Raw genomic sequence first — 72,089 nt, forward strand, 5'->3', positions numbered from 1 at the left:
GTCAGTTTTGGGGAACCGAGGCTCTCCTTTGACTCCAATCCCTGGAGGAAGAGATTAGGGGAGAGAAGTGACTCTGGGCCAAGGCTCCTGGGCTGGAGCTGCCAGTGGGAGGCCGGAGACACTGCAAACCCCTTTGCTCCACCCAGCATTAGATGGCATAGGATTGGTCTCCTCTGTCTGCCTTGCCTTCTCTATTTGCCTTGCATCCACTTCCCTCACTGGAAGGAGCGTGGACTCCTGAAGGGCAGTCAAACTGGGTGGGGCTGGGACAGAGGCTATAGCCGGCACGCAGTTCCACCCAGCTCCACTCTCCCAGTGCACACAGCCATGCTGCCGCCTGCAGCCATCTATGCTCCTTTACCCACCCTCTCCCTGGTTGCCAGGAGGCCCCGCCCACATGCAGAAGGGGTCAGAGGTTCTGGGGATTCACACGCCCCAGGAGCAGCCCTCACCTAGCGGTGGTGGGAGTTGATAGGTGAATACCCCAATTCTCTTGCCCCTTAAGTGGGATAAGTTTAGGGTGTGTGCTAGACACCGAGGACAAGTCCTGGGGGTGGGCTTCTTGTGCCCACTGGGTCACTGACTTGGAAACGCCACCTTGGTTGGCTGCTTCTTTCTCCATCTCAGGTCTCCACTCTCTAATTGGCGCTTCCTGAAGTCCCTCTTGAATAAACGATTTGCACCTAAAATCCTCATCTCAGGGTCTGTTTCTGGGGAACACAGATAAGACGTGGGCCTTGAGGGTGTCTTCATGCTCTGTGAAGTGCATTTTTGGGCTCCAAGCAGCACCCTGCATCATGAGCAGGAGCAGGGGCTTCCCTGTGTGCCTGCTCCTGTTCCCTGTCATCCTCACAGTGGAAGAGCAGAACGAGGGGGATGTGCCCAGGTCAGCCGTGGCTCCAGCCAGAAGGCGCCCTTGAGCCTTATGCATGGCATGGGGAACTCCCTACTTGTAAGACACGCGGGGCTAGAGGCAAACACTCTTGCTCACTATGAATCCTCTGGCCTGAGGGTCTCCCCTGCAGGCGTACACCTCTGGAGCACAGAGCGGTGGGTGTGCCCATCTGGGGATGTGTGTGATCTGAGGCCCCATGTCCCATTGTTTTGCCCAGGGCATCATTAGCAACAGTTAGGGGTGAGCCAGCTCAGGCATGGGGGGTGGAGGAAGTCAGGGTGGTGACTCTCCCTGGGCTCACCAAGTTCATGGTGGTCTCACCAAACAGCTGCCTGAATGGGAAGAGGAGAGATTGTGAGCCCCACGACAGAGAACGTGACTTCTCCCCAGCAATCCCTCCAGTGCTCCTCATGCACCTCTCCCAGGGGGGTTATGTGGGGCCAGCGCCTTTCCTCACACTGCCTCTTCCTGGGAAGCCCTTCCCATCCTTTCCCACAAGCCGCCTTCCACACACTCTTCCACTAGATGCACAACCACCGCTCAGGGGTGTCTTTTCCACCACTGCCCAGCAGTCGGGCCCTCATCCAGGAGGCCTGGCTCATGGGCCTTCTTTGCATCCCCACATCCCAGCAGACAGCAGGCGCCCATTCGGTGCTGGATATGTGCATGAACCAGTCTGCTGCACTGGACAGAGCTGCCCTGGGCACCTCCTCCAAACCGGGCCCTCTGCCCAAGCATAAAGCAGACCTCAAGTTCCTGACCTTAAGAAGTGGACAGATATGGTGACAGAATGCCTTGGGGTACAGAGCGGGGGAGCAGGGGGCTTTCTGGGGGATCTGGAAAAACATGGCTTAGGAGAGAAGGAAAGAACAGTGGCACATATGGATCAGCTTCTCTTGTTGTCTGTCTGTCTGTGCTTTACTGCAACATCTCTTTTATTGCTTTTAATTTTCGTGACAAATCCTTGAGATGGGAACTGCAACTCTCCTTTAAGTGATGAATAAACTGGGACTTATAGAAATTTAGGAATCTTTGCAGAGTCCCTCCGCTTAAAATGGAAATCCAATCCTAGCCAGTCTTACTTCCAAAGTAGCCCCTGATGGCCATGGACAATTCCAGAAGGATGGATTTATCATGAGATGTTTAGGGTGCTTGTGTGTTCTAGGAGCACGCCCACTCACCTTTGAAGGTGACATGGTGGTGTGAAAACTTACTTGTGCTCAAAAGCATCTCAGGACCTCCAGCATAGACAAGACCAAAATTCAGAGTCCCAGGAAAAACAAACGCAAATTTGGCTATGACAGAGCTCAAATAACATTTATTTAAGAAATTCAAACATTGGTGTGTGGTCTACACTCCAAAGCACTGCCAAATTATTCTTGATTTTTTCTGGACTGTGTACAGGCAGCCTGGATAAATACAACCAGAGATGATTTTTCCTGAAATAATCTAAGTATTTGCTTCAGTTTTTGGTTTCTACATAAAATTGTGTTTGCTGGACCCCCAAGAGAGAGCTCAGAACCAAATTAGGTTGTGTGAAATTAAAAATATTTTTAAAAACCCAGCCTGTAGAAGCTTATTGTCTGGTTATCAGAAAAAATCAATTGAATGGGACAGATACCCTCTGTTTATAGAATGTGTTGCACCAGACCAACCCTCCCACAATTAACAGATATTAAAGCTGGAGAGCAGGCAAGAAAAGCTGCTGTTTCAAGGTATTGGAAAGTAATCAAGATAGTAAAGACCTTAGGTGCCAGTGTCACCTCCCTGAGAGGAAGGAACGCAGGCGACAAGCTAAGTGCTGTGGCCACCTTTCCTCAGGGGCATGTGTCATGCGCCATGTGGGGAAGAGTCCAACAGACACCTGCGCCCCATGCATCTGAAAAGATCAAAGAGGAAGCCAAGGCTCTCCAGGCCATCAGGATTTGAGGGGGCATGATCCATGAGAAAAGAGATTTCCAGAGAAGCGAGTCCACCATTTTGCACAGATTTTTCTCTTGGGGAATTTGTCAAGTCTCAAGGCTCATGGGTTCATAAGAGGCTTACAAATCAAGCACAAAGCAGCTGCTCAGTGCTAAGTAGCCAAGGAGAGCTGGAGAGTCAAATAAGACAAAAACTTCCAAGAAGAGAAAGGGCCCTAGTGAGCACCTCCTGTTCCAGTAGAGGCCTCAGCAGTGCTGTAGACCAGCAGCGAAGACAAACTAGAACAAAGTCAGTCTTTGCAATGCCCAACACCTGGCCTCAAAACATTTCAGACCCTGTTTGTATCAATGTCCTGTTCTACTCTAACGGCTGGGCAGGAGAAGATTAATGCACTCTCGAGGAAGACAGCCTCATCCAGACCTTCTAATGCTTTCCATGCACCATCTCAAACACTCGACACAAACATGCCAGGCCTGCCCATAGGCAAGAAAGAATAACACGAAAAATAAGATAATAGAAACAGATCTCCATGGGATCTAGATTTTGCAGTTTTTAGACAGAGACTTTCACAAAAATGTAATAATTCAAGAAAATACATAACCAAATTGAGAATCTTACCCCAGAACTGAGAAGAATAACAACTCAAACATACAATAATTGAAACTAAGAATGCTCTAAGCCAGAACCCCTGTAGGAGACATAAACCATAAATCTGAACAGAGAAATATTAACAGAAAGAATCAGTATCTGATAACAAGGACCTCCTACCGGGGTGCAAAGAGAAGAGCAAATAGCACAGGGATAAAAGCTGTGGGGAGAGCCCTGCCCCAGGGGCTGTGGTGGTGCCACTGAGTGAGGAAGGCGTCTGGAAGAGGGGACCCACATCTGCAATCCAGACCTCACTGGAGAGAGCATGGCTCTGGTCCGCTGTGTGGGGGAAGTTCCCTGAGGTGTCATAAGCCAGGACTGCCAAGCAGCTTAGCGCACATCAAGTTGCCCATAAAATTCTCTGGAAAGCTTTCCCAGTTCAGAAGGAAACTATCTGCAATGTAAGCAGGGTAACTGGGAAGGGCGATGAGAAGAACAAAGAGGGCAAATATGTGGGTAATAATGAAAAGCAGTAGGATTCACACATATGCGAAAGAAGAACGCATGAGAATGTCACAGCTTTGCCAAATGGGAAGGGGCTTATATTGGATGAATCTTCCCGCCAGAAATCATCACAGGAGAACCCCATTTGATTGCACTTGCCAGATACTGCAATTTTCAAAACTGGAAGGTTTGTGGCAACCTTGTGCTGAGCAAGTCTGTGCCATTTTCCCAAGAGCATGGGTTCGCTTCAGGTCTCGGTGTTATTTCTGTAATTCTTAGGTTTTGGTAGTTCTTGAAATATTTCAAACATTTAAATTATGCCTTTTATGGTGATCTGTGAACAGTGATCTTTGGACGTTACTATTGCAATTGTTTAGGGGCACCATGTATTGCACCCATGAAAGACTAGGACCTTGACCAATAAATGTGTGTGTCCTGACTGCTCTCCTAGTCGTCTCCCCATCTCTCTCCCTCTCCTAGGGCCTCTGTGTTCCCTCAGACACAACAATATTGAAATTAGGCTGATTAATAACCTTACCATGACCTCATGTTCAGATGAAAGGAAGAGTCACACTTCTCTCACTTCCAATCAAAAGCTAGAAATGCTTCAGCTTAGTGAGAAAGCAGGTTGAAAGCTGAGATAGGCCAAAAGCTGCACCTCTTGGGCCAAACAGCCACGTTGTGAATGTAAAGAAAAACCTCTTGAAGGAAATTAAAGGTGCGACTCCAGAAAACACGCAAATGATAAGAAAGTGAAACAGCCTTCTTGCTGAGATGGTGGAAGTTTGAGTGGTCTGGACAGAAGATCAAACCAGCCACAACATTCCCTTAAGCCAAAGCCTAGTCCAGAGCAAGGCCCTAGTTCTCTTCAATTCTGTGAAAGCTGAGAGAGGTTAGGAAGCTGCAGAAGAGAAGCCTGAAGCTAGCAGAGGTTGATTCATGAAGTTTAAGGAAAGAGGCTGACTCCATAACACAAAAGTGCAAGGTGAAGCAGCAAGCGCTGGTGGAGAGGCTGCAGTAAGACATCCATTAGACCTAGCTAAGATCACTGAGGAAGGTGGCTACAATAAACATGAAGGTGGCTACAATAAACAACAGATTTTCAGTGTAGATGTAACAGCCTTCTACTAGAAGAAGATGCCATCTAGGACTTTCACAGCTAGAGGGGAGAAGTCAATGCCTGGCTTCAAAGCTTCAGAGGACAGGCTGACTCCTTTGTGAGGGGCTAATGCAGCTGGTGACTTTAAACTGAAACCAACACTCATTTCCCATTACGAAAATCCTAGGGCCCTTAAGAATGATGCTAAATCCACTCTGCCTGCGCTCTAGACATGGAGCAACGAGGCTGAATGACAACATTTGAATGACAAACCTGTTTACAGCATGGTTTACTGAGTATTTTAAGCCTAATGTTAAGACTTATTGCCCAGAAAAAAAAAAAGAAAAAAAGATTACTTTCCAAATACTAATGTGACGGTTCACCTGGTCACTCAAGAGCTCTGATGGAGGCCGGGCATGGTGGCTCACGCCTATAATCCCAGCACTTTTGGAGGCCCAGGCGGGTGGATCACCTGAGGTCAGGAGTTTCAGACCAGCCTGACCAATATGGTGAAACCCGACCTCTACTAAAAACACAAAAATTAGCCGGGCATGGTGGCACATGCCTGTAATTAATTCTAGCTACTTGGGAGGCTGAGGCACAAGAATTGCTTGAACCTGGGAGGTGGAGGTTGCACTGAGATAGGATCACACCACTCCAGCCTGGGAGGCAGAATGAGACTCTGTTAAAAAAAAAAAAAAAAAAAAGCTCTGATGGAGATGTACGAGGAGATGAATGTTGTTTTGCTATTTTTATGCTTGTTAGCACAACATCCCTTCTGCAGCCCTGGATCAAGGAGTCATTTCAACTTTCTCCTTATTTAACAAATACATTTTGTAATACTACAGCTGCCACAGATAGATTTCTGTCATGAAGAACATTTGCCATTCATGGAAGGAGGTCAAAATGTCAATATTAATAGTTTGGAAGAAGTTGATTCCAACCCTTTGAGGGATTTCAGACTTCAGTGGAGGAAGGAACTGTAGATATGGTGGAAATAGCAAGAAAACTAGAATTAGAAGTGGAGTCTGAAGATGTGACTGAATTGCTGTAATCTCATGATCAAATTTGAACAGATGAGGAGATGCTTCTTATGGATGAGCAAAGAAAGTGGTTTCCTGAGATGGAATCTACCCTTGGTGAAGATGCTGTGGACGTTGTTGAAATGACAACAAAGGATTTATAATATTCCATACGCTTAGTTGAGAAAGCAGTGGCTGGGTTTGAGAGGGTTGGCTCCAATTTTGAAAGAAGTTCTACCATGGGTCAATTGCTACCTCAGTCTACTGGGAAATCTTTTGTGAAAGAAAGAGTTGATCGATGCAGTCAGATTTATTATTGTCTTATTTTAAGAAACTGACACAACCTCTTCAGTGTTCAGCAACCTCCACCCTGATCCATCAGCAGCCAACATCATCCAGGCAAGATCCTCCACCAGCAAAAATATTATGACTCCCTGAAGCCTCAGATGATCATCAGCATTTCTAGCAATCAAGTATTTTTAAATTAAAGTATGTACATTTTTAGACATAATGCTATTGCACGCTTAGTAGACTCAAGGATGGTCTAAACATAACTTTTATATGCACAGAGAAACCAAAAAAACTGTGACTCATTTTATTGTGATATTTACCTTATTGTGGTGGTCTGGAACCAAACCTGCAATACGTCCAATCTCTGCATGTATAAGCTCTGGGTAAGACATCAAAATAACTGTTGGGAGGCACTGGAGAGTGACTAAACAGGAGAATCTGGAGGAGAGACACAGCTCCTGAGATAAGAGGTTTAATCTGGGCAAGTTTTATGTGCATCTGGCTATTCTCCTGAGGGAATTTCCCATCTGCAGGGCCCAAGAAGATTAGAGGACAAGAAAGCAGCAGTCTCACGGGGCTGGGGAATCAGGAATCCATGTTTACGACTTCCAGCGGGGCTGGAAATTGAAGAAGAAAATGCTGGATTGAGGAAGTTGCATAGGATGATTCCCCGAACCTGTACACTTCCCTCAAATTCTTGGCTTACTCCGCCATGCACGTGCACATACACATGCACACGCACATGCAAATGCACATACATCTACACATGCATGTTCACATGCACACTCACCTGCACACATACAACACATACACATGCACATGCACATGCAGATACACATACACACAAACATGCACACACTGACATAAACATACACATGCACATATGTGCAAATGCACATACATGTACACATGCACATGCAATGCACGCACATGCAAATGCACATACATATACACATGCACATACACAAACACATGCATGTGCAAATGTGCACACACACACTCATATGCACATGTACATCCACATCCACATGCACATGCAGACACACAAGCACATGTAAATGCACATACACACACAAACATGCACACACACGCACATAAACATACACATGCACATATGTGCAAATGCACACACACCTACACCTGCACATGCACATACACACACACATGCAAAAGCACATGCACATAGATGTGCAAATATGCATACATACACATGCAAATGTACATGTAAGTACACATGCACATACACATATGAATGCACATGAAAATGCACACACATACACACAAACATGCACACACACATGCACATAAACAAATGTACACACGTACACACGTACACATGCACATACACATACACACGCACATGCAAATGCATAGACATGAACACACAGGCACATGCAAATGCACACACACATGCAAATACACATACAGACGCACATGAAAATTCACACACACATGCACATACACACGCACATGCAAATGCACATGCGCATACACATGCACATCAAATGCATGCACACATACACATGCAAATGCACACGCACATACACATGCACGTGCAAATCCACACACATGTACACATGCACATGCAAATGCACACACGTACACATGCACATGCAAATGCACACGCACATACACTTGCACATGTACATACACATGCACATGTAGATGCACATGCATGTGCACTCACACATATACATGCATATGCACATACACAGGGCAAATCTCTATGGAGCCTCACCAAAAAATAGCTGGAAGGCTGAAAGACAGCAGAGAATTCAGCAACTGCACAGTGCTACAGAAACAGTTTAGAGCTCAAGTTTCACCATGTTAGAGGGCCTTGATAAACACTGCGGGCATTCCACTGGAACCCCAGAAGAATTCAGAACTGCATCCTAAAACTAGTACTGGCGCCCTAAGGCTGAGGGCAAAATTGAATAGATTTTTCTAACAGCAAGTAGGACCTTAGGACCAAGATGATATGCCAGTAATTTAATTGCCGTCTAGAACAAATTTAACACTCTTAGGAGAAGATGACAGAATCTCGAGATTCTACAACTTATCATCCACAATGTTCATTATTAAAACAAAAATTACTAGACATGGAATGAGGCAGTAAGCTGTCATCCAAAGTCAAAGGAAAAAACGGTTCATAGAAGAAGACCCAGGCATTGTATAGATGTTGGAATTAGATGAAAATGACATTAAAATACCCATAACTATGTTAAGTATTTATAGAGTAAAATGTATATAATGAGTGAAGTGGTAGGAAATATTTGGAGAGCTATGGAAATTCTAGAAGTGAAGAACAAAATCCATTCAATAGAAAGGATCGTTCAACTTGAAGGCAGAGCATGAGAGTTTGAATAAACTGAAGTACAGAGGAAAAAAAAGACTGAAAATAAGTAAACATAGCCTTAGCCACCTGTGTAGAAATATTAAGCAATGTAATATATATATATAAATTATATATATGATATATAAAATTATATATATTATATATAATTAATATATATTTATATAAATATATATTATATATAAAATTATATATATTATATAATTAATATATATTTATATATAATATATATTTATAAATATGTATACTATATATAAATATATAAATATATAAAAAATATATAAATATATATAAATATATATAAATATATAAAAAATATATAAATCTATATAAATATATAAAGATATAAATATATACAGATAGATATAAATATATAAATATATACAAATAGATATAAATATATAAATATATATAAATATATATAAATATATAAATATATATAAATATATATAAATATATAAATATATAAATATATATAAAATATATAAATATAAAAATATATATAAATATATATAAAATATATAAATATAAAAATATATATAAATATATAAAATATATAAATATAAATATATATAAATATATAAATATAAATATATATAAATATATATAAATATATAAATATAAATATATATAAATATATATAAATATATAAATATATATAAAAATATATATAAAGATATATAAAGATATAAATATATATAAATATATATAAATATATATAAATATATATAAAGATATATAAATATATAAATATATATAAATATATAAATATATAAAAATATATAAATATATATAAATATATATAATTATATATAAATATATATAATTATATATAAATATATATAATTATATATAAATATATATAAATATATAAATATATAAATATATAAACATATATAAATATATAAACATATATAAATATATAAATATATATAAATATGTAAATATATATAAATATATATATTTATATATATATATAAAAAACAGAAATCCAAAAAGGAGAAGACAGAATGGAAGAAAAAATATTTAAATACATATTAGCTAAAAATTTTCTAAATGTGATTAAAACATCAATCTATTATTCCAGAAAATTCAATAAAATCAAGCAAAATAAATGCAAAGAAAAGAACAGCTAGGCACATCCTTGTCAAACGGATAGAGATCCCAGTCAAAGAGAAAATCCTAAAGGCATTTGGAGGGATAAGAAGGGACAGACAGGCAGAAGGTAAAGATAAAGGTAGCAGTTTGTTTCTCATCAGAAACCCTCAGGCCAGAAGACAATGGAGTGGCGTCTTAAATGTGAACCTAGAATTTTATAACCAGCAAAATGCTTTCAAAATTGAGGGTCAGATAAAGATATTTTCATAAAAATGAAAACTGAGAGAATTCATCACCAGGACTTTCACACTGGAACAAAAAAATTCCTTCAGCAAAAGGAAAAAGGGGATGATGGCACTGGAAATGGAACAGATGTGGGTAAATAAGATGACTTTTTCCTGAAATGCTTGAAATGTCAATTGACAAATAGTAAGCCAAAAAGTCAACAGAATGAGAATATCAAGCCTTGCAACTCTGAATGAATTAGTAAACATGGGCATTAAAAATCGATGGCTGTTCCGCATGGCAAAAAGAGGTACAACTGAAAATTACGTGCCTCCCTCTCTCTGGCCAAACACCAAATAGCATCTTTACAAAGGGATTAAGCCTGAGCGTGACCCAGTCTCTGGCTCCCACTGCCAATTTGCAAACAAATATAAAGGACAGAGGAGCACGTTGAGAGTGCTATCAGCAAATTCCAGACTGCAGGAGAGTCCACGACTCAAAGGAACCAGACTTCCCCACAGATAATGGCACAGAAAAGAAAAAAAGTAGAAAGGGAGTTTACAGGATAAAAGAAGCTTAAAAGACATGTCAAATTTTAAAATTGGACAAGACTAATTTGTCATGTCCAGGAATTCACATTTGAATGATAAAACTATTTTGTTTAAAAAGATGTGATTACTACAAAAGTCAGGATTGTGTTTACTTATGGGGTGTGGAGCAGGTGGAGGGGCCTGACTGAGGCAAGGCTGACGGACATGGTTCCCAGGGTGGGTGACAAAACCATGTTTCTTAAACTGATGGGAGTTACCAGGGTGTTTGCTTAAGAATAATTTGTAAACCACACATTTATTGTGTTTGATTCTCTGTATGCATTTTATTATTTTATGATGAAAACATTTTTTAAGAAATGAACACTTTAAAGCAAAAATAATAACAGTTTTATGGGATTCATAACATATGTTAAAGTAAAATGATAGCGTATGCATGTGGTGAGGAAACCCCCAAATTGCCAAGGCTGTGGAAAAATTTCTAGGCTCCTGCAGGGTAGGAAATATTAGGAATATTTTCTATCCCAACAATTAAACTTCAACACACCACAATTCACGGGGCGTCAGGTGTTGAAAAGGTCTTGACTCAGTAGAAGGGAATAATTATCCCTCCAGTAACTGTGGCTCTGATTCAGTCTAACTAAACTCAAAAGACGAACCAAAAGGATCAAACTATTTCCAAGTAACTTGACTGTATCCTCAAATATATTTACAGAAACACAAAAATATACAGCACCCAACAAGATAAAATTATAACATTTGTTATACAATCAATTTACCAGGTATGCAAAGAAGCAGAAAGTTTGACCCAAGTTGATGACAAAAAAGCATTCAACAGAGGATAGCACAGATCATAACAGTAAAAGGCAAGGACATTCAAGCTGCTCTTATAACTATATTCCGTATGTTAAAAAAAAAAAACAAACCAGAGAAGACTGGACATATTACATCATAACACAGAAGATAGGAAAAAACCCCAATTGAACTTCTACAAATGGACATTGCTATGTCGATTAAAGAGGAAAAAAGGACAAATAGAAGATAAAGCTCAGAAGGCAGCATGCAACCAAATATTATTAATAATTATTTTTAAATGTAAATGTTCTCAATGCCTCAGTTAGAGACAGGGATTTTCAAATTGGATGAAGAAAAAAAATAAAAGACCAAACTCTATGCTACCTGCAAAAAGCCCACTCTGGATATAAAGACACAAATAAAGGTAGAATGATGGAAAATGGTATATTTTGCTAGCACTCACCAAAAGAAACCTGGAGTTGCTACATTAAATTCAGACAAAATAGATTTCAGAGCAGAGAGTGTTACGAGAGATCTTAAGATCATTTCAAAAATGATAAAGGGTTCAACTCATCAAGAGGACGTAACAATCCTACATGTTTATGGATTAATAACAGAGGTTCACAATGCATGAAGCAAAAACTGTTACAAACAAAAGGAAAATGGACAAATCCACAAAAATAGCGAGATGGAAACATCCATCTTTCACTAATTGATAAAATGAGGGAGAGTCGGTAAGGACATAGAAGACTTGAACAGCAGCATGAATTGACATGACCTGATTAACAGTTATATATAAAACACGTTTTCCTTTTCACATACATGTGAAACATTTGCCAAGACAGGCCCTATCCGAGATCATCAAAACTAAATCTCAATATATTTGAAAGGATTCAAGTCATGTGCTGTGGCGTGAGTGTGTCCCCTCCAAAATGCAGGTCTCGCCAGCATGATGATACTGAGAGGTGATCCGGCCGTGCGGCTCCTCCCGTGGGTGGGGACAAGGCCGTTCTGCCGGAGGCTTCCTCCACTAGCCCTTCCACCTTCCTCTACTAGCACTTCCGGCTTCCTCCACTAGCCCTTCCGGCTTCCTCCACTAGCCCTTCCGGCTTCTTCCACTAGCCCTTCCGCCTTCCTCCTGTGCGGACACGGTGTCCTTCCCCTCTGGAGGGTGCAGCCCTCACCAGGCAACTGGACCTGCCAGCACCTTGATCTCAGACTTCCCAGCCTCCAGAACTATGAGAAGATACATTTTTAGTTTTTACAAGTTACCTGGTCTCAGGGATTTTATTGCAGCAGCACACGGCAGACTAAGGCTCATACACAGTGTGCTCTGTAACCATGATGGACTGAAATTAGAAATCAGTAGCAGAAAGATTTCTGGAAAGTTCCCAAATGTTTGAGAACTGAATAACATACTTGTAAATAACCCATGCGTTAAAGAAGAAATCCAAAGGGAAATTAGAAAGTGTTTCGAACTGAATGGAAATGAAAACAGAGCATATCAGAACTTGAAAGATGTCCCTGAAACAGCAGATAGGAGGAAATTTAGAGCCCGAAAGACCAATAGTAGATGAAAAGAAAGGTTTCACATCAAAGCTCTTTCCTTTAACCTTAAGGAGCCAGGAAAAGGAAAGAAAATTAAACTGAAATTAAGCAAAAGTGAGGAAACAATAAAGATAAGAGAAGAAATCAGTGGAATAGAGAACAGAAAAACAAGAAAGAAGATCAATGAAGCCAAAAGCTTATTTTTTTTTTGAGGTCATTAAAATTGGTAAACCTCTAACCAGACTGACCGGAGGAAAGAGAGAAGACATAAATTATAAATATCAGAAATGAGAATGATGACATCACGACAGGTTATATAGATATTAAAAGGATACTTGGGAAATATGATGAACTTTATTCCAATAAATTTGACAAACTAGATAAAATTCACAAATTAGTTAAATACACAAATAACCGAAGTTCTCTCAAAAGGAAATAGCTGTCTGGGATACCCCTTTACTTATACAAAGAAGTTGAGTTTGTAGTTAAAAATCCTTTCACAAAGAAAACCCTCAGAATGTTTGATGCAGTGCCGCTCCAATATGGTGGGGCGAGATAGTCTTCCCAATAAATCATGTTGACCTAATCCAATAACTAGATGGGAAAAATGAATTGACTCTCATTTCACTTCATTTAAAAGTAGCTTAAAAACCACATCAAAGCACCAGGCCAGACAGATTTTAGACCTGAAAGTGAAAGGTAGAACAATAAAGCCTCCAGGACATAATATAGGGCATGACCTTGAGGTGGTTGCTAACCATCAAGGAAAAGGTTAAAACATGGGATTTTATCAGAATTGATCATTTATGCCCGTCAAAAGACTCGTCTCCAGAATATATGTTTTAAAGGAAACCCCTGTAAATCAACAGAAAAAACACAATTTTATTTTTATTTATTTATTTTTTTAGACGGAGTCTCCCTCTGTCACCCAGGCTGGAGTGCAATGGCACAATCTCGGCTCACCGCAACCTCCGCCTCCTGGGATCAAGCCATTCTCCTGCCTCAGCCTCCCTAGTAGCTGTGATTACAGGTGCCCAACATCACGCCTGGCTAACTTGTGTATTTTTGGTAGAGACAGGGTTTTACCATGTTGGCCAGGCTGGTCTCAAACTCCTGACCTCAAGTGATCCACCTGCCTTGGCCTCCTAAAGTGCTGGGATTACAGGTGTGAGCCACTGCACAATTCTTTTTTTTAGAAAAAGTTGGCAAATAGCTCGTACAGGTGCTCCATAAGGATATTGAATTGGTTAATATACAAGTGTGCTGACCCTCATTAGTTATCCAGAAAATGTGTATTGAAATTACAAAACAGGATCACTACACAGAATGGCTAAATTTTTAAACTGAGGGTACAAAGTGTCGGCAAAGATGTGAAGTAACTGGCAATGCACTGGTAAGAGTGAGTTGACACAGCCATGCTGAAGATCCAGCCACCCGTGTTTCCCGACACCACGCCTGCCAGCATTTATGACCTGTTAATTTCGCTCATTGATATATACCCAACATAAATGCGTTTATTTACCAAAAGGTGTGTATGAAGGTTTATAGCAGTTCTACTCATAATAGGCGAAAAATTAGAACCAATTACATTGTCCCTCAACAGTAGAATGGAGAGAGAAATCTCCATAGAGTCATATGGGGTAGGTAATAGAGAAATGAAAGTAACGGAGTGCTGTTCTCTGCAACTGCAGGGATGATCCACAAACACAATGTAGAGAGAAGGGAGCCAGACACACAGGAGTGCATTGTACCCAACTCCAATCAGGCAGAACTCATCTCTGTGTCAGGGTTAGAATAGCAGAGACCTTTGGACGGTGGTCGCAGGCAGGCAAGGGAGCCTTCTGTGGTGCCAGTGATGTTCTGTTTCCTGACCCTGTTGTTGGTTAGCTGGGGGACCTCACTCAGTAAAATCTCTGTAAAATCTCATCAAGTCTGTTCCCTTATGATATGTGCACTTCTCTGAATCTGTATTCTACTTAAAGTACTAAACAGTGCTGTGAAATGATCAGCAGTGGAATTCGAATGATGTGCTGTTGATGCCACATGAAGGCAGCTGCTGCCAGGAGAGTTCTGAGTTCAGATCTCAGCTCGGCAGTTTCCTAGCCTAAAACAGCAGGGAAGACATTTCAGCTTCCTCCACTTCAGTGGCTGCGTCTTTGAGCCTCACTACAGGAATGTTTGAGGTTTAATAGACAACCTAATTAATGTACCTAATTCAACACCTGGTGTATGGTAAACCTGCTAAAAAAGAAAATTGTGGTGTTGGGTGTCAGTCAAGAGAGTGGGCTCTGGAGTCAGGCTTGGGTTTGAGTTCAAGCTCTGCCACAAGAAGCAGCTTCACATTCCTTCTGTTTCTCCATCTATAAAATGAGTCTAATGAGGTGAGAAATAGGTGAGTTGTGACTTAGAAGGCACAGAGAACATGGCTTCTTCATGTTTCTGATTCTTATAATTATTATTATGATGTCATGGAGCTTAAGGAAGGGAAATTCCTGCAGGTGGGAAGCTTTGGAAGGATTCTGAGAGAAGGTGGGACTTCAGGTGGCCTTTCAAGAACAAATGAGGTTTGGGGTCAATCGATTCAGGTGAACTGAGTTTTTGGGGGGATTCCCTTTTTTTTGAGATGGAGTCTCACTCTGTCACCCAGGCTGGAGTGCAGTGGCACGGTCTCAACTCACTGCAAGCTCCGCCTCCTGGATTCACACCATTCTCTTGCCTCAGCCTCCCCAGTAGCTGGGACTACAGGCGCCCGCCACCACGCCCGGCTAATTTTTTGTATTTTTAGTACGGATGGGGTTTCACCGTGTTAGCCAGGATGGTCTCGATCTCCTGACCTCATGATCCACCCCCCTCAGCCTCCCAAAGTGCTGGGATTACAGGCATGAGTCACCGTGCCCAGCCGGGGGGTTCCCTTTCTTTCCCTCCTCCCAATTACCTAAATAGGATTCATTTTCAGGAAATTCAAAGACTCACAGAGTCCAGCCCTGATTGACCTCTTCCAACTTTCCAAGGAGGAAACTGTTGCCCAAAGGGGTCAGGGGACCTTTTGAGTTTCCACATGGGCCTGAGATGAACCCAGCTCAGGTCACTTCTCAGCTCCCCAAGTACCGAAGCATGCCCTGAACTCTTACTCCCAGCCTGTCCAAAAACTGTGGCAAGAAGAGTCCTGGTTCCTTCATCAGATGTGAATGTCCCATAGATGGACCCTGTATCCTCATCACTAAGTGCAGCACCCAACTACGAGGCGCTGTGCTGGGTGGGTGTGCACACAGAGAAAAGGACAATCCTGAAGCGTTTAAGGCCTAGAGAATGAATCTCCTTAAATTGAAAACGTTGATCCTCACCAGCCTTCCCCAGACTCCTCTTTTTCATCTAACTTTTCAGCAGCCAGTACAGGAGCTAATGGGCTTTTACCACTTTTAAACCCAACATACTAATTATAGTTCAAAGAACCACGTGCAGATTCAAGCATTTTTCCCTTACCACATTTCCTGATCTTTATGAAGAACTAATTAAAAACTTTTTTTTTTTCTGTTGTTGCTTCTCTGACAGTTTTGCCAATTTGTAAGCTGACATGCGGAGCTAATTAGAAGAGAAGGCCATCGGCAGATCCCCACTGTCGGGGGCTGGGGCTCAGGAATGCAGGGGGGCGCACCTCTGAGAAATGTGATGGAGCAGAGATAAATCAGCCCTTCCAAGAAGACTCAATCAACCTTTACGCATGCCGTTCTTTGCCTGGCAAGGTGCTAGGCTTTAGACAGAGAACTAGACTGATGTGGACCCTGCCCTAACAAAGCTTAGGTTCCAGTCTCACCCCAGCCTAGCTGGGCCCCAAGCTCGCCCTCAGATATGCAGTTTTACATTAGGGCAAACGGGGGCTCTTTGAGGCTAGGGTACTCTCACCCCTGCTTCACTGACTCCTCACTGCAGCCTCCAACCTGGTTACCACTCCCTCACTTCACACACGAAGGACCCAAGCACAGAGAGTTCATGTGACAGTTGAAGGTTTCATGGCCACCAAGAGCAGACATAGGAATCGATTCTATGCCCAAATGCAGGCCAAACTCTTTCTAGAATGCAGTGCTGAATAAAGTCGCAGGGCCAGGAAATGGGGTGGGGTCTTCATCACAGGAATCCTTGCTGTGGTTCCTTTTACTCCAAGACTGTTCTCTCTCTCTATGTAGGTGATAGATGCACATATTTATAGAAATACATACAGAGATACATGCAGATAGGTACATACAGTAGATACATGTCCTTCTACTCCAAGACTCTGTTCTCTCTCTATGTAGGTGAGGTGATAGATGCACATATTTATAGAAATACATACAGAGAGATACATGCAGATAGGTACATACAGTAGATACATGTCCTTCTACTCCAAGACTCTGTTCTCTCTCTGTGTAGGTGAGGTGATAGATGCACATATTTATAGAAATACATACAGAGAGATACATGCAGATAGGTACATACAGTAGATACATGTCCTTCTACTCCAAGACTCTGTTCTCTCTCTCTATGTAGGTGAGGTGATAGATGCACATATTTATAGAAATACATACAGAGAGATACATGCAGATAGGTACATACAGTAGATACATGTCCTTCTACTCCAAGACTCTGTTCTCTCTCTCTATGTAGGTGAGGTGATAGATGCACATATTTATAGAAATACATACAGAGGGATACATGCAGATAGGTACATACAGTAGATACATGCAGATAGATACATGCAGAGAGATACATGGAGATAGATACATGCAGAGAGATACATACAGAGAGATAAATCCAGAGAGATACATAGATATAGGCAGATAGATACATACAGAGAGACACAGGCAAATAGATACATGCAGATAGATAGTTGGATAGATAGATGGATACAGACATAACATAAATAGATGATAGAAGTATAAACAGACAGACAGATGGATATAGATATATCCTATCACTCTATTAAGATATTGATTCCAAATACAATACAAGAAAAGAAGACTGAAGAATGTAATCCAACCCTGTACTGAGCATTTCTGCCCACATATTTGGCCCCAGCCTCACCCTGAGGGACTAGACTTCGGGGCTGCTGGTGAGAATTCACAGCCCCTGAATATGCCCCTTCCCACTGAGCCTGAAGCCTGGCATTCTGCCTTTCCTCACATCCTCTTCTGTGCCTTTTCCCTGGAAGTACAACCTCCCGTTTTCAATCACCCACATCCCATGGGTTTCCTCTGGTTCTGCATCCTGGGACCCACAGTCAGGGAGGAAGGTCTTAGAGACCCCAAGGGCTGTGGAGACAACAGCAACCTTCATTTGCATGGGTCCAGCTGTGCCCAGTCCCTGTGGAGAGCACCTGGAAATGCAGGTGCAGTGCAGCCCTGGCCTCTGAGTGACTTCAAGGAAGAAGCACGTTCCCAGAGAGATCATGATCCTGGATTGTGTTGAGCGGGACTCCTGGCAGAGGGGAGCCTGATATGGCTCATGGGGGGCCTCCAGGACGAGAGGGCAGCAACCCTGAATAAGTGAGGGGAGTGAAGGCTCTCTGGGCAGAGGAGCCAACAGTGGGACAAGGCCAACAGGCAGCAGAGAGCAGAGGGTGTCCGGAAGCGAGGTTTCCCCAGGTGCAGGTGCAGCTGGGAGAGATGAGGCTGGGTGGGGGTAGGGCCTTGGGTCAAGGTCTACAACGGGGCATTGTCCTGGAAGTGGTGGGAAACACTGATGACATTGAAATGAGGCTATAGCCAAAGCTGATTTGTGACTCAAAGACTGCTCTGGCTTTTGTGTGGGGTGCTGAGGCTGGCAAGGTGCTGTCACTATCACCTAGGCGGGGCTCTGTGGTGATCTCACTGTGGTGGGATCAGGGAGCTAGAGCCCAAGGAATGAATTCCATAAGCGGTTCAGAGGCAGACAGAACAGAATTTAGTGAGGGGTCGGCATGGGGATGATGGAGGAGAAAGAGCCTCAGGTTTCTGGTTTGGGCAGCTGTGTGGCAGGAGGGGTGAGACTGCGAATTTAAGATAGAGTGGGAATCGTGAGTGTTGGGAGGAAGAGAAAATGCCCTGAAGCTTGGGCGTGCAGTGCTGGTCCATCCACGCCACTTGGCCTCCCCGCTCCCTTCTGATCCTCCGGACTGAGGCTAACGTTGTCTCTTTGGGCACTGCCTCCTGGTGCAGGGAAGAGGGTTCTCAGGGGACCCATCCATGCCCTTTTGTTTAAGAAAACAGCTGGGCTTTTTGTGATTGGAATTGGAGTTCATGCTGAGTCCCCACTTTCATTGCAATTCTCGGGTGGGATCTGTGGAAGAGATTGGCTTGAATGATATTTGCTGTTATTAGGGCCAGGGATCCAAGAATGTCTGAATTCTGCCATGCTGTCTCCTCCACTCATGGCCCCAGCAAGATTCTGAAGGAAGGCATCTCTGTAAAACAGGAAATCACTGGCAGTTAGCTGTTCTTGATCCACAAAAATGGCAACTTCAGAGAGTTCAATCAACACAAATAATCTACTTTAAAATCGTCTGAGACCACTGCAGTTCTCTCTGCGGCAGGCAAGTAGAGACCATCACACAGGGCCCAGTGCTGAAGCAAGACAGCTCCTCCGCTGAGCCTCTGGGCCTCACGCCTCTCTATCCAGCTGCACGGCACCACTGGCCTTCAAAGAGCTGGTCAGGTGATGGCCCAGGTAACATAGGCCTGACCCAGCTCTAGGAAGGGGGCCTTGAGCAATATTTTTGTCGGAAGGAGAAAGAAGAAGCTGTAAGATGATGATGGGGGTGAAGAGAACTTTCCCCCTTAGAGTCACCCTGTTATTGATGTCAAGATGCTTAACAGGTCGGGAGCAGTGGCTCACACCTGTAATCTCAGAACTTTGAGAGGCCAAGAAAGACTGCTTGAGGCTAGGAGTTTGAGACCAGCCTGTGAAACATAGGGAGACCCCATCTCTACAAAACAAAAAATTAGCTGGGCATGGTGGCTCACACCTGTGGTCCCAGCTACTTGGGATACTGAGGTGGGAGGATCACTTGGGCCTGGCAGGTGGAGGCTGTCATGAGCTGTAATTGGGCCACTGCACTCCAGCCTGGGAACACAGTGAGACCCTCTCTCTCACTGTCGCTAAAAAAATGCTGATCAAATCCTCATCTAGAAGGGGGTTCCCAGGGGCTGATGATCAGAACTGAGCACCAGAGCATACACATGTGCACATACACACACACACACACACACACAGAGGAGAGGAGGCCATTGGGTGAGACCTTGGTGACAGCCACTTCCTGGTGCAGGAGCCCAATGGCAGGTTAGCTCCTCCTGTCTGAGTTAGTTTGGGTCCCTCAAGAAGCAGTGCAAGGTGGGGCTGGATGTGTAGGTCGTGTGTTACGGGCACATCTGTGAAGGATTAAGGGGAGGAGCTAAAGGAGGTGAAGGCAGGGAATGCCTCCCACTCTTTGGCAGACACCTTTGAAGACAAAGGGGGATGAAGGCAGGTTGATGCCGTGGTGCACAGGAGGTGGGGGCCCAGAAGGTGGTTGTGAGTCCATTGGCCAATTATGCTGAGCACTCTTGCACTCGATGAAAACTGATTATTTTGTGGTGACTGTGAGACCCTGAATAAACCTACTTCCCTGAGGCTCACAATCCACATGAAGCCTGAGCTTTCCCAGGGTTCCTCCAGCCAGGCAGACTGACCCCTGTCTCTGCCTTGTTCCTTGCTGACCTCGGGAGAAATGAGGCAGTGGGGGTGGAGGAAGGGTATGGGAGAAACATGTCCTGTAGATGGTGACTGAGGTCACACAAGGGGTTAAGGGCACGTAGGCGGAGCTGGGTTCAAATATTGTCATGTGCTGTGCACACCCATCCTCTGAACTTCCCTGAGCCACACTGGAGCAATGCCCATGCTCTGAACTTCCCTGAGCCACACTGGAACAATGCCCATCCTGGGACCCACCTCTCAGGGTGTCTGTGGAGGTATCTGAGATGACCGAGGAGAACTGACTAGCAACATGCCTGGCATGCTTTGGGCTCTGTGTAAAGACCCAACCTCCTCTCTCTCCCACCCCCCTTTCCTCCAGATGCCATCCTCTTCAGTACTGATGGGATACAATACAGAATGTGATGTTTATGATTTAATGGATGACAAACTACCAAGTAAATATCTAGGCCGATGTGGTCAAATGCCAAACAGTAAATCGCGTGTTCAAGCACCTCCTCCGGGTTCACGAGTGTAATCTTGGCTGGAAGCAAAGTCACTTTCAGCACCGCAGACAGCACCCTGGGCGCTGAGGGAGTCTGTAGCTCCCTTGGCTGAATGAAGCCGTCGGCGCAGGGTATTTACCTGTTTCTTGGGGCCACTGGACAATGTTTTTTTGGGGGGGTATAAAAAATTATTATACATGAAGAATATTACCACTAACAAATGCAGACAGGCTAGGACACCATGGTACAAGGTGGAGGATGGCTAGCTCTTTGGAAAGTGAAAGGTTTGGGCGGCATGGGCCTCATGCCATGCTGATTGGTCAGTAGACGGGAGGGCACGTGCCGAACACCACAGGGCATCAGGGCAGCAGGTGCCTGCTCTGTGTGCCCACAGCGTTCCCTGTCTCATCTGGGGCTTCGAAGGGAGCACACCCAGAAGTGAGTAACTGAAGGAAAGTGGCTTCCTAAGGCACCCCTTCCAGGCTTGTCTCTGAAGTCACAGCAATGTCATTTTTAGCAATATGTTTAATTGGATGATTTCCACAGCTATCCACGAAGTTTCTAATCATCAAAATTCAGTGAATAAAAGAACATTAAGTTACAGGCTGTGGGAAGAGGAGGCAGCACCCTCCAATCCTGGAGGTTCTAGGGGCAGGGAGAGGGGAAGTTCTTTTGTTTAAACCAAGCCCCTCATTTCAATTCACAAAAGAATTACTCACTTCGATATTAGATTGTATTGAAAACAAAATGGACTAAAAAGCAAATACTATTCTACGTTGGTGTGGAAGTGGGAGGAAAGAATGAGTCTTCGAAGCAGGAGGGGGGACAGCAGGGGGAAGGTCCTCTGCCTGTGACCCTGGGTGGTCATTCACACGGCTCCATTTTTACTTTTGGTGGTCTCAGGAAGGTCTGATTTTTCTTCTCTTTCTTCCCCTTTGTATTGGCTTGTAAGTTTCGCCAGCTGTCCACACGACCATCTCGACTTTCTTTAAAGTTTTTCTGCCACTCTCTTTCTCATTTGGCTTTTTCTTGAGCTTCAATGTCTTCTTCCCTTTGTTGTTTCCTTTCATGCATCCCTTTGGCTTCTTTCTCTTTCCTTTTAATTTCCTGCTCAGCAAAGAGTTTCATTGTCTGTATATATACAGCTTGTTTGAACAGCTCAGTATCATCCTCTGCTAAACTCATAGGTTCTCCTTCCTTCTTTAATTGTTTTTTTTTTCACTCTTTCACACTGTATTCCACGTATTCCTTTCCTGCCTCAGTTACATCCAGGACCCTCTTCTTTTGCTCCTGATCTAGTAGCAACTTGCAAGCTTTGTCCACAGCTTCAAAAGCCTTTTGTGCAGTCAGCATCATCTTGATTTTTGTCAGGATGCACCAATATGGATAACTGCCAAAGCCTCTTTTTTATATTCTCATCTGTAACTTCAGGATCTATCTGAAGAAACTCAGATGGGTTCAAATTGAAGTAAGAGGAACCAGGACGTTCAGGCTTCCAATCTGATTTTTGGATGTTAGAACCAAGTCCCTCTTCTCTATTTGTTTCACCTCACTGTCGAAGGTCATAAATGCTTCCTCTGTGCTCCCGTGGGATCCTGCTCTCTCCTGAAGCTGCCATTTCCAGACAATATCTTGCCTCTGTCGCCTGCATTGTCAAATTTCCCCACTTTATGGGATTATAAAATTCTGCTGTAAATATACATACGAAATGTGTATGTCTTCATGCATATATATATATATAATGCGTAAGTGTGTGTATATGAAATATGTATAAATACTTTCCGTGTATGTGGGCGCATGTATGTGTGGATGTGGGTGTGTGTGCACACATAAACTTACCCTGCATTCCTCAAAGCAACTGTCCTTCCCTCTCCTCCCCTTTACAGAAGACCCCTCTAGCACATCATCTGTCCATGAGGCTCCCCTTCTCCTTCTGTCAACGCCTTCATTGCTCCGGTCAGAGAGTTCCTGTATCTGACCTCAGCAGCGCTTGTCAGCAGCCATTTCTCAACTCATTTAACTCAACCTGTTATCCGTATTTGGCCAGAGGCCCCTTGCCCCGTCTCTGAAGCATTCCTCCCCGACGCCCCATGCTCCTGGTTCTCCCTCACCCCCAGGCCCTCCTTCTCAGTGTCCAGAGGCAGTCCCCTTGCTGCATCTCTGAAGCATTCCTCCCAGATGCCCCAGCTCCCGGTTCTCCTCCATCCCCCAGGCCCTCCTTCTCAGTGTCCTTTGCTGTGGTTCCTCAGTGTTCCAACTTCCAGAGCCTGGAGTTCTCCTGGGATGTGATGTCTGGCCAGGCTTTTTTCTCTAAATTCTCTTCCCAAGTAAAATAATTGTCTCAGCCTGAATTCTTTTCTAAACTCCAGATTTATATATCCAATGCCTAACCAAAACAGTGCTTAGATGTCTAAAAACCCCCCAAATGCAATGTGGCCAAAACCAAACATTCCTCCCCTCCCCAAATTAGCCTGCTCTTCCCCATCCTTGTAAAGGACAATTCTTTTCCACATGTTCTCACGTTAAAAACCTTGGAGATATTAACTCCTCTCTTCATATCACACCAATTATATCCAATTAAAAGGAAAAACCCATGACCTCTATTTTCAAAACATATTTAAGTGTCCGGACACTTCCCATCACCTCCATGCTAACACACTTGTCCAAACGCACCCGCATTTCACCGGCATTGTCATACTGTCTCCTGTGTTCTCTCGCTTCCTTTCACTGTCTCTCTGTCTCTTGCCCTCCTTCTTTGTATGTCTTCCCTTTTCTCTCTGTCTCTCTGACTTTCCCACCTCTCCAGACTGTTTTCAACACAGCATCCAGGATGGTCTCATGAAAGCACAGTTGTGTCACACTCATGCCCTCCAAGGGTCCCGCCCCACTTAGAACATAGCCCAAGTCTTCACAATGGCCTAGGAAGGCCTGCGTGATGTGAAACGCCCCCCACCCCGCACAGTCTCTTCAGCATGCTGCCCCCCGCCCCTGCGGCCCACTCCTCCCAGCCACAGCCCACCAGGGCCTCCTCCCTATGGCCCTCACACCTTCTCCTAGCCTTTCGGCTCATAGTTGTCAGACGGAGAACAGCACTTCCACAATCATTCTCTTTGTCTTACGGCACTTGTCACCACTTGACATGTTCTCTATTTATTGTCTGCTCTTCCCGTTGAACGCAGGCTCAGAGACAGCAAAGACTGTCTTGTTGACTATTCCATGGTTAGCTCTAAAAGCAGTGCTTGGCCCATAACACTTGTTGGGAGAAAGAAAGAAAGGAAGGAGAGAGTGCAGCAGAGGGACAGAGGAAGAACGGATGAGAAAACAGGCATCCTAACATTTGGTAATGAAGCCTGGGATGCTGGGGACTCTCCTAACTCATCTCACACCCCTCAGCACTTGCCCACAGTCTGCAGGGCAGACCGAGACTCTCCTAACTCATCTCACACCCCTTAGCACTTGCCCACAGTCTGCAGGGCAGACCCTTGGTAAGTGATCACTTGGTGACCAAGTCCTGAAAGGAAGAAGTGAATGAGTGAATAAACGAATGATCCAAGCAGCACAGGACTGGGAGGGGGTCTAGCTTAGGTCTCTCCAGGGGCCAAGCACTCCCTGGGCTTCACGGAGTGCAGCCCTGCCTGCATAAACATGCCGTGGATCCCATTTCCAGCAAAGTGGCCTTTTATGCTTCCCAGACCCTGAGCCACAGACCCCGCGGTGGCTCCTCCTGTCTGGGAGCGGCATCTGCCCAGATCTGAATCCATGGGCACAACTGGCAGGGCTGGGACAGGAAGAAGGGAGCTGGCCTGAATTCTGACCTCCCAAAGACAGTGTTCCATTCGGCTGGACAGATCTTCCCCTGGGGTGGAAAGAGCCTCTCTCTGGAACAGAGGTGGTCTCTGGGATTTCACCATTGCTTTCCAGAGTGGAATCACTGCAGGGGGCAGGGGCCATTATACCCCTCAGTAGAATGCCTAGAAGCGCCCAGGCTGTGAGAAGCCACAGCAGGGGCCTTTGTTTCTGAGCTCCGAGTGCCCATTTATGGCCAATGGGGTGTCATTTATTGACGTTGTTACACAAGAAGCCACTGTCTTCAGAAAGGAGATCACCCCAGGATTCCTGCCGGCCAGGAGAGCTCTAATTTAATTATCAGCTGCACAATAACTTGACGGGTTCATTTTATCAGCGTGTATATCTATATATATGTATGTATATGGACACGCACATATTCTAAGTGGTTGTAAATAATGAATAAACCGATAAAGTGACACATCATAATTCAGACCTCGAAATGCAATCGGATGCTTATCAGGGAGTGCAATTGCATCGGCAATGAGTGGATGCAGAGCAGGAGACCTGTGGCGGCCACACCTGCTTCCCCCTCAGTGTCCACCCCGAGCTCTTCAAAGCCCCACCATGACGATGCACTTCGTCACCATTAATTGTGTGCGAGATATCTATGAGTTTGGTTGTCTGTTAACAACTTGGCCCTGCAGCAATTAATATTTAGATTTGCAGTCCCAGCGCTGATAATGGGCAGCTAACAGGCTTGGTTAATTGGTTTTCCACCCCCCACCCTCTTACTGTATCTTTCCTGACCAGTGGAGGCATCTTTCCCAGGGAATCGCATAATGGCCTTTTCATGTGTTGGTGATTTTAATTACCTTTTTATTGCTATGCAAATCTCCCTTCATTTAATCTGCCCACCAGAAGAGAGGGCAACTAACCAGCAAATATGGAGACAGAGGAGTGGGAAAGGATTGATGCTGTAGCACAGGCCCTGGGCCAGCGTGCTCAGGTGTGCAGGAAGGCAGCCTGGTCCAAGCTGAAATAAGGGGTACCCTCCTGTGGACACTTTCTTCTGAATGTGGCCATTTGGAAGATGGGGCTCCCTGGGGCTGGGAGGAAGGCAGAGCAGGGAGCAGGGACTTTTGGGTGCTGCTGTGGCAGGGGCACTGAAATAGAATTTCACTCACAGTGGTTTATTTACTTCTCTGGAGGTGGCATCTAGGAAGGGAAACTGAGGTTCAGAGAAAAAAGGCGATAGTTGTGGCCAGAATGTGGCCAGGTGTGGCTCGGTGCCCACATGTGTGTGTTCCAGAACCACAACCACAGGAGAACCTGTTCGCACCACACTGCCTTGACTTCCTTCCGTGAGACAAGGGCTGCAGCTCCCATCGCCGCAGGGAATTCTAGGAGAAAGGACCTGGTTTCCCGGTAGCCTGAGAGCTAGCCAGGCCTCTGACCAGTGTTGCTCTGGATGGGAAAGAGGAGGTAAGAGGCCTTCTCTCCCACATCCTCCTGCCACCAGCCAGGGTGTCCTGGGCAATGGGAGAGCCACATGTCTCCAGCAGGCAGGGCCATGTCACTCCAGCTCAGGCTGCCTCAGGCCCCCGCTTGACTCAGGAGGGGCTTACTGATGGAATCCAATGGGATTGTCAGGTTTTGTGCTAGGATGTGACATTCCATTCTGGCGTCCTTTGTTACATCATGGATCTGTCTTAGTTCATTTTGTGCTGCTTATAACAGAATACCACAGACTGAGTACTTCAGAAAGAATAGAGATTAATTTCTTACAGTTCTGGAGGCTGAGGAGTCCGAGGTCAGGGGGCTGCATCTGGTGGGGGCCTTCTTGTTGCGTCTTCCCCGTGGCAGAAGGCATCACTCACTTAGGGAGAGTGAGCAAGAGACTGTACTTACCTCACGGGTGCCTGCGCTCACGGTGCCTGCGCTCACGGTGCCTGCGCTCACGGGTGCCTGCGCTCACGGTGCCTGCGCTCACGGGTACCTGCCCTCACGGTGCCTGCGCTCACGGGTGTCCACACTCACGGGTGCCTGAGCTCACAGGTGCCTGTGCTCACAGGTGCGCACCACCCCCCACACCCTCTGGGTGGCTTCTCAGCTTTTAATCTCAGAGGATGATGCCTGCTGGCACCCGCCTTGTTCTACTCTGTGGGCCTGGCCAGTCTGAAAGCAGGTGAGGCCTCAGGCCCAGCCGACAGCCCAGTCTCTCTGCTTTCACACAAAGGAAAAACATATTAACAAAGACACACACGCTCACTCTTCCATCCCATAAATCAATTAATTCCTACAAGTGAGTGAACTGTGAGGAAACATTCAATAACTCCGTCTAAATGTTCCGTCCGGGCCCCTCCACGGCTCATTAGATGACACAAGGTGCGATAATTACCAGGAAAAACGCTTTCCTGAGCCACCTCATTTCCTCTCCTTGGCCTTCAGCTTCGCTCAAGGCAAAAGAGAAGTTTGTGTGGTCCTGTGACCAAGTGTGGCGTAGCATGCGTCCATGTTCAAGCCCACACGTCTGTGCGTGTGTGCCTGCAGGTGGCGTCATCTGGGCTGGGGGTCCTGTTTTCATGCTCATGGGGGGCCTTCTAAAACTTGGGGAGCTAAGGCCCACGAGGCCCCCACCCCACAGAAACATGACGGGTGTTTAACGAAGCCTGCTTTGTTTCCCAGGGGGTAGGCAGACAGGGGCGCCCGTCCACGGGAGGGGAAGCTGGGTCTCAGAGCTCCCACCATGGTGGATGGGCTGCCCCCATCCCACCTGGTGAGTCCCAGGTGCCTCTATTGCAGACACAGGAGGTTGGGGCCTGGGGCAGACGGCTGAGCACTCCCACACGTCCCCGGGCATGAGTTTACTTCCCTGTGAAAAGGCTTCATGTTGGTGTCTCTATCCCAGAGGTGTCAAGGGTGACATAAGAGCAGTGGAGGCGTCCGCCTGTTGCAGGGCCCAGCGTCAAAGGCTGCCGCTGTCCGCATCATTGTTGTGGATGATGCTGTTACTGTTGCTGTCATCATTTTCACGTTTGGAGAATCCAGAAGGGCTGCTCCCGTGCACGCCAGCCTTCTCTCAACACTGCTGCCGAGAATTATAGGCACAATTTCCTACCATGCCGTTATTCATCCCAGGGACAGTGTGAGCTGCCATCCACACTCATGCCAGCAGATCCTACCACAAGTCCTAGGCTCCTAGGTCCAGTGTCCCAGTGCCTGAGACACAGTAGGTTTTCAAAAGAGAACATGAAATAAAGACAGGAGCTGAGAACAATTGGTGTTCCAATTACCAGGTGGAAACAGAGGCTTGGGACTCCCAGGTAACTACAGGATTGTCAATACACGAAGTGCCCAAGCTGAGATATGGCCTGGGGTTGCTCCACAGGGCTCGTATAATCCCACCCATTTGCTGGGGCCTCTCCTTCCTCTCCAGGGGGAAACTTTGGGGGGTTTAGAGCCTCTCCCACACCCTGGGGTACTGGGAGGCAGCTGCCTTGCTGACAGGGGAGGCTGGTCCTTTCAAAGACTCCCCTGGGGCCAGTGGCCAGGAGCCCCCTCCTCACTAGACCCACTGCAAGCAGGTGCCAGCTGGGGCTGGGCATAAGTGCCTCGAGAGCACCTCGAAGCGCTGTATGCCATTAGAATCTGCAGAGTGGTGGAGCTAGGTGGGTGAAGGGTGGGGTCTCCAACAACCCATCCAGAGGTCGTATTATGGGGTTGCAGGCACACAGAGACTCCAGGGGCGACTCAGAAAGGGGCTTCCAAAGGGATTACCTCTTTGGAGAGGAGGAGGACAGGGTCACCCAGGAGCAGATGCAGGCCCCCTATGCATGGGGCAGCCCCTCTCTGGGATGTTAGGGTGAGGTTTCTCTCACCCAGGAGGCTCTATTCCAATGCCCCATAGGGCTCCTTGCCCCTGAGGCTGCCCGGCCACCCCCATGGGGGTTTTGGGCAAGGCAGTCCCCCTCCTGCCCAAACCACGGTGCTTCCATTTCCCCTCAACAGATCAGAGTGGCTTTTGGCTGTAGGTCCCCTCTCCAAAATAAGGAACAAAGAAAGCCAATAGCAAGGCTTAGAAGATTCTGGACTAAGAGACGAGAGACTCAGCTCTGTCACCAGCTTGCAGTGAGGCCAGGCGACAAGACTCCTCCCTTCAGCACCACCAACCCAGGAACCAGGGATGCTGATAGGAAAGATGGCACTGTCTGCCGGGAGCTGATGCCTCCTGGGAGAGGACAGCCCACAGCTGGTGGCAGCTGGAGGAAGGTGCCCGCTGGCGGTGTCTTCTGAAAGGGAGAGTGATGACGCCCATGCTGCCTCCCTCCCAGCACTAGGACCACAGGAGGCCACTGATGAGAAGAGGCGCTTGGAGAAGAATAAAGGGGCATCAAATGCCAGGCTACTGTTGCTAACGCAGACGACAGTAAGCACAATCACACCTTTCAGGTGGGGCGGGGTGGGGAGGTGGGGATGGGAATTTCAGGGACCTTCCCAGTTTGAAGAGGTAGTGGAATCTCCCAAGTAGCTGAGTGCACTTCCTGTGGTTTCTCAGGTCCCCGAGCCCGTTCTTTAATGTCCATCTCTGGTCATCCGTTGTCAGACAGCCCGACGGCAGGGAGCCGCCTCCTCACACTCCTGAAGTCAGCTCCCAGGGGTGACACATTTGTCACTAGTTCTCTTTTCTGGGTATTTCTTGGACATAATTCTGGCGCCCTGAGTCTTGGTGGCCCCAAGGCATCACACCGTCAAGGATGGAGCTGAGGCGCCCCTAAGCTGGGCTGTGGGAGCTGATTGGAGGCACAGTAAGGAACTGGGTCATTGATTGTGACCATGAGAGGACACAAGAACTGTGGGAGAAGGAGCTGGAGAGACCCCAGGAGGGCAGAGCCATGTGGGGGTGTCCCGGACAGAACAGTGTCCCAAAGATTCATGTCCACCACCAACTTTAGAATGGAATCTTATTTGGAAATGGGGTTTTTACATATGTAATTAGGTAAGATGAATCTATACTAGACCAAAGTGGGTCCTAAATCCAGTGGCTGGTATCCTTATAAGAAGAGAAAACAGAGACAAAGGGAGACACAGTGTGACAGCAAAGGCTGAGGTTGAGTGACACCTTCACAGCCCAGGAAGGCCAAGGCTAGCTGGAGCTGGGGAGAGGACCAGGGTGGATCCTCCCTGGAGCCTGCGGAAGGAGGCAGCCTTGCCGATGCCCCACTGCACTTCTGGTCTCTGAAGCCAAGAGGCAACCCTGTGCCCCAACAGCCCTGGGAGGCTGCTACGGGAGGATCAAGGATGCCTGGGGGTTGGTCTCCCACTTGCCTTCTGTCAGGTGAAGGTTATGGGGACCTTTGAGGTGAGGGAGTGATTTGAGGTCAAGAGGAAACTTCCTGGCCACTGAAATCTGACCCCGCCAAGGTTGGCAGCGCGCACTTGCTCCTGAGGTGTCTGGAGTGTCTGCACAGTGGGACCCCATAGAATAAAGCTGGATGGGGAAGAATGAATGGGGGGAGCCTGTACTGGATGCCCTCCAGGCAGGTGGAGTGGGGAGGCGATCACCTGGTGCAGGTGCTGGACAGAGTCCAGTAGAGCAAGCAGAAGGTGGCATCTGAGGGAGCAGGGCTGCAGGTCTGGGAATTAGGCAGAATGAACCCTGATGGGAGACCCCGGGGCAGGGAGGGCAGAATGTCCCTCAGGCAGTGCCACCTTTCAGGGCCAGGGGGAGGGCTGCAGCCCTGGGCCAGGGAGGGCAGGGGAGTTCCGCACACTCGGAGCCTGCCTTGGGGAGAGGCCAGGCTCACTGAGGACCTGGGCCCAGGCTCCAAGTGCTCTTGGCTGAGAGGAGGAAGATGAAGTGTAGTGGGGCTGTCCTGGCCGCACAGGGGTGTCAAGAGGGGTGGGGCTCCCAGAGGCACTGGGACCCCAGAGGAAGGGAGCATGGCACAGCACCCACCCAGGGAGCCGCAGACCCAGCCACCCAGGCTCTAGGGACTTCTGCCAATGGACCCGGGCCTGCTGTTTAACCCCTATGGCTGCAGACCCAGCCACCCAAGTCTCTGGGAACTTCTACCAATGACATGGGCCTGCTGTTTAACCCCCAAGCCCGGCTTCCTCGTTTGCACAGTGAGAATTGTTGTAGCCCCCTCCCTGTGCTATCCCAAGCATAAATGGGACAGCCTTCAAGGCCTGTCTCTCAAGGCAGTGGCCCCCGGCAGGGACTGGATATGGAATCATGGCAGCCATCTGCTGCCTGTCTGCAGGGATGGTGACAAGAGCTCAACAGGAATAAGGTCCCGATGCAGATGGGAGTCAGAGACGGGTGATTGGGCAAGTGGACAGAAGCCCAGGTGTTGGGACGACGCATGTGCTGGTCAAAGGTGACAGCCAAGGTCAGCTGAAGGGCATGGACAGCATGGAGCTGGTGATCAGATGGGACCAACAGCTCTATTGATAGCCTCACCCAGGCCTGCTCAAGAACAGCACAGCAGGGAGGGTGGCCTCGGCTCCCCACACATCACTCAGGGCCTCCCCATGGCCAGGGCTGGAGTCCGGAAGGCTCCAGAGCAGGCTGTGCTCTGGAAGCACCTCCCTTCCCTGGGTCCTCTCCTCCGTCCGTCTCTCTGCCTTCAGCATGGTCCCCCTAGGCTGCCAGCTGGAGCTGGTAATTAGCAGTTGTCTTCCTTGGGCAGACAGTAATCTCAGTCACATCTCAGGAAGCTCCTGTGTCTCTTTTTCATTAACCACCCATTTCCTAAGTCAAAATACCAGCCAACAGCAAGACAGGAATGCTGAAGGGCAGCCTGGGGCCCTGGGCGTTTAGAGCTAGAAGGCACTTTGAGAGGCCATCTGATCTACCCACCTCCGTAAGCTCAGGTTCATGTCTACAGCAGTGAGTCTCGGATGGAAAAAGACATTAGCGGGCATTCAGGGCAGTCTCTGGCCAGTTCTTGAGTTCTCTGGACCCCACTGAGTCTGGACTGAACATTCCCAGAGTTTGGGGAGCTCACTTCCTTGCAAACAGCTGTTTCACCGTGAAACACCTCTGACTCCCAGAGGCTGCTTCTTCACACTGAGCAAGTCTATCTCCTGGGAACCTCACCTTCCAGTCCCATTTCTGGCTTCAGTGACGACCAAAAGCATACTTGCTCCATGTCCCCATCAAGCCCTCTCAGAAATGTGAATACTGCTTTGGAAATGAATATTCTGGAGTGAGTGTCTTCTCTGCCAGTGATGAACATATCTGTTCACATCTGAACAGTTTGGAAACCAGGAAAAAGCTCACAATTAGTGCTGCCTTACCATATAACTGGCAGGTTTGTTTCTTGTTAGGAATACCTAAAATAACAGTGCATCTTAAAATCTGCAGCATCTCAGAGTCAATGAACACAGCCCATGTGTTTAGTTGATCTCTGCTCTGCCACTCACAGCTGCACAAAACCCGATGGGGAAAGGCATGCTCCCTGCAGTCAGAAAGGCCGAAGACACACCCAGAGTCACACAGCTAGGTGTGACTGCAAAGCATGTACTTCCTACACAGCCGAGAGCCATGCACTGTCTGGCCAGGCTGTCCCTGGTTGACATAAGCGCACCCCTCCACCCTCTGCCCCATGCAGCAGCCAAGCATCCTGCACCCCAGCTGCTCCCTCAGTGCTCAGCCCTTGTGTACCCTGGGGTGGGGGCCACTCTGGCAGCAGGCCCTGCCCTCAGTAGAGGTGAGGAAAGGCCAGGCCTGGGGCAGGAAGACATGCATTTAGGCTCGCAGTGCTCTGGGCAGCCCCAATTTGTCCCTGCCAGCCACTTCTTAGTGTATTCCTTTGCAGACACCCATTCCCCCTAGGCTGAGCCATCTCCGGCTGCAGCCCTGCTTGGTCATCACGATGCCCTCGCCTGGACTTGCAGAGCTGAAGGCAGTGGCCCAGAACACTGGTGACTCCCTTAAAGCCCTTTTGGGATCATGTTTCTCCTTTCATCTCACAGCACCCTTCTAGGGAGGCCCTTGGGGCAGGATGCCCTTCTTATTTGACCCAAGAGGGAGCTAACGCACAGAGAGGCTGAGGACACAAGGAGGCCCATGCAGAGACCTCGGGAGCACCGCAGCGACCGCTCCCTAACACTGCCCTTAGCCCTGGGCCCTCGGCCCTCTCAGCCATCTGCATGTCTGCCAAGACAAGTGGGCATCAAGCCTCCTGCCCCCTCCTCCAGGGCTGTGGCAAGGACCACATGGCAGAGCATCTGTAGCACATGGGAGGATGGCGTCACTAGCCTCTTCTTGCTGATGAGGACCGGAAACGTGGAGAACCTTGTGACTCACCCAAGGTCACAGCTCAAGGCCGAGCCAAAACACTTCTTCAGCCTGCAGATGCTGAATGAGCGGGTGATGCTGCCCACTTGAGGGTGCTGTGTCCCACCACGCACCTGGGCACATTCTTTACCTGGCACCAGGCTCCTCCTGGAGGCACAGCTCGGGGTGAGCTCAGATGCCATGGCATGTGCACCGCACCCAACATGCACCTCTTGTGATGAAAAGCAGAATCCCACAGCCCTGACCCCCACGCTAGGAGAACCACTGGAACATTCCCAGCCAGTGCCTGCTCTCGTTCCAGGGACTGAGGGAAGGATGCAGGTCTTGGTCCTCCCACTGCCTGTGCCTGGCATGGGAGCCAAGCGGCACACAACTTATCCCCCGAGGCCGTGGTTATGGTTTCAGCTGTGCTGTGAGTGCAGCAGCAGGAGCCACGTGGAGGCAGCCTGCACCCAGGACGTCGGCCCCACGGCACCTCACAGCCCCTGAGTCCCTGCCTGGGAGTAGCGCCCACAGAGCCCTCGGAGAAGGCTCCAGGGGCACCTGATATGGCTTCCACCCACTGCACTGTGTGCCCTCCTAGTCCACACCTCTCAAGGGCAATGACAGAGGCTGCTTGGTTCTGTACTAATCCAGCTGTTCCTTTCTCTTGTGGTCTGTGGCTCTGCCCACACTTGGTTTGCGTGGACGTGGAGCCCATTCATCCAGTGGTTTGGTATCATTCGGAGGCTCTCATGGCTCTGCTTCGTCTCCCGGTAGGGTGGGCCATAGACAGATAGAAATGTGACCCCCTTGGGACACTGGGCCTGGGCGCAGGGAATGCCCCGAGACCTGGCTACAGGCACTAAACAGAGATAGAGGAGTGACGATTCTCTTGGTGGCCTCTTAAGAGGAACAGGTGTTTCTTCCATGATCCTGAGGCCCACCGCTTGCTAGAAGTGATGGCAGGATTTTGGTGCCACTATAGGACACTGGCTTCAGGCAGGAAGCCATGGCCACCCTTCCCATGAGGTCTCGTGGGGGAGCACGCCTGCCACAGGGCTGGGAAAGCAGACAGGTGCCTCCTCCGAGGAAGGGGCCTTGGGTAAGCAGAGCTGGAACTTGGTGCTGACTGGAGGTGGTCAGGCCCCTCCTCTCTCCCAGAGTCCAGGTCAGAGTGCTGAGCCATCATCACACTCTGGGCAGAAGTGGGCTGAGGGAAGTCCAGGAGAAGAAGAGAGCTCAGTGCGGGGCTGGAGGGAGCGTGTGCAGGAAAGACCTGGGGAGAAGATGCTGCCTCAGCTGAACTTGGAAGCACGGGCAGCCACTTATCAGGGCTGGAGGAAGGAGGGATTCCTGGAGGTGTGGCGTCGGAAGCAGAGGTAGCAGAACATGCAAAGAAGCCACAGAAATGAGGGATTGCAGCACCCATAGGACCCCATGCTGTCCAGGATAGCTGGGGTGTGGGCCTTGTGGGGCAGGGAGGATGTTGGCTTAGTATGATAAAAGCAAGTAAAGGCAAAAGACCATATTTGAAAGTGAAGACGTTGGGCTTCCTCCTTGGGCCGTGGGAAGCCAGGAGCTCCTGAGGCAGAGGTGTGATGTGTTCAGAGGAAGGAGGGTGACAGGAAGTGGCACTGGTGAGTTTGGGGGAGTCAGAGTAGACATCCAGAAAGAGAACTTGGGAGGCCAAGAGGGTGGGTGAGACACAGCACAGAGCTAGCCATGACACTGGATCTATAGAGGGGTCTTTCACAGAGACTGTGCCTCTGGGAGAGGAGAAGACTTAGGGGGATCCATAACTCAGTTTGGACACACTGACCTTTAACACCATTGTAATGCCCAAGAGAAGATGCTCCAAAGGCAATTGGCTATGGACTGGGACGGACACAGCTTAAAGGAGAGGCTAAAAACGCGGGTAAGAATCCTCAACAAACAAGTTAACTGAGTCTGTGGATAAGATGGTGCCAAAATGAGCAGATAGAGAGGTGAAGAGAAGAGAAGAGAAGAGAGGAGTGGAGGACAGGAGGGAGGGGAAGGGAGAAAGACTAAAGACAGAAACTAGGGACACAAGAGGGATACGCAAGTGGAGAGGATCCTGCAAAGATCAAGAAAAATTTTTAAAACTTGGAACTGGAAGAGGTATTGGAGGTTGGATTAGATTTTCATTCAACTTTTGTTTGTTTGTTTTTTGTTTTGTTTTGTTTTGTTTTACTGTACAAGAATGTCTTCAGTAACCTTCTGTTTATATAGCTTCTGCTTGAACACCTCCACTGACATGGACCTCAGTACTTTTGAGCTAGCCCTAAGATTGAAGATGGATCTTGCGCTAGGCAGCTATCCTATATGTCGTGAGCAAGACTCTCTTACTACATTCTCACACGCTGGTGCTGAATCCATCCTGAGGGTCACAAGACTCAACTCTCTACTCTAGCAGGGATTGAATTCCCTCTTCACATTGGCCAACCATAGTCTGCATTGATTTTCCATAATCTATGTTGACCCTCCATAGACCACACTGACCCTCCACAGTCCACACTCACCCTCCATAGTCCACACTCACCCTCCACAGACCACACTCACCCTCCACAGACCACACTCACCCTCCACAGTCCACACTCACCCTCCATAGTCCACACTCGCCCTCCACAGTCCACACTCGCCCTCCATAGACCACACTCACCCTCCACAGTCCACACTCACCCTCCACAGTCCACACTCATCCACCATAGACCACACTCACCCTCCACAGTCCACACTCACCCTCCACAGACCACACTCACCCTCCACAGACCACACGCACCCTCCACAGTCCACACTCACCCTCCACAGTCCACACTCGCCCTCCACAGACCACACTCGCCCTCCACAGTCCACACTCGCCCTCCACAGTCCACACTCGCCCTCCACAGACCACACTCGCCCTCCACAGACCACAGTCGCCCTCCACAGTCCACAGTCGCCCTCCACAGACCACACTCGCCCTCCACAGACCACACTCGCCCTCCACAGTCCACACTCACCCTCGACAGTCCACACTCGCCCTCCACAGTCCACACTCGCCCTCCACAGACCACACTCGCCCTCCACAGTCCACACTCACCCTCCACAGTCCACACTCACCCTTCACAGTCCACACTGATCATCCACAGTCCACACTCACCCTCCACAGTCCACACTCACCCTCCACAGACCACACTCACCCTCTGTAGTCCACACTCACCCTCCGTAGTCCACACTCACCCTCCATAGTCCACACTCACCCTCCACAGTCCACACTCACCCTCCATAGTCCACACTCACCCTCCACAGTCCACACTGATCATCCACAGTCCACACTCACCCTCCACAGACCACACTGATCATCCACAGTCCACACTGACCCTCCACAGTCCACACTCACCCTCCACAGTCCACACTCACCCTCCACAGTCCACTCTCACCCTCCACAGACCACACTGATCATCCATAGTCCACACTCACCCTCCACAGTCCACACTCACCCTCCACAGTCCACACTCACCCTCCACAGTCCACTCTCACCCTCCACAGTCCACACTCACCCTCCACAGTCCACACTCACCCTCCACAGTCCACACTCACCCTCCGTAGACCACATGCACCCTCCACAGTCCACACTCACCCTCCACAGTCCACACTCACCCTCCACAGTCCACACTCGCCCTCCACAGACCACACTCGCCCTCCACAGTCCACACTCGCCCTCCACAGTCCACACTCGCCCTCCACAGACCACACTCGCCCTCCACAGACCACAGTCGCCCTCCACAGACCACACTCGCCCTCTGTAGTCCACACTCACCCTCCGTAGTCCACACTCACCCTCCATAGTCCACACTCACCCTCCACAGTCCACACTCACCCTCCATAGTCCACACTCACCCTCCACAGTCCACACTGATCATCCACAGTCCACACTCACCCTCCACAGACCACACTGATCATCCACAGTCCACACTGACCCTCCACAGTCCACACTCACCCTCCACAGTCCACACTCACCCTCCACAGTCCACTCTCACCCTCCACAGACCACACTGATCATCCATAGTCCACACTGACCCTCCACAGTCCACACTCACCCTCCACAGTCCACACTCACCCTCCACAGTCCACTCTCACCCTCCACAGTCCACACTCACCCTCCACAGTCCACACTCACCCTCCACAGTCCACACTCACCCTCCGTAGACCACATGCACCCTCCACAGTCCACACTCACCCTCCACAGTCCACACTCACCCTCCATAGACCACACTCACCCTCCACAGTCCACACTCACCCTCCACAGACCACACTCACCCTCCACAGTCCACACTCACCCTCCACAGTCCACACTCACCCTCCATAGTCCACACTCACCCTCCATAGTCCACACTGATCATCCACAGTCCACACTCACCCTCCACAGACCACACTCACCCTCCACAGTCCACACTGACCATCCACAGTCCACACTCCCCCTCCATAGTCCACACTCCCCCTCCACAGTCCACACTCACCCTCCACAGTCCACACTCACCCTCCATAGTCCACACTCACCCTCCACAGTCCACACTCACCCTCCACAGTCCACACTGACCCTCCATAGACCACATTAACAATCCATAGTCCACACTGGCCATCTGTAGTCCATACTGATCACCCATAGTTCAAAGCCATTGTCTGTTGATTTCTTGGGAAAGGCCTAGCATCTTGGGTTGACCTCATCAATAATGTTCACCTGTGGGTCAGGAGTGTGGCAGGTCTAGTCCCCCAACCTGTGCTAGTGTCCGGATTGTGGAGTAAGGCTGTTACTTAACCTGCTGAGAACAGGCAGGCAGCATCTGTAGCCTTACAAGGCAGGGGTGTGTTTTAGGAGCTATCTGGGCCAGAAGTGGTTATAAAAGCTTAAGCAAGTCCACGGTTTTGCCTAATGTGTCCAAGATCTCACAACAAAGAAAAAGTGAGATTCAACCATGTTTAATACCAAAACTCCATGTTTTCACTATGCCAAGTATCTTTTTCAACATAAGGGTGAGCAGGCCAGAAAACCCTTCTTGGTTCCAACTCTGTGAATTGTATCTAACATGAGTAGAGAGGTAGACAGGTGCACACTGCAGCCCAGTGATGCACTGGGGCCACTATTTCATGAATCAACGACTCTGTCCTGGTTCAGGGAAGCCACTCTTATATCGCCTCAACAACCCCAGCTTGCCCATCTTCTGGACTCATCTCCTGCTTGGCTTCCTGCATCATAGTATGTCCCCTGCCACCTCCCTTCATGCTGTGTTTACTGTGATCTTCTCAAAATACAAGACAAGCATGCTACCCCCACACCTACAGCCAAGGCTCCAGCATCAAGACCACCTCCTCGAGGGCTTCTGAGGATGCACTGCCCAGCCCTGGCTGCCTTCAGTGCAAGCCTCATCTTGCACTGCCTCCCTTCCCTGGACGCTGGCCCCTAGGCCAGCCCACCCTCAACTGGACGCCTCCCTCTCTTGACCTGTAGCCATGGTGAGCCGCTAGGTTTGGGCTGGGGTGGAGAAAGTCTGGAAGAAAATGGAGAGCTCCCTGTGGTTTGGCTGCCTCTGACCAGCCCCTCATCTTCCTTACCCCATCAATCACTCCAGAAAGCACAGCTGGGGGAGGATGATAAACAGAAAACTTGAATCCTCCTGAAAATGAGCTAATCTCCTAGCCCATTGGGCCAATCACTCCTTGTCAGGCAGGCTGTTAAGTGAGGCACTGAGGAAAGACTCCATCCACCGTGGAGTGGGGAAGGAGGTTTGGTGATGGAGTTGCTCCATGCGCACTGTTCATCTTCACACCGAAATAAACAAGGGAGAGCCAGCTGCTCACGGTCTACTGCAAGGAGACAGGTCTTCCTGGACAGTGCCCTCCCAGGGGCTGGGCAGCGCTGATGCAGGCACCCAGAGAATGCCACACACTCCCTAATCATCACATAGTTGATGCGGTGGGACCCGGGGGTGGACGCAGATCAGGCCCAGGCAGTGCCTCACGAGGTGAGCCATGACATGGAGAATGGAGAACGCAGAAGTGTCTGCAGAGGATTTTGCATTAAGCACCAGGGAAGGGGTTGCAGGCCTCGGAGGGCCTCAGACCTGAGTCATGGGACTCTCCCCATCCCTAACGCATAGGTTGGCTGGGTGCAAGGCAGGAACAGTGTGTGTGTGTGTGTGTGTGTGTGTGTGTGTGTTGCTTTAGGTTGTGTATCTACTGGCTGTGTCTACAAGAGGTAGGAGCACCAGCACCCTGGGCTGTTTCCCAACACGTCTTCCTTCTGCTCTGTGGGTTGAGAGGCTGAGGGAGGGGAGAGGCCAGGCTAGACCTGGGCCTTGGCAGGTCAGAGCCTCTCGGAAGGAACAGACTCAAACTGGACCACATGTCAGGGCTTAACCCCTGTGACCTTGGGCACCCACAGCCAGCCTGCCCAGGATCTCATCCAGTTGGACACACCCAAGAGGGTGAGGCATAGGGAGGCAAGGGGGTCAGCATTCTGGGTCTCTGAGTTCAGGGCTTTGTTAGGGACGTGGAGGTCCCTGGAAAGTGTCCGGTGTGGAGGTCACATGTGGATAGGTTGGGTGGGCGGAGAGGAGATTGAAATTGCAGGTCCCGGCACCCAAGAGGCCAAGGCTTCAGGATTACTCTCTTCTCCACTACGCTGTCCCCCCAAATCCGACTCCCCCAAAGTCCCCTCCTGAGCACACACCTCAGCCCAGCTCCTGAACATTTACTTCTCTCGCTCTGCCACCTACCTGGCTAGGGCAGAACCCCTTGCACTTTCCCAGCATACTGGAAACGAGGCCACTCGGTGCTTGCCAGGCCTTTCTCAATGAGAGCACCTCCTGCCTTGACTTAGGGTTCTATGGATGAATGTGCCTCTGTCAGAGGCCCAGAGCCCAAGAGTGAGGCCATGACTCAGCCATCCTCAATCCTCAGCCTCACTCCAGGGCCAGGGACAGAGGGGTCTCCAGGCTGTAAGGGTCTGAAGAGCAGACCCCAGGCTCTGTCAGTGGTGGGTGTTCCCACAGGGCTGGGGACCTGGTGTGTGCTCTCGGATACATAAGACCTAAGCCTGTCAGGAGGTCAGAAAGTAGGGACAGATACTTCAGGCTTGGAAGCTGGGTCCACAGGCCCACAGCCAGGCCGGGCACCTGGAGCAATCACATGAGCAAGTTGTCAGCACAGGCAGGACCAGGCACGGGGGCAGGAGGACAAGACCACCAACAGGGAGCTGAGGCTTAAGCCCTGGCAGAGCTGCCTCCTTCCCCACAGGAATCTCCTGCCCAGCCCCAGAACAGCAGAGGCTGGAGTGGAAGGTACTGTATTCATTGTGCTTTCGATTTTGCATATTTTACCATGCTTTGACTGAGACACCTTGCTGACCAGGAGAGGCTGCCTGTCCCAGGGCTGACTAGGAGAGGCTGACCACTCCCCACGGATGGAAGCTCCCATGCAGAGTGCTGTTCCGATGCAGCTGGCCCACCCAGCACCCAAAGACCACTCACCTGCCATCATCAGGCCCCCACAGCCTGGGACACTAGCCCGCTGCCCTAAATCACCCAAGGCCAGTTGTGTATCTACTGGCTGTGTCTACAAGAGGCTGAGTCTCCAGCACCTGACCACCCACATTGCCCAGAGCCTACTGAAATGATTCACCCACCAAAATTATTTCAACGGGCCGATCCAGGTCTGCGCACCCTGCCTGCCCCGCACCTGGCCTTCCCTTCAGAGACCAGCTTGCAGGCTCGCAGCAGCTTCCCCTCCCGACAGCCGGTGCTCCCCTTTGTGACCCTGCACAGCTGACACCTGTGGGGTCTTCTGGCTGTCAGCACCCGGGCCCCTCTCTGTGTTCCATTCCAGTATAGAAGTCAGACACACAGAATCACTTTCCCAGCCCTGTAGCTAGGATGTACTGCCAGGGTACGAGCCCTCGGAGGCTGGGGGCTGCAGCTCGTACCCTGGTAGCTGCCAGCTCAGAACCCCAGCTGTGGGCACTGCCACCTAGGCTGGAGCAGCCTGCTCTCCTGGGTCACAGCTTCTCTGGACCTCCATGTCCTGGGATATTGGCCTGGGTGGTTGAGTCAGGGACATGTGCCCACATCCTCTCACCTCCCTCTTCTGTGCTGCGTTCACTGCCCCCCATGCTCCCTGCTCTTCTCCGTCTCCAGCTCTTTGCTTTTGCTGCTCCACGCCCCGGGACTCCCTCCCTCCCCTTTCCCACTCTCATCTGCAAGCATCAGGTGAGGTTTGTTTCCCCAGGCTCAGGCTGAGTTGCCTCCTCCCAGAAGCCTCCTGTGATAACTGTCAGGTTCACATGTCTCCCTGAGCCTCCTGGCATCCCCTGTCTCTCCTGCAGGGCCCTTGCCCCTCAGCTGGGAACTAGCGCCCCTGCCGACAGAGACCGCGCAGCACTGGCTCTCCCCTCCCTGCGGGTACCCGGCCATCTGCCGAAGGAGCTAATGGAGCATCGTGGATGGATGCGCGAAAGATGCACGAAGCCGGTGCCAGAGGCTGCTCCTTCCGCTCCCAGCCAAGTGGCCCTCCCACTCGGACTCTCCCAGCTCGCGGGGAGCCAAGCACGATTTTTGGCTGGCCTTGTAGAGGCAACATTCAAAAGCCCAGGCTGCCGTGTGAAATCTCCTGGCTCCTCCTTTGTGATTTTCGGGCTAAAAATAAAATCCCCGGGACCCCGGTGGCTGCCATTGTTGCTGCTATTGAAACGTGATGAGCGCCTGATCAAAATTCTTATGCATTGTTGACAGGGGAGGCAACCCGGCACTTATCTCCCAGTGACTTTAAAAATAGAGCCTCTTCCTTTTCTGCCAGGGCAAAGCAATAATTTAGATAATTGAAACTCTGAAATGAGTTGGAGACGCATCGCTGTGGCTTTGGGCCCTTTTATGAGACTTTTTCTTTGTATGAAAAAGAATGGAATCAGAAAAAGAACGTTTTGCTCACACAAAGACCCTGCGTGGGACGCATCTCGTCAGTGTGAAATTGCGCGGCTCTGGGGCCCTGGCTGTCAAGCTGGGGGCTGTTGTGGCTTCTCAGAGCTGCAGGCCTCCCTTCTACCCCGGGACAGAGGGGCAGGTGCAGGGCCACACTGAAGGGTGAGCTGTCTGTGCTGGGAGGAGGGGATTTCCTGGACAAGCCGTTCCTTCTCTACCCTCCACTGCTTCTCCTAGTGTTGGGAGGCGGGCGGCCCCTCCTGCAAGCACCCGCCGTCTCAGGGAGAGATCCCCCTCTCTCAGCCAGCAGGCCCTTCCTTGGGGAAGCCCCCCACTCCTCATGCGGAATCTGGATCCTACTCGCCAGAAGGTGGAAACAGGAATGTTATTTCGTCTCTCTTTCTCCTCCATCAAGGCAACCTGCAAAGGCCTCCCTGTTGCCACTGCCAGCACCACCCACCACACTCTCCCCTCCAGAGAGCACAGCAGCCTCCTCCCTGGCTTCCCGGCTGCCCTGACCATATCCCCCCGAACCAGACTCTTTTTTTCCTCTCTGCCCCGATGGCCAGAGTGATCTTTACAAAGCACACACTGAGAGTTGCCATTCTCTCACTCCTGGTCTTGAATGACTGCCCATCACCCAGGAACACAGTGCACCCTCTCCAGGGCCCTGCGCAGCCTGGCACCCACACCCTCCCAGCCACCCCAGCCACCCCTGCCCTGAGGCCCTTTCACTGTAAGAACAGGAATCTTCTGTGGTGTCCCGATTCCTCTAATGGACATCCCCTCAGGGTCACCAGATAAAATACAGAATGCCCAGTTAAATTTGAACTTCTCCTTTTTAAAAATTAATTTAATTTTTTAAAAGTAGAGACAAGGTCTTGCTGTGTCACCCAGACCGGGGTGTAGTGGTGTGATCACAGCTCACCGAAGTCTCCAAATCCTGGGCTCAAGCGATCTTCCTGCCTCACCCTCCAGGACTTCAGGTATGCACCAGCACACCCAGCTCATTTTTTAATTTTAATTTTTGTAGAGACAGAGTCTTGCTATGTTGTCCAGGCTGGTCTTAAACTCCTAGTCTCAAGTGATCCTCCTGCCTTGGCTTCTCAAAGTGCTGGATCACAGGCATGAGCCACCACACCCAGCCACTAAATCTGACTTTCTGATAATGTTTGAGTATAAATATACTCAAACTATTCTCAAATAATGTTTGAGTATAAATATGTCCCAAATGGAAACATTCTTAAGACGTTATACTCAAAGACCGTGTGCAAGACATAGGGCCCTACCTAGATGACTCCAGCCCATAGCTGTCCCAGCAGCTGTCCCAATGCATCACCCAGCTGTCCTGCATGGGGGCATCTGATGTCCCCTAAAGCTAGATGCACCCCATATGGAACTCCTGACTTTCCTCCCAACTCACCGGCCCCTCCCTCCACATACACGCTCACCCTTGGACGCTCCGGGATCTTCGCATGGGAGAAGCTCGGGAAGACGTCTGCAGGAAGGGGGTCTGGAGCCGTGTCCCGAAACAGGATTTGCACCAGGTGTGAGGTGCGAGTTGAATGGCTGCCTCTTTGGCTTTGTGCAGAGCTGACTGACTCATGGCGGGGCTGGGCTGATCTGCTGGGTCCTTCTGTGCTTCGCCTTCATGGACTGAGGGCTGCCCAACGGCTGGTGAAACGTCATTTCTGTGATCACGTGGGTGATTCCGGAGGAGATTGATTAGTATGTGTTCGTGGATGGAGTGGAGATGACCCGTCTCCACCAAAGGGGGTAGGCAGCATCTGACCATCCACAGCATGAACAGAGCTGGACCCACCGTGGGCTTCCTGGGGGTTCCAGCCTGCAGACAGCAGATCGGGGCCTCCTCAGCCTCCACGGTCACGGGAGGCAATTCCCACGACACACCTCCTCTTACACGTCTCTCTCTCCATATGTAATTGGTTCTGCCTCTCTGAGGAGCCATGACAAATACAGCTCCCCGGGGCTAACGTGGACCCCACCCTCCTTACTGTCCTTCTAAACTCCCCCATGCATCCTTCCCCATGCCAGGGAATGGGCTCACGCTCAACCTCAGGCCAGAGGCCCAGGGCCATGAGTAAGGCACGGAAGGAGATTCTCCTGGGGCCAGCCACATCCTGTCAGCCTCCCAGGTCACCTGCAGGTCCTGCTGACTCCTGCCTCTCCACCTGAAGCACTTCACCACCTAATTCTCTCTCTCTCCACCTGAGGCATCTTCACCTCCTAATTCTCTCCCTCTGCCTATGCATCTTCACCCCCTAATTCTCTCTCTCCACCTGAAGCATCTTCACCCCCTAATTCTCTCTCTCCACCTGAAGCATCTTCACCCCCTAATTCTCTCTCTCCACCTGAAGCATCTTCACCCGCTAATTCTCTCTCTCTCTACCTGAGGCATCTTCACCCCTAATTCTCTCTCTCTCTACCTGAGGCACCTTCACCTCCTAATTCTCTCTCTCTCCACCTGAAGCATCTTCACCCCCTAATTCTCTCCCTCCACCTGAGGCACCTTCACCCACTAATTATCTCCCTCTACCTGCGCATCTTCACCCGCTAATTCTCTCTCTCTCTACCTGAGGCACCTTCACCCCCTAATTTTCTCTCTCTCTACCTGAGGCATCCTCACCTCCCCCTCTGTCTGCCTGAGACATTCTCCGGCCTCCTGATCATGGTCTTCCCTATGCTGGATGGGTGGAAATGGCAGAGTGCTAACCCATATGACGGTGGCTGGTAGCCTGAGAACTCTGTTGGGAAAGTACCAGGGCCGGTTCTCCACAATCCCAGAGGATCCTTCTAACAGGCAACAGCCTAGTGATGGGGATCTGCTGCCTTCTCTCTCCAGGGTCTCACTCCTCCTCCCTACAGTGCCTCTGGAACCCCTCCCAAGCAGAACACCTGCCCGCAATCCTGTCTCAGGTTTGCTGTGGGGGACCCTGGGCAGGCATCTACGAGTCTCGTCTCTCCTTACCACCACTAGCGTCTCACCTGCTAATCCCCATCCCTCTGCTGTCTTCCCACTTCTCCCAGCTCCACCGTCTCCATGCACGACCCTCCCCAGGGTTGTGACATCAGCCCCAGCGTCTCCAGCTGGCCCCTCACTCATTCCACCCGCTCTCACAGCAGCCAGAGTCCTTTGAAACACAGGCCATCAATGACTTCCTCTGCCCTGGACTTGTACCCAACTCTTCACCAGACCCCCAGGACCTGGCTCTGTCCACTTCTCTGCTGGAGCCCCTCTCTGCCCTGGGGCCTTGGCACATGCCGCCCCCACGACCTGGGCCCATGCTTCTGGGATAGCTAGGTCGGACCAGCCTTCAGGCCTCGTACCCATGTCCACCTTGGCATGGCCTCTCCACTGCCCCATCGTTAGCCTATCTCCTTCCACACGGTAGCCGTCACGGCACTAACTCCGGCGTGCCACCACCATCAGCTGGGTGCATACGTGTGTGCGGCCTTGTGTGTAGAGGGTGCCCTCACCAGAGCGTGAGCTTCTCAGGGCAGGCTCTGTGCATCTTGTTCACCTTTGCATCCCAGCACCTGGACGGTGTTCAGCAGGGAAGGGGTGTCAGGCCTAAATGTGAGAGTCAGGGATAGAGAAAGCAGCAGGCCTGCCTGGCTCAGGTCAGAGTGGAGTTCCAGGAGAGTGTGCCAGGGCCACCAGCTCTGTGGGCCATGGTCGGGGCAGCTCTCCTGCAGCTGGGACTCCTGGCCCAGGCTGGACTCCTGCCTTCTCAGGCTAGGGAGCACCCAGGAAAGAGTCTGGAAGGGGACTCACAGGGCAAAGGATCCTCACCTTCCCTTCCTTGAGCCTCAGAGTCACCAGCTGGACAGCGGGAGGTGATGATCTTGTGAAATGACCATTGGACAGTCCTCTTGCTATGCCCAGAGGCGCACCCAGCCCTGGCCTTCTGTTCCAGGTGGAGGCCCTGGCGCTTCATTTCTGGCCTTTTGTTTGTTTTCATACACTTTATTTTTAGGGCAGTTTTAGGTTCACAGCAAAATTAAGCAGAAAGTCAGAGATTCCCCACACACCTTCCACCCCCACACATGCACAGCCTCCCCTCTCTCAATACCCTGCCCAAGTGGTGTGCGTGTCACGACCAATGAGCCTGCAGTGAGACGTCGTCATCACTCTGAGCCTGCAGCCTCCATCAGGGCTCACTCTTGCTGGTGCATGCTCTGTGGGTCTGCACAAATGCATATGACTTGTTTCCACCATTGTCATATCGAACACAGTGGTGTCACTGCCCTAAAAATCCTCTGGGCTCCCTGATTCATCTGTTCCCCAGCACCTGGCAACCACTGATCCTTTTACCGTCTCTGTTGTTTTGCCTCTTCCAGAATGTCCTAGAGTCAGAATCGTACCATATGTGGCCTTTTGGGAGTGGCTTCTTTCCCTTAGTCAGATGTACCATGTCAGGCTCTGTTTCTAGTGGTCCAGGGCCTCAACTGTGTGTCAGCCATGGTGGATTGGCAGAGTGAGGGCTGGGCTGGCCCACACCACCTCCCTGGCTGCCTCATCTCCTGTTGACAGAACTTGGTTCTCACCTGTTGGCTCAGTCCCTTGCTGTTCTGGGGTTCCACCTCAATCCCCTCCTCTGGGGCTCGTCCTGGGAGGATCTGACCTGGGCTGCCGTCTTGTTCTCAGTCCTGCCTGGGATCCCCAAGTCTCTGCTGCTGGCCACTGTGAAGGGACAAACTGTCCAGCCTCACAGCCCCTGGGTGCACCTACCGGGAGCCTCGGCCCAGGAGCACCCCTCCCTGCCTAAGATAATGTGTCAGGGTCACAGCACTGGTCATGGCAGCTTTCGTGAGGCTGCAGAAGTGACTTCACCACCACACCCTCCCTCAGCACTTCCCCCATCCCCAGAGAGGGGAAGCGTATGGTCCACACCTAGGCCAGCTCAGTCTCCTATAGCCATCACAGCTACATCCCTCCTATCTTCCTTCTCCCCAAAATGTCCCCATGAGATAACAGAATGATAAGCAACATTTCATTTAATACTCAAATAATTCTTATGAGGAACAGTATATTGTTCACAGATGGGAAAATACCTAAATTGAGGGCTAGAAGATCAAGCCACCTGCCCAAGATTTTGTAGCTGCTAAGTGACAGAGCTGAGTGTCAGCTCAGCTTGGGAAACCCAGCTGTAAACCCTGTCCTGATCATGCATGGGCTGGGCTTACATCCCGCCTCAGTTACCCTCCACTTCCAGTGAGACCCTGGAAACACCAGCTAGGCATCTCGACTTCAGCCTCCTTGATTGTCCATTAGAAACCATGATAACATGGGGCCACGAGGATAAATTACATAATTCATGAAAACAGCTGGTACGAAATAAACAAAAATGAATCTATTCCTCCAACATCTGCCAACCCACCATCCATCCATCCATTCATTCACACACCATCCATCCACACACCCACCCATCCATCCACACCTACCAATTATCCACACATCCACCCACCATCCATCCACTCATCCACCCACTATCCACTCATCCACCCATCCAGCCACCCATCCACCCACCATCTACCCGTGTACCTATCCATTCATCCAGCCCCAACCCACCCATTATCCATGCATCCATTCATCCCCTAACTCACACATCCATCCATTCACCCACCCATCCACCATCCACTCACCCACCCATCCATCCACCCATCCGTTCATTTGTCCCCAGTCCACCCACTATCCATCCATCCATCCCCTCATTCACAATCCATCCATCCACCCATCCACCCACCCACCCATCCACCCATCCACCCATCCATTCATCAATCCCCAGTCCACCCACCATCCATCCATCCATTCATCCCCTCACACATCCACCCATCCACCCACCCATCTACCCATCCGTTCATCCATCCCCAGTCCACCCTATCCATCCATCCATTAATCCCCTCACTCACATATCCATCCATCCATCCATCCATCCATCCATTCATCTATCCCCAGTCCACCCACTATCCATCCATCCATCCACCCATCAGTCACCAGCCATCCTTCTCCCCTTCCTTCATTCCTTCACCAGTGCTAATGAATCAGAGCTAGACTAGTTTGTGCTGAGGGTTGTGACAGGCCAGGATTCAAAGCCACCCCCACACTTGTTTCCACAGCCCTGCACTGTGGATGGATGCAGAGAGGAGTGTGTCATGGGGATTCCCAGGTGAGAGGTCCTGAGACCAGGATAGTTTTTGTCCTTGGTGACTGTGGTGGATGTCAATGCTTGTCACTGGTTCCAAGGTCCCCTCCCCTTCTGAGCACAAAGGAGACCTCCCTCTGTCTCCCTCTTGGTGAGGTGGAGCCGTGTGCTGGCTGTGGCCAAGGAGCACTGTGCAGAAAGGATGTGCTCCTGGCAGCCTCCATGTTAACTTGCTGGTGCACTATGCCCTCCTCTGGAGGTGCAGACTCTGGGGGTGCAGCCCTCCTGCCAGCCTGTCCCTGAGTGGCTCTGGTGAGCCATGCACCCTGCTGACCTATGAGGGCATGAGAGGAAACAGCTATGGCTTAAGCCATGGAGACGTGGGGTTGTTGTCACACGCAGAGCTCCGCCCTTTGTGATCAACACCGTGACTCTCACCTCCTTCCCAGAGTCTTCATGTCCTCCTCACCCTGTAGTCTCTGAGGGCTGCCGGAAGAAATGACCACAAACTTGGCGGCTTAAAGCCACAGAGGTGTATTCCCTCCTGGATTCTGAGGCTGGAAGTCTGAAGTGCAGTTGTGGGCAAGGTGGTTCCTTGGAGCCCCTGAGGGAGGATGTGTTCCAGGCCTCTCTTTCAGCCTCTGGTGGTCGCAGATGATAGCCTTGGTGTCCCCAGCTTGTGGCTGCCTCACTCCAACTTCGGCTTCTAACTTCACATAGCCTTTTCTCCCTCCATGTCTCTGTCTCTGTGTCTCTTCTCCTTTCTTTTTAACAACACCAGTTATTGGACGTAGGACCCATCCTCATCCCGTGTGACCCCATCTTAACTTACATCTGTAATGTGACCCTATTTTTAAATAAGGTCACATTTATTTTGAGGTTCTAGGTGGACATGAATTTTGGGGGGGACACTATTTGATCCGACACCCCCACCCCCAAGCTTAGCTCAAGTCTACAAGCATTTGGAGAAGAGCCACTGTGTGTCAGACACCACGGTGCATTTGCTGAGGAGACACAGATGAAGCCTTCCACAGCAGGGGAAGCTTTGCAGGTGATGGACTCCGATGAGTCCAGGCTGATGGCAGAGGCAGAAGAGACAGGCTCAATGCAACGTAGAGGGTGCAATGAGAGCAGAACTGGCCCTGGGGTCCCACCAGCTGGTCTGAGTGCCCCTGGGATACCTACAGCACCTGTCTTTTCCGCCTGCAGCACCTCGTTCAGGGCTAGAGCCTGGTGGTCGTCCCGTCAGTGCTGCTGGAATCCCTCACCCGGCTCACACACAGCGCCTGCCTGTCTCTTGCCATGCTCACGATTGCAGAGACCATCTGTGAGTGCTAACGGTCCAGGCCGGCATGGCGGCAGCCCAACTGGAGAGGCTCGAGGTCTGCTCAGTGATGCTGGCCCGGGCCCCTGGCTCCCATGAGCTCCATGGTTCTCAACGGCACCCACTGGGCCCATCCATCACGCCAAATTCCCCGTGCATGTGTCAGCCCCGCTGAGCGTGAAATTGCACCAAACTTACAGCTTCCTCTGGCTTCCAACCTGATTTTCTGATGGCAGCTTCAACTCACCAAGCGCTCTGCACAGGCCAGGGCAGCGGGCGGCTGCCCCTCCCCCACACAGAGTGCACCATCCCGTGGGCCCCTAGGAATCCTCAGGGACCTCCCCTCCAGGGGTGTCACTTCCCCTCCCAGAAGAGGTGCTCAGCCCCTTCCTGTCCAAGCCTTAGAGAATGCGCTTGACTCCAAGGCTGCCCAAGCTATTCCTGAAGCCCAAGGTGCAGTTCTGGGACCCACAGTTTAAGGGGGGGCCCTGACAAACAGGGTGTTGTGAAGACTTTGACCAGGATGGCAAAGGGTCCATAAAACAAGCCTGGCGGATAAGGACAGGCTGGAGGGAGCCGCATCTCCAGGCAGATGTTGCCGGGCCTGAGGGAGGGAGGAAGGGGCTAGGACCGCTTCGGTTATGTGTACTGCTGGCCACATGTTTGTGTTTGAGTAGCAGAATACAACAGGCTGTCACTGCACTAACAGAGCTAACGGAAACCACCTGGACCTCAACTGCACAGGGATTCTTAGAGGGGAAAGAAGAAGGCCAATCCTGAGGGTTCCGAGGAAGGAACCGCCACAAAAGGGTGGATGTTACAGAGACCAGCATGGAGCATCCACCAGCGACACGGGCAGTGATGCTGGTAACAAGCTCCCCATCAGGAAAGCATGCAAGAAGAGCCCAGGATCCTTAGGTCCTCGGCATCCATGCCATGCTGCGATGCATCCCATAGAGCTCAGCCTTCCTGGTTCTATTCCTTAGGAACTCATGACTATTTAGATGAGTTCTCAGGTTTTATTCTCAGTTCATAAAGTGAATTTTCCATCAATCAATCAAACGAAAGTCTTGGGTTTCCACTTAGTGCTCCTGGGGGGCTTTCTTGCTTGGGCTCATGTCCTTGAGGTCTTCCCTGTGGCAAAACTCCAGGCTCCCTCCACCCCTTTCCCTGTCCCTTCCCAAGGGACAACGAGGGGTAGTGCTGAGGTCAGATCTGGGAGAAGGTGCTCTCTTTAGAGCCGCCTGTCCCCCTGATGTTTGCACACTCCACGGCTCCAAGGGTCCTTGGGGACAGGGTAGTCATCTGCAGGGTGTGTGGGCTCATAGAAGCCCACCATCCACCCACCTGCCCTTGCAAGCTTGCGGCTTCAAGGAGCTCCGTCAGCACTGAAGCCTACATTCCCACTTCCCCATGTCTGCTCCTCTGCCTCTGGCTCACTCCTCCAGGACCTCTGAGTGAGGAGGAGAAGGAGCTGCCTGGCCCTCGGTCCACATCCTCCACAGCTGTTGAGAAGCAGCACAGCCCAGCACAGCCCAGCACAGCACAGCATAGCACAGCAGAGAGCACAGCACAGCACAGCAGAGCACAGCCCAGCAGAGCACAGCACAGCACAGCCCAGCAGAGAGCACAGCACAGCCCAGCAGAGCACAGCACAGCACAGCACAGCACAGCACAGCCCAGCAGAGAGCACAGCACAGCACAGCAGAGCACAGCACAGCACAGCACAGCAGAGAGCACAGCACAGCACAGCACAGCACAGCACAGCACAGCACAGCACAGCACAGCACAGCACAGCACAGCACAACACAGCACAGCAGAGAGCACAGCACAGCACAGCAGAGCACAACACAGCACAGCACAGCACAGCACAGCAGAGCACAGCACAGCACAGCACAGCACAGCACAGCCCAGCAGAGAGCACAGCACAGCACAGCACAGCACAGCACAGCACAGCACAGCACAGCACAACACAGCACAGCACAGCACAGCACAGCACAGCAGAGCACAACACAGCACAGCACAGCACAGCACAGCAGAGCACAGCACAGCACAGCACAGCACAGCACAGCACAGCACAGCCCAGCACAGCCCAGCACAGCAGAGAGCACAGCACAGCACAGCACAGCCCAGCAGAGCACAGCAGAGAGCACAGCACAGCACAGCCCAGCAGAGAGCACAGCACAGCACAGCACAGCACAGCACAGCCCAGCACAGCCCAGCAGAGCACAGCAGAGAGCACAGCACAGCACAGCCCAGCAGAGAGCACAGCACAGCACAGCACAGCACAGCAGAGAGCACAGCACAGCACAGCACAGCAGAGAGCACAGCACAGCACAGCACAGCACAGCACAGCACAGCACAGCACAGCACAGCAGAGAGCACAGCACAGCACAGCACAGCACAGCACAGCCCAGCACAGCCCAGCAGAGAGCACAGCACAGCACAGCACAGCACAACACAGCACAGCACAGCACAGCACAGCACAGCACAGCACAGCACAACACAGCACAGCACAGCACAGCAGAGAGCACAGCACAGCACAGCACAGCACAGCACAGCCCAGCACAGCCCAGCAGAGAGCACAGCACAGCACAGCACAGCACAACACAGCACAGCACAGCACAGCACAGCACAGCACAGCACAGCACAGCACAGCACAGCAGAGCACAGCAGAGAGCACAGCACAGCACAGCACAGCAGAGAGCACAGCACAGCACAGCAGAGAGCACAGCACAGCACAGCAGAGAGCACAGCACAGCACAGCACAGCACAGCAGAGAGCACAGCACAGCACAGCACAGCACAGCAGAGAGCACAGCACAGCACAGCACAGCAGAGCAGAGAGCACAGCACAGCACAGCACAGCACAGCACAGCACAGCACAGCACAGCACAGCACAGCAGAGAGCACAGCACAGCACAGCACAGCACAGCACAGCACAGCACAGCACAGCACAGCACAGCACAGCAGAGAGCACAGCACAGCACAGCACAGCACAGCACAGCCCAGCAGAGAGCACAGCAGAGCACAACAGAGAGCACAGCAACAGCCTCGGCCCTGGCACCTACAGGCTGTGTGACCTCAGCAAAGAAATGAACATCTCTGAGTCTACTTCCTAAGTTACAAATAGGGCATAATAACAGGAACCAGGCCCAGAATGAGGATTAAATGAGATAATTCATTTGGCCGAGTGTCTGGCTTTAACGGAAACCATTTCTACCCAGAAGATGCCGCAAGACGGACCCCAGGCACTGCTCCTGCTTCCAACCCCCTTGGTTTCCAGTGACACCGAGCTTCATCCAAGCCCCTCAGCCTGGGACTCAGACCCACTGGGTGGAGCCTGGCTGGCCGTCACATGGCTCCCCCAACAGCTCCCAGGACCCAGGCCAGCTCCACCTCCAGGCTTGCTCCAAGTCCTTCTGGGTTGAGTGAGTGTCTCCTCCGCAGACACCGTGTGGCTCTCTGTGGCAAGAGCTGCCGGTGCCCGCTGGCCCGTGCATAAGTGGCCTGTGGCTGCCAAAACACACGACCACAAACTGGGTGGCTTAAAACTACAGACGTTGATTCCCTCGGCTCTGGAGGCTGGAAGTCTAACATCCAGGTGCCGGGAGGGCCATGCTATGCTCTCTCCAAAGGCTTGAGGGCAGGCTTCCTCCTGCCTCTTCCAGCTTCTGGTGGCTCCAGGTGCTCCTTGCCTCGTGGCCGCATCCTCCAATCTCTGCCTCCGTCTCCACATGGCCCTCTCTTTCCTTCTTAATCAATTACAGCTACAAAGACCCTTTTTCCAGATAAGGCCCAGGCACAGATTCTGAGGATTAGGATGTGGACATGTTTCCTTGGGGGCCCCATTCAGCCCATGACACGCTCCCCATCCTTATCCTCTCTGCTCCCCTCAACTCCCAGCCCCTGTATCTGCATCTTTCTGCATGAGGCTTTCTTCCAGCCAGAGCTACTTTGCAGACACGCCTGGGAGAGACACCTCCAGGGAGCTGCCCTCAGCCACAGCTCGGGGTGGGGTGCGTACACACCCCAGCTCCCTCCCTCACTCCTCAGTGGGAGACTCCCCAGCCACCTCGTGCTCAGCACTGCTGTCCGGAAGCTTTTCCTGTGGGGTGGACCTCCCCGGCCCCCGCGTGACTGGCGACACAGCTCACTCTTGCTGCCTGCCGCTCCTTTCTTGCCTCCCTTACCCACCTCGCTACCTGTGTTTCCTGATGTCGCTTCCTAAATAAACGACCCCAACTTGAACCCATGCCATGCAGCCCGCTTCTGGGGGAACCCAAACTGGGCCCCTCTCCTGCAGTGCCCAGACCCTCCCAGCTGGTATTGTGTTTATGCACACACCTCACCCACCCTTGTAGACAGGGTCACCCAGGTGCCCATGTGCCATTGGTGTGGGGTCAGGTCCCTGGTGTGTAGTCGTGTTACCTGGCATGGGGTCATGCATCTGTCATGCGGCCATGCTACGGTCTGCTGGTCTTTCCAGGACTGCCCATCCGAGAAAACACCCAGGACCCGGGGGACCCTGTAGACGAGGATATCCGCGCATTTAACCACCATGACACTCCACCCAAGGGGAGCTTTTGGGAAGACTATTCCTAAACACCCACCAGCCAGCCTTGGACCCCCATTCATGATCACAGTGCCATAAATGGCTAGTGTGACAGCCCCTGGGGAGCAGCCAGACAGGAGCCAGCCTGCCTGTGTCTCTAGAATGTCAGGACAGGGACACCCTGGAGCCCCAGCTGTCCATCCTGGGTGCTGTTGACACCTGGGCACCTGCAGAAGGACAATGTCCTTTCACTTGCTGCTTAACCGTGTCTCCCAGGAGCCTGAGAAATGTGCTCTGACAAGCATCAACAGCACGCTCTGTGTCAGACAGTGAGACGCAGAGATGAGTAAGACCCGGTACCTGGCACGGTCCGGGGCTGGGGAAGGGATGGCAAATAAGGGAACATCATCCATGACTGAGAGTGCCACCGTTTCACGGGGGCCCAGCAAAAGGAGAGGCTAACTCAGCGTGGGGGCCCCAGCCTGGCAGACCCTGGCAGCTGCAGAAATGAGTGCTGAGGGGATCAGCCGGGGTCCTCACACACTGGAGATGGTCAGCAGGCACTGGGTGAGCGGCTGTGCGTCGCCAGCTCAGCTGGCTGGGAGCTGTCCCTACAGCCAGGACAGACAAGGAGGGCAGAGGTCTGCAGAGGGGCGGGAGCCAAATACAGCACCAGGCAGGGCCGGGGCCGAGGAAGCGGGCGAGCAGACAGAGGGAGTGGTGATGTCTGCTGGGGAGCTTCTTTTTATGCCTGAGGCTCCCTCTGTGTGAAGGGGACCCCACCGAGGCAGCAACCCCAGCCTCAGCCCCTCCCCAGCTGGGGAATAAATGGGGCTTCCCTCAGAGGCGAGGCTCCGTAGGCAGCCTGCACGCTCCACTGCTCCTCTAAGGGCTTCTCCGATGTGTCGGGGGTTGCTGTCAATGCTGGGGGCCCTTATTCTGGAGGTGTGCTATCACTGCTGGGGTTCCCTCATTCCAGGGGCCAGGTAGTGGTCCCCTTGGCTGACAAACCCAAAGCCACATCCTCCAGTACTGAAGGTGATATTTGGGAGCCGACCTGTCACTGCATTTCAAAATCTTTTCAATTTCTCAGGACCTAGGAGGGAAGAGGGGTGCTCTTGGTTGGGTCCTCTCAGGGATGCCAGCATTTGGTTTATTTATCAGGAATATTAAGAAATGACAAGGGAAGACGCTATTGGGAGGGAGATAAATGTGCCCGGGGGGGCTCCGGTAAGGACCAGGCAGGAGGGACCCAGGTTCTGCATCCCCGGTTGGCTCGGCCATGGTGTTCTGGATGTTTCCAAGGCTCCTCCAAGGTCTCCTGGCTCCCACCGTGTTCCTCATTCTGCAGACAGGAGGTGTTGCTCCCCAGCACTGCCCAGGCAGTCAATCAAGGCAATCAATCAAGGCAGGCGCTCCACCTGTTCCCCGGGTGCATCCCCCATCTATCACCAGGGGACGCAGGAAGGCCAGGCGGCCAGACCAGAGCTGACATCCTGCAGCAGCTGCGACACAGGAGGAGGGGCTCGCAGAGGCAGGGGCCTTGCCCTCTGGAGGAGTGGACAGGGTGCAGGCCTCCGTGGCCTCCCTGGAGCGGCCTGGCCTCCAGCTCTCGGACACCCTGCCTGCCTGCGTGCCCGACCTTTCTGCAGCCTCACTTTCCTTTCTCCCTTGTGCTGCCTCCTGGGATTACAATCTCGATAAGAGTGGGTGAGCGTGCTTTGATTTCCAGGGAGTCAGGCTTCAGCGTGGAGGACAGGCTATCATGGGGGCTGCTTTGTTCACAGGCCGGGGCTGCTTTGACAGGGCTGGCTTGGGCTTAAGAAAGCAGTACAGCCCCAGGAAGGTGCGGGGACTTGCTCCTCCTACTCCCTCAGAGGCCGTCAGGCACAGGCCTCAGCAGGCCTGAGCAGTGCCGGGCGCAGGCGGCTGTGGCTGCACCCGAGAAGGGGTACACAGTGTACCCAGAAGGGCCTACAAACAGTCACCTGGGCAGGTGCCTCAGCAGGCAGGCCCTGCTGGGAGAAACGCAGAAAACCCTGCAGCTTCTGCAACGCGGGCGGCAGAGGCCCCGAGGGTTCTCGACTTACACAGTCGGTGCCCGGCTTGCTGGGAGCAGACCCACCTCAGACCCAGGTTTCCCAGACCAAAGCCCCTGAAACCAGAGGGGCCTGCAGCCCTGGGTCACCTGTGGTGCCCAGGGCTCTCTTGCAGCCTCTGGGCGGGCTGTGTGCTCCCAGCAACTGGAGCCTTCAGGATGGGAGCACGGGAGAGGGTGTCCAGCTGTGGGTTCAGTGACCTCAGAATCTCTTTTGATTCATTTCAGAGCCTTCCAAAAAGGGCAAAATGCAGAGGGTCTCTCAGCAGCCAGAAGAAAAGAGGAGGAGCAGGCCCATCGCCTGGTGTGGGGAGCATGGGCTGCAGGGAGTGGGCGGGGCCTCTTGGGTGGGCAGGGCTACAGATAGTGGGCGTGACTTTCTCCAGGACATAGACCAGGCCATGGATTTTGCCCAGTGTGGGTGGAAGCAAACCCAGGGGAGCTCCACATTCTCTGCTTTGGGCCCTTTTCTGCCCCTTGTCCACCGAGGTGAGCAGGGTGCCTGAGTTGTGTGTACCCTAGCAAGTGGCAGCTGACATCTGAGCCAGGCTCTGTTCTGCGCTCTTCTCTCCTTGGCCACTGCTGGGTCAGTGCTGCCTCTGACCGGCAGCACTGGTGACTCAGAAAACAGAGTGGGAAGAGGCCTTGAGTGAGAAGCCGAGGGTGCAGGGCCCAGAAAAGGGCCCGGGGGCCACAGCATCCAGACACTGGGCAAACGACCAGACACCAGCTGCTCCAGATTCCGATCAATGGCACTCCCACCTAATCCATCGCCAAAGTTATAGGAGTCTCACAAGTGGTCTGGGAGCAAGTGGCCTCCCAGAGGGCGCTCCTGAGGCAACGATGCATGACGTTAAAACAACTGCCTTGACCCTCCACCGAGCACTGCTGTGACCTCTCCCCAAAGCCAGAACCGCAGCCCCCCGCTGCCTCCTCCTCTGGCCCCTCCGAGCACTGCTGTGACCTCTCCCCAAAGCCAGAACTGCAGCCCCCCGCTGCCTCCTCCTCTGGCCCTCTCCAACCGTGCCCTGTCCGGCTCACCCTTCAGCCTGAAGCCACTTGGAAGAAACCCTGCCGGAGGCTGGCTGAGCTGGGGCAGGACGTCCCGAGACGGCCCCTGGAGGGAGCAAACGTGGCCTGCGGGGCTGCTGTGGCTGGTGGTGCCTCAGTCCGCGAGTGCAAGCCAGCAATGCGAGTCAGGTCCCGGCCCCGCTGTGCCAGAGAGACTGGCGGCATCGGGCAGGGGCTCAGCCTCCCTGGGTCTCTCTGTCTTCCTGTGCAGGACAGAGACCACCCAAAGGGGGACTGGGGCAGAACAATGAAATGCAGGAGGTGTGGCTCCCGGAGCCCAGGGTGCTGTGCACACCTAAAGGCTGAGTCCAGCGCTTCTTTCCATCACTAGGTGTTGTGGCTCCCTGGGACTGATGAATCGGGAAGACTCCAGGTCAGGACTCTGCAGAGGCGGTTCCTAAACCTCAACCCACCGTGTCTGGAGATGGGCTCTGAGCTCAGTGTTATCTCCACTGTGAAGTGACTTGGGGTCACCAGAGGCTAATGGACCAGCGCAGAGTCGCACAGCATGTGCAGGGTGTGCCTGGGGATTGCAGCCAGGAGTGTCTTACCCCACAGCCAATGTGGAGCCTGTGTGTGTGTCTCAGAGGGCAGCATGCTTAGGAGGGATTTATGCCTTGCACCTTCTCACAGGAAACTTTCTCCCACAGCGTGGACATCTTTGAGATTATAGTTTTGCAAAAGATAGCGTGACATCCTTCAAATGGATGTTCATATTATATCCCTCTATAAAAGCCGGGGACATAACACTAAATCACAGCCATGGGAAGGAGGCATTGGAGCTGGGCTGACACTCTGCACGCACGTCTCGTTCTGGTGTTTTAGCCTAACCCTGGGACCACATCATTAACGCCGTGTTTAATGTCCCGGGTCTGGGGATATAAAAACAACCCGTGCTATGTTTGAGACCATTTACTAAGAGGTAAGGGGCTTCTGTGTTGTTTAATAAGTGCCTGGTTTATTTTATATGGAAATAAAAGAAAACTTTTTTTTTTCCCAGAGCCATTCTCTCCAACCCGGCCGCAGCCCGTATGCATGTGTGAGGACACATTTCATCTTCAGCACCAGATGTGGGGGTGTGGAGCGCGTTGCTGTTGAAAGGAAAACAAATCATTCATTTATCTCTGTGTTCATTCATTCCATAAATATTTGCTGAACACTAAGTGGGTGTTGGGGACACAGCCGTGAATTCGATGGACGTGGACTCAATCCTCGTGGCAGCTGCAGAGTGCAGTCGGGGAGCCTCTCCTACGGTGACAATGATCACCCGGGACTGAGAGATTACTTCTCTGCATCCGTGTCTGCCCCGGAGAAATCCACGTGTTTGCCTGAGAGGTGAGGATGGAGATGCCACCACGGCACAGCTTGTGACCACAAAGCTCAGGAGCCACTTTCATGCCCAGCACCAGGAGGAAGCCAGTCAAGCTAGCTCCTCTGGGGCAGCAGGCAGGGGTTCCCGCAGAAAGCGACGGCCCCTCTGTGGGGCAGCAGGCAGGGTTCCCGCTGAAAGCGATGGCTCCACAGCCCTGCTGGGAATAAGCGTCCAGAGACACTGCTGGAGGAAGGCAGGAGCCATGCGGGGACCTGCAAGGCGCAGGCCACGATGTAAGCGCCCGCGAAGCGCCGGCACCCGCCCGCACGTCTTGTGGGGGCGCATCCACCCGTGTGATGCGCAGATAAGGGCCCCGGAGGGCACGCCACAGCCCCCGCAGAGTGAGCTCTGGAGGGGGTCTCCAGCCTTCTGGGGAAGCTTTAAATTGTTTACAAGAGAATGTATTCATGGATTACTTGTTCAATGAGGAATTAATGAAATTAAAAGAGAAAGAGCAGGAAGGAAGGCCACCTCGGCGGCTCCAGGCGCCTGCTCCAGGCCCAGTGTTTTCATGGTGTTGTATCTGATCCTGGCGACTCCTGTCAGTGAAGTCCTGGGGCCCAGTGTTTCAAGCAGGGATGGCGGAACACAGAGCTGCCAAGGACACTGCAAGGTCACATGTCACGTGATTGACAGGCTACGCTGGGGGGCCTTAGCCTGAAGCCTGGACCTCAACCCTCCCCTCCACAGCATGTGTATTGCTATTTAATGAACTAGAACTTGTTGTCAACAAAGGCGGGACTCTCTCTCTCTCTCACACACACACGCACACACACACACCCACACACGCGTGCACACACACACACAGCCTCCAGTGATTGGACTATGAGCAGGAATCAGGAGGCTTTCAAGATCTCAAGCCAGGGCTGATAGAAACGTGGGAAGGAGAGTGAGGCTGCTGGGGGGCTGGGGAGTTGGCATGTGGCGTGTGGCGTGTGCCACGTGCTGTCTGTCCCTCGTAAGCCAAATGTCTTGAGTGGACTTTTGGCAGCTGCCAGGTCACTGTCAATATGGGTTCGGCCTGGAGTGCCAGTGGTCCCTGTGGTTGCTGGAAGAGCATGGCGCCCTGGGTTAATGATGGAGCAACTGCCTGGGTAAGCTGAGTCAGCGAGGAGATGTTACAGGATCTGACCCCGCCCTTCCAACCACTTTCACAGCAAATTGGGTGAGCTCTGCGGTGAAAGGTGGGAGGGAGTGGGGGCCTGGGTTTGCTGAGCTGGTACTGTGCACTGGGCATCTCAAACGCACTATCCACCCATTCACTAAAACATATGCAAAGCCTGCAATCTGTACCCGGCCCCTCGCTACCTCTCACGTGCCCCATAGACCTGGTGAGACAAGAACGGGTCTGCCAGCTCCTAGGAGGACTGGAACTCATGAGGTGACTCACAGGCACGGTGGAGCTGGTCCCAAATGCCCACGACCTGCAGGGTAGGACACGCCCATCGGCAACCATGGCAACATCATGAGGATGGAGAGAACAGCTTTGCCCACCTGGGGCCACTGGCCAAGGACCTGCAGGTGTGAACCACCTGTCCTATGGCTGAGGACCGAGGTGAGACCTTGCTCAAAGCCACACAGCTGGTCAACCTCAGGCTGAGATCAGGAACCCAAATCTGCCTGATTCCAAACCCCACCCTGCACCCCCCTCCCCAACAAGGCTGGTGCCCTGTGAGCATAGAGCCCCTCCCTGGGGGCTGCAGAAATGTGGACAGGCCTGGAAAGTGAGGCTGTCCGGTGCCCAGAGCCTGAGGACCAGGCCACGCCAGGTGGCCAGGTGTCACCTGCCTCCCTTCTAGAGCCTCCTTCCTTCTTCTCAAGCCCAGGGCCACCACAGAGGTCTGACCTCACTGAGCTCTTCACATTCCTCATGCCCTAGAAACATGTGACAGGAAGTTCAAATTCTCCTGATCCCAATATCACGACTAACACAGCAAGTCCCACCCACACTCAGTACAGGTGCATGTGTATCAAGATGAACACTTGCAGGTGTGTGGACAGGTATGAACGCCCTTCAAAGGGACAGCCAGGGGTCATCGAAGGCATCAGCTGGGCTGGGCCGGGCTATGATGCCCCACGTGTGTGGTCACCACACGTCTGGATGCTGCCAGGAAGGTACTTTATGGACGGGATTCACTTCTACGGCCAGCGGACTTTGATGAATCCAGCAGATGACCTCCCCGGGGTGGGCAGGTCTCATACAGTCAGCTAAAGGCTTTAAGAGCAAAGACTGAGGCTTCTCAGAGAAGAAGGGATTTGGCTTCAAGACTGCAACATGGAAAACTTGCCTGAGCTTCCAACCCTCCCTTGGACTTCAGGCTTGCCAGCCCCCACAGTTGCACAAGCCAAATCCTTAAAATAAACCTTCCCTCTCCGTGTGTACATATACAGCCTGTATGTATCTCTCCATCTCCTGTAGATGCTGCTCTCTCCTGGAGATCTCACACTTGTTCTGTTTCTCTGGCCAGCCTGAGTGACACCGGGGCCCCGCGTATGTAGCATTAGCCCCCAAAGCCTGCCAGGCCCCAGGTCCTGTAGCTGGGTGTCTGGCGAGCTGTCTCCGTGCAGTAATGAGGACGGTGAAACCACTCATGAACAGGGATGCTATCACAACAGAATCTGTAATGACGGGCTCTTGGAGATAGTGTGCCGATTAACAGGAGGGGAGTGGGGAAGAAGTCAGGCCATCCACAGAGAAATGTAAACAACTGAGTGAGAAAGGCCGCTGCCCACCACAGCGTGTACGCCGTTTTCTGCATTTACGGAGAGACACAGGTGTGTGCAGACTGTGTGTCCAGAAGGGGTGAGGGCTGCAGAGCAGCCTGGAAGAAACACATTGAAATAAGCGGAGCCCACACCCATCCTCCCGGGGATCATGGACGGCCACCGCCTCCCTGCGGACAGCCCTGGGATGCAGACCCCAGCCACCAGGCCGGCTGCATGGACCACAGGGTGCAACTGCCTCCTCTGTCAGCCCTTTTGTGCAGTGAACAACGTGTGTAGCCATATGGGCAGCCCTGAAATCTTACCTCCAGGGTGGAGCTGGGATGATGAGTCATTGCTGTTTCTGCTATGCTTTTCAACATCTTCTAAGGTTTATACCATGGGTGTTTGTTGATTTCTTATCAAAGACAAATAAAAAGCACTGAAAGCAAACCAGCCACCCTCGGGCTGTGTCCCACACGGCTCCTGGTGCCAGCAAAGACAGCTGGGCATCACCAGCCCAGCAGGCAGAGGACTAAAGTCCCCTCGAGTTGCCTCAGGGTCAGCTTCCCAGGCCTTTGCAGCCCATGTGAAGCTGGAGCATCTGGGTGCCCTGGACCCCCACCCATGCCATCCTCAGTGAAGGAGCCAGGCTCAGACAGGATGCCCAATAGAAGAAGGACCTGAAATGACGTCTCTGCTGACGCCCAGCTCAGTGTGCAGAGGCTGTTGTCTCCCCCTCCACCCACCCCTGAGGAAGCCAACCTATAGCTATCCCCTCAGCCCCTTCCCTGACCTGCTGAGCTCTGCTGTTAACCCCTGAGCAGCCACCACTCACACCTGGACACACCGCGCCCACCACACAGACACACACATACACACCCATCACACACATCACACCCACCGCACAGACACACACACACACACACACCCATTGCGTACACCTGGACACACCACACAGACACACACCCCCATCACACACACCCGGACACACCGAACCCACTGCACAGACACACAGCCCCATCACACACACCTGGACATATCACACCCACCACACAGACACATGCACACACACCCATTACACACCAGACACACCGCACCCACCACAGACACACATACACCCAGACACATTGCACGCACCATACAGACAACGCACACACACCCATCACCCACACACAGACACACCGCACCCACCACACAGACACACACACATCCAGACACACCGCACCCACCATACAGACACGCACACACACCCATCACCCACACACAGACACCCCACACCCACCACACAGACACACACACACACCCAGACACACCACACCCACCATACAGACACGCACACATACCCATCACCCACACACAGACACACCATACCCACCGTGCAGGCACCTACTGTGTGTGCACACACACCCATCACCTACACACAGACACAGCACACCCACCGTGCAGGCACCTACTGTGTGTGCACACACACCCATCACCTACACACAGACACAGCACACCTACTGTGCAGGCACCTACTGTGTGCACACACCCATCACCCACACACAGACACAGCACACCCACCGTGCAGGCACCTACTGTGTGTGCACACACACCCATCACACACACACACCCCGTATCTAGCTCCACTGACTGTGGAATTGAGTCATTACTGGGAGCCCTGCTTCCACGCAACACGAATTCATCTCCCAACTCTGATCCCACCTTTACACACACCCATCACCTACACACAGACACAGCACACCTACTGTGCAGGCACCTACTGTGTGCACACACACCCATCACCCACACACAGACACAGCACACCCACTGTGCAGGCACCTACTGTGTGTGCACACACACCCATCACACACACACACCCCATATCTAGCTCCACTGACTGTGGAATTGAGTCATTACTGGGAGCCCTGCTTCCACGCAACACGAATTCATCTCCCAACTCTGATCCCACCTTTACACACACCCATCACCTACACACAGACACAGCACACCTACTGTGCAGGCACCTACTGTGTGCACACACACCCATCACCCACACACAGACACAGCACACCCACCGTGCAGGCACCTACTGTGTGTGCACACACACCCATCACACACACACACCCCGTATCTAGCTGCACTGACTGTGGAATTGAGTCATTACTGGGAGCCCTGCTTCCACGCAACACGAATTCATCTCCCAACTCTGATCCTATCTTTATCTTGACAAGGATGTGAACTTCATGGGTCATCAGACAAAACTTCTTCTTTACTGAAAGAATACCGGCTTACAGACCATCAACTCATCCGTTCACTCCACAAGCGTCCGGGGAGCTGCGCTCTGTGCCAGCCTCGAGGGGCATCTGGGTGCTTCCTCCTGATGTTTGCGTCTCTCAGAATTCACAAGTGGAAATGCCAACGCAAGTGATGGGATGGGCAGGTAGGGCTTCGGGAAGGGGTGGAGTCCCAAGGGTGGGTGGGGCTTCAGGAGTGGGTGGAGTCCTGAGGGTGGGTGGGGCTTCGGGAGGGGGTGGAGTCCCGAGGGTGGGTTCTCATGATGGGACTGGTGCCCTTATAGCATGAGACTGCAGAGAGACAACCCGTCCACCATGTGAGGGCACAGCCGACAGACGGCCTCCCATGGACCAGGAGGCGGCCCTCTCCAGACGCCAAATCTGCCGGCACCTTGATCTTGCCCTTCCGGCCTCCAGGACTGTGAGCATTAAATGTCTGTTGTTCATGAGCCCTTATCAGTCAGTTTAAGGCATTTTTGTTACAGCAGCACACCCGGACTGAGACAGCTGATGAACAGGATGGGTGTGAGGCCTCCTTGGGGCACACTGGCTGGCTGGGAAGACACACACATAAACGAGTGCCATAATAAAGTGTGTGACTGTGATGACAGTGGTGGAGAAACGCTGTTCTCTCAGCCCTGGTTGCAGAACCAGAGGACCACCGGATGTCCAAGCCAGGAGGGCCCATGGCATCCAAATGACTCAACATGTGGCCAGGGTCAGGGCTCAGAGTATGGCCCGGGTCTGAGCTCAGTCTGGAGAGAAGGGCCATCCAGCCGCTCTGCGCTGGTCCTCAGACCTTGGCCAACACTCCACCCACTGGCCTCCATATCAAGGCTCAATATGGCTGGGATGAAGGCTCCGTCTTTAAGCCATCAGCTCTCAGTCTGTGAGCAGGACCAGGGCTCAGCCTGTGAGAGAGATCACAGCTCCTCCTGTGACCAAGGGCAGGGGTCTCCGTGGCCATGGTGAGGACTCAGGATTTGTCCAGGATCAGGGCTCAGTCTGTGACAGGGGTTATAGGATTAGGGGTCAGCGTGGAGCCAGAGTCAGAGCCCAGTATGTGCCTGGGATCAGGGCTCAGTCTCAGCAGGTCAGGGCTCTGGCCTCCCCACGAGGGCCTCTGCTCCTCACTCTGAAAGCAACCTTCGCGTCCTGCTCCAAGCGGCTGGGTGGCCTGGCCCCTGTGCCCTACCCAGTTTTTCCTGTGGAAATCCCCTTTGGCTCAAGTCCTAATTATGTTTAAAACCCCACCTTGGCTGGGGGATTTCATCAGGGAGCAGGAGCTCAAGGCCAGGGTGCTGTGGGAAGAGGAGGACGGGTGGCCTGGACAATTCCTGCACAGCCCAATCAGGGCGCCTGCACACCCGGATTTGCATAAATCTCTAAGCCGATTAGAGGAACATTCAGAGGAAGCCGCACAGGTACCCAGCCAGCAAGGCAGGCGCCCTCCCTCTCTGGGCAGATTAATTGTTCCCAGCCCAGCTAGCTCCAAAGCCGAGATCATTATCTCTCCCCACGAACCGGCACCTCCCCTACTCCAGTCAGTGGCACCAAACTCAGAACCCCAGCTGCCTTCTCTCCTACGGCCCTGCCTTCAGTCCCCCTGTCCAGGCCTGGGCCGGGCTGAACCCCTTGCTCCCTCCCACTACCCACCCTGCTCAGGGCTAGAGTCTTCAGCCTAATTCCTGCCACGACGTCCCCCTGGGCGCTCCTGACACCAGCCTCCCTGCTCTGTCCATTGCACCCCTGCAGCCTGCCTAGAGGACTTGCCGTGAATGCACCTGCAGGCCTGGTTCAGAGCAGGCTGGCGTCTGGCCTTCCTGGGTCCCCGCGTCCTCCTCTGGAGCAGGCATTGCACCGCCCCGGGAGCTGCAGGCTGCTCCCCTTTGGCCAGCACCCCTGGAGGCTGGTGGGTGGAGTGCTGGCCAAGGTCTCAGGACCAGCGCAGAGCACCTGGATGGCCTTTCTCTCTCCGCTTGCCCTTTTGCCACGGCCCCTTCTTGCCCCGCCCCCTGCAGGCAGGGGCAGCCCCCCACCCTCCTGAACAAGCTTCTGTCTGCCCCACTCAGCCCTGACACCTGCTCTTCCAACCTGGGGTTGCCGGGGAGAACTCCAGGCCATGCTAGGAGAAGATTTGGATGGAGGCGACTTTCATGTGCAGAGCCCTCACCCCAGGAGTTGCAGGTGTCGGGGCCTTGGGGCCTGGTCTGATTGACCCTGGCTCCCAGCTCCTTCCCTCTGAGAACAGAACAGGGAAGGGGCTCCCTCCCTGGGTCCATCCTAGTGGCTACAGAGACTCCAGTGAGTGCAAGAGTGGAAGTGGGTCCTGTGGCAGCTGCAGTTGTCTTTGTGACCCTGGGCAAGCCAGTTGCTCGTGGAGGAAGGAAAAGTTTGGGTTTGCTGGCCTGTGAGCTTCCTCCTGACGGCAACGCTTCAAATCTGCAAGATGAGCTTTGTGAGCCTCAGATGAAATGATGTATTCACAGGCAGTTTTGGTCAGCTTTCAGGGAACAGTGGCATCCACCCAGGCTGGCTCTGCCGTGAGCAGACCGAATGCCTGCCGACATGGGGAGCCAGGTGCTCTCATTCATGCAACAAAAACCTGCTGGGCTTAAGAGGCTGTGGATTCAGAGACCTGGGTCTGCCACCTGCTGTGTGTGATCTGCTCCTGTCACTGGGCCTCTATGTGCCTCAGCTTCCTCATCTGTGAGATGGAGTGGTGGTACCCTGTGCTGTGGCTGTGCTAACGTGGTGCCGTGCAGCACATTCCTGGCCCACAGCAAGGGCTGGATGCACCTGCATTTGCTCACTGCTGCACTGAGGCGCCCCGGCCTTTCCTGTGTCAGGGACGGAAAAGATCACATTTGCAAGGCTCATGGGGAAAAGGCTGCTTGAGGCAGAGGACAAAAGGGCTAGGGGCTCTGGCAGCCCGGGACATGTGGACCTGCCCCAGGACTGAGCAGCATTTGACTCTCTGTGCTCTCGTGGCAGCCATGCCCCAGGGCAGAAGCTGTGGACCTCAATGGAGTACTGTGTCAATGGGACAAGCCTGTTGTCCCCTGTGATGCCCAGTCTAGCAAAGTGATGGGCACAAACCAAACCCCCGTGGCACACAGCGAGGCAAAGACTCCAAGGGCTGGAGACCCGGCCCCAGGAGGGACCTCCACGGGACCTGGTGAGCTGTCAGATCTAGGAGCTGGAGGGAGCAGGCTCTGATGGTGGAGTGAGGGGATGGCACACACTGATGCTGGAAGGGGAACCAGGGTTATCTCCGTTTTAAGGCTTTGGGGGAGGGAGGGAGCCATGGAGGTGATGTGCTTGGTTCCGAGGGGCTGCTGGGAGGCTCAAGTGAAATCCTGAACACAAGAAAGTGCCAACAGTCCTGCCCTCCCCTCCTCCCAGCTGTAGGACTTGGTGTCATCTGCTCCACCTCTGCTCACAACCTCTGGAACCTCCATCATAAAACATGGGGCATTTGTGAGGCTCCAAGTGTTCTCCATGCAGAGGGAAGACCCCATAACCACTACTGCCATCATCACAGTCGTCTCCATTGCCACCACCGCCAACATCACCACCATTACTTCGTCTTCCTCACCATCAGCACCCCCATTGTTACCTCATCACCATCTCCATCACCACTGTCACTCATTGTTACATCATCATCACCACCACCACCTCTATCACCACCATCACCATCAATACCCTCATCATTACATCATCACCACCATCTCTATCACCACCATCACCATCAGCACCCCCATCGTTACATCATCACCACCAACTCCATCACCACCATCACCATCAACACCCTCATCATTACATCATCACCACCACCACCTCCATCACCACCGGTACCATCAGCACCCCCATCGTTACATCATCACCACCACCTCCATCATCACCATCACCATCAGCACCCCCATCATTACATCATTATCACCATCACCTCCATCACCACCGTCACCATCAGCACCCCCATCGTTACATCATTATCACCATCACCTCTGTCACCAACGTCACCATCAGCACCCCCATTGTTACATCATTATCACCACCACCATTACTGTCGTCACCCCTCCACCACCACCACCACAAATGTCATCACTAGCATCATTATCAATGGCTGTCCCAAATGACCTACGTTTCTACAAAAATGGGAGCTAAGAAGCCTCCCCCCAGGGCTGCTGTGGAACCAGGCTGAGGTCCTGGGCTATGCCACGTGGCGCCAGATGCTCTGGTCTCCATGGTGATTGAGTCAGTCCAAGTCTTTGGCCTGCAAGCTGCAAACCCCTCTTAGATTTTTCCAACGGTAGCCCTTGCTCGCTGCTCCATGGGGGTCTTAATAAGCAGGTAAATACCCTGTTAGGGTCCAGGACCACGAGGCTGCAGCACTGGATCAGGAGACTGTGGAGGGCTGAGTAGCTTTGTGCTCTGGGCCGTGTGAGGCTGACGCTCAGCAATTGCTGTGAAATCCCAGCCCCTCCCCGCTCCACCCAAGGCCAGCTGGTCCCTGGTACTGAGCCACGATGTCTCCTTCCTGGCTGGCCGTGCCCCTTCCCTCTTCTGTCTCCAGAGAGGCGAGGAAGGTTCTCCAGCAGCCTTTCAGGGTTCCTGGCTTCTGCCTCCACCACGGGCTCTCCCTGAGACTGTATGGCTGTCCTGTTGCTGCAGTAACACATTAGCACAAATTTGGTGGCTTAAAACAGTAGCAATTTTTTTCTGTCACAGTTTTGGAGGCCAGAAGTCTGCAATCAAGATTGGCCAGGGCCACACCCCTTTGGAAGTGCTGGGGGAGAGCAGGTGCCCCACCCTCCAGGTGCTGGTCCGCTGGCATTCCTCGGGGCATGGCCGCGCCTCTTGCCCCTTCTTCACGGCACCTCTCCTGTGTGTCTCTCTTGAACCTACCTCTCCCCTCTCTCATAGGAACACATGTGGGGCATCTAGAGCCCCCCAGATAATCAGGACAGTCTCCTCCTCAAAACACCCTTAATTTCATCACATCTTTTGCTAAATAAGGTATAAGTCATGGGTTCCAGGGATTAGGACATGAACACGGGGCCGTCCTCCAACTTGCTACAGAAGCCTGGGCTGAAGGAGCTCTGGGGGGAAGCAGGAGGAATCTCGAGAGCTGGAACGATAGAGGACTCTGGAGACCATGCTGGGGCCTCACCCCTGCCTTGGCCGTGGGGTTTTAGGGTGACCCCTGAGGCACAGTCCCCCCAGCACTGACCTACTCTTTGCCTTCATTCGACTGCTTCTGCTTCCTGTGGCCCTGTTGCTGCTCAGACCCCAGCCTCCTCCCAGGCCACCCCGTCTTCCAGGGGTCTTCCCCATCTTCTGGCCTCCCTCATTGGCTAATGCCCAGCTATCATCCCAGGGATCCGAGAAGCCTCGGTCCCCCAAGTGCTATGAGCCGCCCTCCCCCAGGTGCCACAGCCCCATCTGCTGCCTGCTCCTGTCTGTGTCTCCGTGAACGGTCAGCCGCAGGGACGTCCAGATGCTTCACCATCAGAACCCAGCAACTAGGACCGTGCCAGGCACAGTACTCATTCACGCAGTGAAGGAACGAGTGAGCGAGTGAGCGACTGAATCCAAGGCCCCTGCCATGTAGGAATTCTTAGGCTTCAGGTACAGTGGGTTTCCCGAGTGGCCAACTGCAAAGGGGAGAGCCTAGCCTTGGAGCCCGAGTGTGCCCGGCTCCCCGATGCTCTGCTCACACCCTGCTGCTGCCAGAGGCCCGGGGCTGCCCAGCCTCTCCCCAGGACGTGCTGAAACAGTGGCATCCCAAGCCTTCCGTGGATGGATGGCAAATGGGCAGGGCTGGGGTCCAGGGCTGGGCGGGCTGTTGAGATGGAAGCCAGGACCTCAGGGCTAGATGCTCTGCCTCCCGCCACCCTCCTATCAGGGGTGCTCCCCCTGAAAGCCTGTCCTGGGGCGGGAGACTGACAGTCTGGGGCTCATCACAAATGCTACTGATCCCTGACAAAGGAGCCTCACCCTGATGTCTGACAAAGGCACCTCACCCATCAGCAAATGGCAGTGGGGGGCGTCGCCAGGGACACCCCCAGCCCCGGTCCTCTTTGTGTTTTCTTTCCCCACCTAGAAATTCTCAGGCATTCTCTGAGGAGGAGCAGGACATGTGGAGGCACCGGGAAAGTCTTTGGAGTCTCCCGCTGGAAGGCCGGAAGCAGTGCTCCTGTCCATGGGCAAGGGCAATAACTGGCCCGGGTGCAGGGGCTTCTGACGGCACAGAGCACCAGGCGGGCACAGAGCACCAGGCGAAGCTCTTGTGGAATCCAGGTGCTTCTACCTCCATTCTGGGCTCGTTTTACCCGGTGCAGGCACTGGGAAGCCCTTGTTGTCTGTGTTTTGGGGTCACAGGTGACTCAGCGTCTCGAGTGTGCCCGGCCCTTCCTGCCAGGCTGGGGAGCCCCCAGTCAGGAGGCCTGAGGGTCAGGAGGCTGGGCCTCTGTTCCCAGGGCCAGGCCACCTGCTGTGCAACCCTGGACGGGCCATTCCACCTCTTGGGCCTCAGTTGGGTTATTGGAAAAGCAAGAGAAAGAATTCATTCCTACTTCACAGGACCTTGGGATTAAAGGAGAACGTGCCTCAGAGGAGGGGTGTGAAGCCAGGCTCGAGATGCCTAGGAGAAGCTGCCTGAGGCCTGCTGCAGGGGCTGGAGTTGGCCTCCTGGACGCCCACTCGGCTGCCCTGCACACATCAGGAGACAGGGAGTGATCCAGCGCCATCCTCAGGCACCCAGTGCATCCCAGCTGCTCTAGCCTACTGGGGAACATGGCATGGCCAGCCTTGCCCACTGCCTGCCCTGACGCACTGTCCTCAGGGACATCCATGCCTCACCTCCCTGGCAAGCACCCCTCCAGTCACCACCTCCTGCCTCTGTCGGGCCCAGCCCTCAGGGCGCCCTATGTTCCCACACAGACAGGGAGAGCTGGGCCAGGGAGGGCGCCTCTCCCTGCGTGCTAGGCCTGGCTGTGTGGGAGGCAGTGGGCACTCGCCGCCATCACCGCCTCCCTCACCGCAGGCCTTTGGCATCGAGGAGCTCTCCAACTGCCAAGGCTTAAATGGCAACTGGCGCGGGCTCCCAGCCCCGGGCCCGTCTCCGCCGACTCTCTGGACGGCTGACAGCTGTCGCACACTGCGGCAGGCATATGCTCGCCCAGCCCCACGTCCCACCAGCCAGGGCCCAAAACAAGCCCTGAGGCCCCTGCCCCATCCTGCCGCATCCCAGGCCGCACCCCAGGCCGCACATGGCCAGAGTCCAGCCTCCAGGCAGACAGCTCCATCCTCCTCCAGGCCTCTCTGACCGCGCCAGGAAGAAGGATAAACAGGCCCTGGGGTTGACTCTGCCAACAATTTGCTCTGTGACCGTCAGACACATTAGTCTCTTCTCCCTGGGCCTCACTTCCTCATCTTCACAAAGCCGGGGCCAATGGTCCCACAGTCTCTCCCAGCTCTGACAGCCAAGCTTGCCTGCCCTAAATCGTCGGAGACACAAGAGCCTGCTCCAGGACCAAGGGGCACAGACCAGGGTGGGGCTGCATCCTGGCTCAAGGGCCCCAGGGATGAGGAGACGTTGGTGATGTTGGGAGACAGAGCACCTGGGACCATCCCTACCCTCCGTTCACTGATGAAGGCGCCATCTGAGAACCACCTCCAGGTGCTTTTGCCTTCGGGTTCAGACTTCCATGGAAGGACTTGAGGCTCTTGGGCGAGGCGTGTAGGGCTCAGGGAGGGCACTAGCTGTGGGGACAGATGCAGCTGGCATGGCCTGAGGAAAGGCCAAGAGCCAGCGAGGAGAACAAGGGCCCTCGCGGAGGAGGGGCTGCCAGAGCAAGCTGCTGTGACCCTGGGGGCCGACGGCCTGCAGGACCTTCTCTGATGGTGCTGCTGCTCCCTGGAACCAGGATGGCATCCTTGCTCAGCACAGCTGGCCCTCGGGGCTGCCCAGGCCTGCCCGGGTCCCATGTGGCAGGAGGGACTCAGAGCAGGCACATGTGCCAGGGGTGGGAAGGCGTCGGGCCAGGTCAGCCAAGTGCAGGCAGGCAAGGAGTAGGCAAGGGGCCACCACGGGGACACAGGTGGCAGCGTGGGTGCTACCCCAGAGCCGGAGGAAGGGTTCTCTCCAGGGCAGGGTCTGCAGACCTGAACCTGCCCACCAGTGGCCCCACCAGAGCCAGGACAGCACACACTCAGGAAGAAGCCACGAAGCCCTCACAGAACGCACACTTCACAGAACGCACACTTTACAGAACGCACACTTCACAGAACACACACTTCACAGAACGCACACTTCACAGAACGCACACTTCACAGAACATACACTTCACAGAACGCACACTTCACAGAACGCACACTTCACAGAACATACACT

The 72,089-nt window shown here is 52.3% G+C and overlaps 1 pseudogene; it reads right to left on the reverse strand.

Annotated features, from left to right (window-relative positions):
• Window positions 1-21,939: 21,939 nt before the first annotated feature.
• Window positions 21,940-23,754, reverse strand: LOC100432519 (dnaJ homolog subfamily C member 8-like; annotated as a pseudogene).
• Window positions 23,755-72,089: the final 48,335 nt, after the last annotated feature.

The sequence above is a fragment of the Pongo abelii genome, chromosome 7 (assembly GCF_028885655.2).
Source record: "Pongo abelii isolate AG06213 chromosome 7, NHGRI_mPonAbe1-v2.0_pri, whole genome shotgun sequence".
Classification (NCBI taxonomy): Eukaryota; Metazoa; Chordata; class Mammalia; order Primates; family Hominidae; genus Pongo; species Pongo abelii.